General features: G+C 34.7%; 13 protein-coding genes and 1 long non-coding RNA gene across 22 annotated transcripts; 8 read left to right on the top strand and 6 right to left on the bottom strand.

Annotated features, from left to right (window-relative positions):
• The first annotated feature begins 6,161 nt into the window (after positions 1-6,161).
• LOC123317463 (ovomucoid-like) lies at positions 6,162-7,102 on the top strand. The gene is made up of 3 exons (XM_044904021.1): positions 6,162-6,324; positions 6,609-6,797; positions 6,869-7,102. The coding sequence occupies exons 1-3, from the start codon at positions 6,297-6,299 to the stop codon at positions 6,928-6,930; spliced, it is 279 nt and encodes a 92-aa protein (XP_044759956.1). The 5' UTR covers positions 6,162-6,296; the 3' UTR covers positions 6,931-7,102.
• A 267-nt stretch (positions 7,103-7,369) lies between these two features.
• On the top strand, positions 7,370-9,173 carry LOC123317473 (turripeptide Gsg9.2-like). Its single transcript, XM_044904032.1, has 3 exons — positions 7,370-7,527; positions 7,934-8,131; positions 8,953-9,173. Exons 1-3 carry the CDS (start codon positions 7,497-7,499, stop codon positions 8,997-8,999), a joined length of 276 nt encoding a protein of 91 aa, XP_044759967.1. The 5' UTR covers positions 7,370-7,496; the 3' UTR covers positions 9,000-9,173.
• A 65-nt stretch (positions 9,174-9,238) lies between these two features.
• LOC123317356 lies at positions 9,239-10,290 on the top strand. The gene is made up of 3 exons (XM_044903847.1): positions 9,239-9,397; positions 9,897-10,109; positions 10,171-10,290. The coding sequence occupies exons 1-3, from the start codon at positions 9,340-9,342 to the stop codon at positions 10,224-10,226; spliced, it is 327 nt and encodes a 108-aa protein (XP_044759782.1). The 5' UTR covers positions 9,239-9,339; the 3' UTR covers positions 10,227-10,290.
• Positions 10,291-11,282: 992 nt separating this feature from the next.
• LOC123317456 lies at positions 11,283-11,919 on the top strand. Its single transcript, XM_044904012.1, has 3 exons — positions 11,283-11,444; positions 11,497-11,709; positions 11,809-11,919. Exons 1-3 carry the CDS (start codon positions 11,414-11,416, stop codon positions 11,856-11,858), a joined length of 294 nt encoding a protein of 97 aa, XP_044759947.1. The 5' UTR covers positions 11,283-11,413; the 3' UTR covers positions 11,859-11,919.
• Positions 11,920-13,694: 1,775 nt separating this feature from the next.
• Positions 13,695-14,510, top strand: LOC123317436. The gene is made up of 3 exons (XM_044903974.1): positions 13,695-13,852; positions 14,106-14,318; positions 14,373-14,510. The coding sequence occupies exons 1-3, from the start codon at positions 13,819-13,821 to the stop codon at positions 14,435-14,437; spliced, it is 312 nt and encodes a 103-aa protein (XP_044759909.1). The 5' UTR covers positions 13,695-13,818; the 3' UTR covers positions 14,438-14,510.
• Positions 14,511-15,395: 885 nt separating this feature from the next.
• LOC123317405 lies at positions 15,396-16,601 on the top strand. Its single transcript, XM_044903924.1, has 3 exons — positions 15,396-15,551; positions 16,181-16,402; positions 16,468-16,601. The coding sequence occupies exons 1-3, from the start codon at positions 15,521-15,523 to the stop codon at positions 16,527-16,529; spliced, it is 315 nt and encodes a 104-aa protein (XP_044759859.1). The 5' UTR covers positions 15,396-15,520; the 3' UTR covers positions 16,530-16,601.
• A 2,614-nt stretch (positions 16,602-19,215) lies between these two features.
• LOC123317366 lies at positions 19,216-27,397 on the top strand. 5 transcript variants are annotated; one of them, XM_044903884.1, is made up of 4 exons: positions 23,821-23,834; positions 25,944-25,991; positions 26,940-27,155; positions 27,264-27,397. In XM_044903884.1, the coding sequence occupies exons 2-4, from the start codon at positions 25,961-25,963 to the stop codon at positions 27,323-27,325; spliced, it is 309 nt and encodes a 102-aa protein (XP_044759819.1). In that variant the 5' UTR covers positions 23,821-23,834; positions 25,944-25,960; the 3' UTR covers positions 27,326-27,397. The 5 variants fall into 5 exon arrangements, with proteins under 5 accessions (XP_044759793.1, XP_044759812.1, XP_044759803.1 ...); XM_044903858.1 differs by lacking the exons at positions 23,821-23,834; positions 25,944-25,991; positions 26,940-27,155; positions 27,264-27,397 and adding exons at positions 19,216-19,374; positions 20,341-20,562; positions 20,671-20,801; XM_044903877.1 differs by lacking the exons at positions 23,821-23,834; positions 25,944-25,991 and adding an exon at positions 19,230-19,374.
• LOC123317481 lies at positions 21,888-22,450 on the top strand. Its single transcript, XR_006538169.1, has 2 exons — positions 21,888-22,046; positions 22,101-22,450. It is a non-coding gene; the product is annotated as an uncharacterized LOC123317481 (long non-coding RNA).
• A 5,821-nt stretch (positions 27,398-33,218) lies between the features above and the next one.
• LOC123317443 (serine protease inhibitor dipetalogastin-like) lies at positions 33,219-34,278 on the bottom strand. The gene is made up of 3 exons (XM_044903987.1): positions 34,136-34,278; positions 33,838-34,023; positions 33,219-33,412 (listed from the first exon to the last, which is right to left on the bottom strand). The coding sequence occupies exons 1-3, from the start codon at positions 34,212-34,214 to the stop codon at positions 33,372-33,374; spliced, it is 306 nt and encodes a 101-aa protein (XP_044759922.1). The 5' UTR covers positions 34,215-34,278; the 3' UTR covers positions 33,219-33,371.
• Positions 34,279-35,140: 862 nt separating this feature from the next.
• Positions 35,141-38,460, bottom strand: LOC123317428 (turripeptide Lol9.1-like). The gene is made up of 3 exons (XM_044903962.1): positions 38,387-38,460; positions 35,763-35,957; positions 35,141-35,334 (listed from the first exon to the last, which is right to left on the bottom strand). The coding sequence occupies exons 1-3, from the start codon at positions 38,415-38,417 to the stop codon at positions 35,294-35,296; spliced, it is 267 nt and encodes an 88-aa protein (XP_044759897.1). The 5' UTR covers positions 38,418-38,460; the 3' UTR covers positions 35,141-35,293.
• Positions 38,461-43,433: 4,973 nt separating this feature from the next.
• On the bottom strand, positions 43,434-47,519 carry LOC123317413 (serine protease inhibitor dipetalogastin-like). 3 transcript variants are annotated; one of them, XM_044903951.1, is made up of 3 exons: positions 47,388-47,438; positions 44,187-44,375; positions 43,434-43,635 (listed from the first exon to the last, which is right to left on the bottom strand). In XM_044903951.1, the coding sequence occupies exons 1-3, from the start codon at positions 47,428-47,430 to the stop codon at positions 43,604-43,606; spliced, it is 264 nt and encodes an 87-aa protein (XP_044759886.1). In that variant the 5' UTR covers positions 47,431-47,438; the 3' UTR covers positions 43,434-43,603. The 3 variants fall into 3 exon arrangements, with proteins under 3 accessions (XP_044759886.1, XP_044759872.1, XP_044759877.1); XM_044903937.1 differs by lacking the exon at positions 47,388-47,438 and adding an exon at positions 44,493-44,654; XM_044903942.1 differs by lacking the exons at positions 43,434-43,635; positions 44,187-44,375 and adding exons at positions 46,312-46,511; positions 47,082-47,270 and having other exon boundaries at positions 47,388-47,519.
• A 1,008-nt stretch (positions 47,520-48,527) lies between these two features.
• On the bottom strand, positions 48,528-50,904 carry LOC123317390. 2 transcript variants are annotated; one of them, XM_044903912.1, is made up of 3 exons: positions 50,684-50,904; positions 50,475-50,552; positions 48,528-48,714 (listed from the first exon to the last, which is right to left on the bottom strand). In XM_044903912.1, the coding sequence occupies exons 1-3, from the start codon at positions 50,769-50,771 to the stop codon at positions 48,683-48,685; spliced, it is 198 nt and encodes a 65-aa protein (XP_044759847.1). In that variant the 5' UTR covers positions 50,772-50,904; the 3' UTR covers positions 48,528-48,682. The 2 variants fall into 2 exon arrangements, with proteins under 2 accessions (XP_044759847.1, XP_044759841.1); XM_044903906.1 differs by having other exon boundaries at positions 50,355-50,552; positions 50,684-50,779.
• A 1,567-nt stretch (positions 50,905-52,471) lies between these two features.
• Positions 52,472-55,386, bottom strand: LOC123317344. Of its 2 annotated transcripts, none has more exons than XM_044903833.1 (3): positions 55,225-55,386; positions 54,647-54,841; positions 52,472-52,654 (listed from the first exon to the last, which is right to left on the bottom strand). In XM_044903833.1, the coding sequence occupies exons 1-3, from the start codon at positions 55,253-55,255 to the stop codon at positions 52,551-52,553; spliced, it is 330 nt and encodes a 109-aa protein (XP_044759768.1). In that variant the 5' UTR covers positions 55,256-55,386; the 3' UTR covers positions 52,472-52,550. The 2 variants fall into 2 exon arrangements, with proteins under 2 accessions (XP_044759768.1, XP_044759760.1); XM_044903825.1 differs by lacking the exons at positions 54,647-54,841; positions 55,225-55,386 and adding exons at positions 52,811-53,014; positions 53,388-53,522.
• Positions 55,387-56,151: 765 nt separating this feature from the next.
• On the bottom strand, positions 56,152-57,246 carry LOC123317337. Its single transcript, XM_044903814.1, has 3 exons — positions 57,085-57,246; positions 56,509-56,712; positions 56,152-56,352 (listed from the first exon to the last, which is right to left on the bottom strand). The coding sequence occupies exons 1-3, from the start codon at positions 57,113-57,115 to the stop codon at positions 56,192-56,194; spliced, it is 396 nt and encodes a 131-aa protein (XP_044759749.1). The 5' UTR covers positions 57,116-57,246; the 3' UTR covers positions 56,152-56,191.
• Between the last annotated feature and the right edge of the window lie 9,621 nt (positions 57,247-66,867).

Raw genomic sequence — 66,867 nt, 5'->3', positions numbered from 1 at the left:
GGGATTTCTTTTGAATTTCATTGATTTCGACTTGCATTTTATTGCATATAATTCAGAGAACTCATATTTAATATAGATTTGAAGGAAGGTATTTGAAAAATCATCAGAAAAACCACGATGACACATAACCTAAAATAAAATGAAGGCTGTTCATCTCAAATTGACGCTTGAATCCCCACCCCTTATCAATACCCGCTGCAATCGCAGTGACACCTATCCTACGTTTCCCGTTTTCGGGGACACATTTTTAGTACGTCGATCGTTCTCCTTCTCTCTAATCTCCATAGTCCATTTCATGGAGAGTAGAGAGAAGAAGAACGATAGCTGCTTTGAGACCACAGATTATTTGTACCAATAGGTAGTTCATGTTTATACCAATAGCCGCGCTGGCGACCACAGGATGGCGACATTTTGATTTGAACTAGTTGAAAATGGCTGAGTGAACTGTCTTCCTGGTGACAGATGATTAATATATTATTATCTTCGATTTTTGATGAGAGAACAACATGTGACCATGGTGGAATGTTGAATTGTGCGCTAGTGTAAGAGTTTGGCATCGGAAAAAAAAGGGAAGACATAAGATTTCATAGTGCATCTTTGAGAGAAAATTGGAAAAAACCTTACTCTCGGGACTCGGGATCAATTTGTGTATCGAGAGCACTTTTGCGATGAAGATATCAAAAAAGATGATGGATTCATTATAAACGAAATCGAAATTGTCATCCCTCGTGAGATGTGGACTCTTCTGAATAAAAATATTTAACCAATAAAATTGCATGGTTCAGAAGAGGATATCCTTGAAGAATTTTGTTGGCATAGCATAATATTCACTCTTACACTAGCCCACGATTCAACGTTTCACCATGGTATATGTTGTTCTCTTATCAAAAATCGAAAATAATAATATTCTAATCATCTGCCACCAGGAAGACAGTTCACTCAGCCAACTTCAACTAGTTTAAATCAAGATTTCGTCATCAATCTGTGGTCTCAAAGCAGCGATCGTTCTCCTTCTCTCTACTCTCCACTGTCCATTTTACCATCATCATTATCATTGCTGTATCCCGTTGCCGGGAATGAATCTACAAAAAGACGAAAAAGGAAAAAAGGAAAAAAAAAAAAACAAAAAAAAAAGAAAAAGAAAGGAAAACAAAAGGTGTGAACAGACTTATGATTTTTCAGGGCTAATTGCGACTGTGTGCTGTAGAGACCCAACCGTGACCCACATATCCTATCACACTCCGGGCATGGATATTCACCAACCAGATCTGACCGCCGCTGTATCCTTCTCGAGTCTCCATTATAACTGTGTACCAAAGACCTCCACTGTGACCTGTCTAACGCTAGTTGTTCCCAGTTATGATTGACATTAACTGATTTTAGGGATTGATGTAGTGTATCCTTAAACCGCTTGTAATGGCCTCCTGGTTTCCGGGCTCCCTCTGCCAATTGGCCATATAGAGCTATTTTGGGGAGTCTTGTGTCTTGCATCCTCAGAATGTGGCCGCTCCATCTGAGTCGGGCCCTTGTTACTTGAGTCTCAATTGTTGTACAACTTGCGCGTTGCAAGACTTCTGCATTCGTAACTTTGTTGAACCTTCTGATGTGCATTATTTGTCTTAGATGATGTTGTTGCGTTTTTCCAAGCTGTTTAATATGTCGCCTGTAGGGCGTCCAGCTTTCGCTTCCGTAAAGGAGCGTTGGGAGGACCACTCTGCTTTGTAAACAGCTGTCTTGGTCTTCAGATTGAGGTCGTGATTTTGAAACACTCTATCCTTTAGCTTCCAGAATGCCCGTGATGCCGATTTGATACGGTTGTGTATTTCCGTGTCCATTTTATAGAGAGTAGAAAGAAGAAGAACAATCGCTGCTTTGAGACCACCGCCATCGTTGAAATGTAAATTACATTACATACTTTCTTGTATGTACAGACGATAACACAAAAACCACTCGTTTCTCATCCTTACTTGAGCAAATATATTTTTTTCTACAAGCGTGCGCGTTCAACCTTTTTCCCGCACGCATTTCAAGTTGCAAAGAGTCACTTTTCCAAAACGTGCCTGAAAAACGCCTGCTATTTTTTTCCCGCACGCAAATGCGTGCGGGAATGGATTAGCAGGGGTTTTTCCCGCACGCAAATCTTATAGAATAAATTAAATTCTATCATGTCTCTATGCACCGAACGTCAACGATGAGTAACCCATGGTAAAGACATGCAGAATTACGTCTGTCATTTTATATGAATTAATCGAATGAGATATGATCTGTATCGTGCAATTGATATATTTATATATTTCAAGCGCTTGTAGAAAAAATATTGTTCCTAACTCTTGCGGAAAGTGTCTTGCCCGCACTCAACTGCTTACCCGAACTCTGCTTCGCATCGTTCGGGCAACGGCAGTTTCGTGCGGGCAAGTATCACTTTCCGCACTTGATAGGAAAATAACTATTTTCTACAAGCGTGTGCGTTCAACCTTTTTCCCGCACGCATCTCAAGTTGCAAAGAGTCACTTTCCCGCACGCAAATATAGAGTAAATTAAATAATGCATACATGCAGAATAACGTGTGTCATTAGACATGAATTAATCAAATATGTTTCGTGAAATGGATATATTTATATATTTCAAGCGCTTGTAGAGAAAATATTGTTCCTAACTCTTGCGGAAAGTGTCTTGCCCGCACTCAGACTCAGCTACTTACCCGAACTCTGCTTCGCATCGTTCGGGCAACGGCAGTTTCGTGCTAAGTATCACTTTCCGCACTTGAAAGGAAAATAACTATTTCTAAAAAATTCATTAACACTGGGTGTTAGTTTTCTATGTCACTTGATATAGTGGCTGTCACGTCTTTCAAAATTGATCTCTGTGATCGCGAACGAACCGGAGGTAAACGACATAGGGATATAATGTCCACACCGCGAAATATGCTTCCAGGACACCACTCTCCATCCAACCGAACACCACGAACGCACGTAATTACCGGTTGTGTCTAATGCCCATAGCATCCTCATAACTCTTCATCGTAGTCCACCTGCCCCGTCCAGGTCAGCGGCCCGCATAGGACACAGCACGAGCCCTGCAATCCAAACTTAAATCAATCAACCCCAAGCCCGGATAACTTCGATACATAATCGGACAAATTAATATTATTCGACCGACGTAGACTGAACTGATTTAATTATTAATTATCGCTTATGTAACATTAATCAGAGGGCCATAATGCGGACCTTGGGGGTGGAAAGACGAGGGAGATCCGCCACATTGATGGAATAATGAGTGAAAGGGGGATGATTTGCAAGGGCGGTTGAATGGGTCCCCTTGGTGGCGCGGTGATGAGTTTGCAGGTAGGGTAAGAAAGGGTAGAATGCATGGCTGCGATGAAAGGAGGCTCTAAGTGTTCTTTCCATCAAGGGAGGTACAAGGGGAAAATGTGTTATTGTTCGTCGAAGAAGAGACAATATTTCCTTTGATATTTCCCAAGGGATCCCCATCAGGAGCAAGCGCTCATCGATATATGGCGTGGATGTTAGTTACAGGGTTGTCTCTTCGGATTTGTGAAGATTAGGAACGCGTAAGGTTGGCAGGAGATCTCTCTCTTTCTCTCTTAATATTTCATCCATATGTATGTAATTTTTGATCACGTGGTCGATATGTTATGTGGATTATATCATCTTATATTATATTACAACCAGCGATCCAGCTTCATGATTTTTTGCCTAATATTATTATCATATTATTATTATCCTGATTCTCTGTAGGTACCGAAGTGAACCTCAGAAGCTTTGTAACTTGAACGAGTTCGGAGAACCAGTTGTGTTCTCTGTAGAATTTGTTACTGTGTCACACTCCGAGGTACCTCAAATCTCCCTAATGTTTGTTATAAACTGCTCCTCATAATATTGACATAAATTACAAAAAAATATAGTTAAAATAAGATTTTTGTGATTAAAATTCATATTTATATGATTTCAAGTTGCAAAGAAAAATTTAGTAAAATAACGAAATTTTATTCCCAGAGAATTCAAGCATTTTAAGACTATCAATACAATGTTTGGCCTCCACGGGCATCAATAACAGCTTGACATCTTCTTTGCATACTACACACGAGGTTGTTGAACATTTCTTGAGGAATTTGGTTCCATAAACGAGGCAGAAGCTGTCTCAGATCATTTAAGGATTCTGGGGTAGGTTGATGATTATCTTATCTTCTTTGGAGCGTATCCCATGCATGTTCTATGCAATTCAAATCTGGTGAGTGCGGAGGTATTGGTAAATGTGGAATACCAAGCTCCTCGCGCGCATTCTCAACTATGGCTGCACGGTGCGGTCTAGCGTTATCGTCTAGAAATTGAATAGTTTCACCAATAGCAGCGTGAAAATTTGGCACAACATTATCAATGACATGCTCCCTATAGTGTAAGGCGGTCATATTCCCAGGACAAATGTATAGATCTGTGCGCCCGTTGAAACATATCCCGGCCCATACCATAACACTACCCCCTCGGAATGGATGGACTTCTTGGACATGGCGACGATTACGGGGTATGCGTAGGATTGTCCATACCCTTATTCTTCGAGAATCTGAAAATCGTCCACATCTGGGTTCATCAGTGAAAAGGACACTACGCCATTGATCGTTCCAATTGATATGTTGCCTTGCCTGTTCCAGTCTTTGACGCTTATGGTCACGTGTTAATAGAACTCCTCTTAATGGACGTCTAGAATCTAGATTCACCTCTCTCAAACGTCGTCTGATGGTTTCGATAGAAACTTGGACCCCATCTGCATTTTGAAGAGTATTCCGTAGCACTCTACTCGTAGATGTAGGCTTTTTCTCGCTGAAACGGTGATGAAACGATCCTGAGCAGGTGTTGTTTTTCGTCGCCTACCAAGCCTTGGTCTTTCCAACACGGAGCCTGCCTCCCTGAACCTATTCCAAAGTCGAGATATCACACTTTGGCTGACTTGGAGCCTTTCCGCTACAAGAACCTGATTTAGGCCACCCTGTAGCATTCCGATAGCCCTATTAGCCTCAGCGTTTGTTAATTTACGTCTTGGCATTTTCAGAAAACTCGTTTCAAATCGAAGCCGTTGATGAAATGACTTCGTTTCAAATTAAGAGCATTCATGAAGCATATGCAAAGAACCCAACTTCAGAAAAAAGGCGACCAGATTGACGAAATGTCAATTTTACAGCGATTTTATCGAAGATTACATAATTTTAAAAACGATTGAATACGATATGCCTTACTCTTGTGGAGCAGTGTATTTGTATCCATAAGCATATGGATACCCTGAAACTCATCCTTTTCGTGAATGATAGACTAACTAGGTTTGGTGTATCAGATGCAGTTAACGAAACAGAAACTGTTACGAGTTTGTTGAAGTATTTGTAGAAGTGAAAAACAAAATATTTGCCGAAGATTTTGGTCTACACAGGGTGTGAGTTGCGAAAAAAATTAAAGGGACAATTCCTGGGAACAAAATTGTGGGGGTTTTCAATATATATGGGGACTAAGTAAAATATTGAAAATTACATCCAGATGCCATTCAGGAAACCTGGACATTTCATGGAAGCAATTTTATATTGAAATCCGGAAATTACTTTTTCAAGATGTAGGTTTTTTCGATTCTATTGTCTAGTCTCCCCAATTCAAAACTGCTTTTTTTGGTGTATCTATCTGCAAAAACTAATTGATAACTTCATATAACAAACTCTCCAAATGAAATATCTTAGCACTCCAGAAATACTATGCAGAGTTTGCTCCTGTACCTTTTCCCTCCAGGCCAATGAACTCTAGTGACGTCATTCTTGAGCACCATCCTATTCCCTTCATATTCAGAGCGCTGCTATAAAAACAGATGTGACATAAACCTCTAGGTTTTCCATTAGTACGAAATTCCTGGATGAACATTTGTTGGTTAGTGAATAGTTTTATCACTTCGTATCATAAATTCGAGGATGAAACAATTTATTAATCTCATTTTTTAATCACATTCCATATGAATGTTATAGGGAAATACTAAATGACAAAAATTTCAAATTCATTTGAATTTTGTTTGTTTATTTAGAGTCGTTCAGCGAAACTGAATCGAATAACATAAACATTTAATAGGAATCGAGATATATGATCATATTTGGAATGATAATGTCTTTAGAGGTCAGTAGAGGTGCCAGACAATGCCAATACCCAGAATAGAATATTCATCGGTATATAACTCCTTGGCCTCATAAAAACAAATATTGTGCGTTCAGTTGTTACTATTCAGTAGGTCTTTGCTTAACGCTAGGTGAGATGAAGTTCTTTGTTTTGTTTTTCGTTGGTAAGTACATGGTAGTAAAATTTTTATCTTAATTATAATTCATAACAGTGAGATTTGTACAGCAAAATGCATTCTTCTTGAGATGGTAGTTTGCATTTCTAAACTTTTCAGCAAAATAGGAAGAGAGTTGAATCTTGATGTACTTTAAGATCGTTAATTCCCTTTTATGAACATCGAAAAACATAATTTGACTCGATAACATTTGTCAGTGATCACTATTTTGTCTGAGATAATTGGCATTGAATCATTGAGAAAAACATATTCTTATTTATCATTTCTCCTAGCTCTGATTTTGGCTCTGGCCACTGGTCTTCCTGCCCAAAGTAAATCGGCCACGAAAAAACCAAAAACAGCATTCCAGCAATGTACAGATTCGTGCGAGTTTAACAGGCATCTGAGACCAGTTTGTGGGACAGATGGGAAAAGCTATCCAAACCCTGGGATACTGGAATGTCACAATCGTTGTGGACACAGTGAGTTTATACTGAATGAGTTTTTGATTCCCTTTCCCAAAACAGCGTATTCACAATTTTTTTATTTCCAGGTGTTCAGGTAGCTTCTGATGGATTCTGTAGAAAGGATCTCCCAAAGAGCTTAAGGAATTGAAGGAGTTCATGCGTGACGTGAAAGAACATAAAATTGGATGATTCTATGGTTCAGCAAAATAGTTAGAAAATATTATTATAGTGTCAGATGAAGACCATTTGTACATAACTGCAAAATTTACATTCAGTGATATTTTCAAATTCAATTGAAATAAAGATTTTTTTTATTTTAATCTTTGTACTACAGAATATATATTGTGGAATAAATATAGCAGTGCTCCAGGTATTTTCTGCATTTAGGAGTAATAAAATCTTAGATTTCATTACTGGATCTAATAATTATCATGTTTGTTGTCAACAAGTAAAGTACCCGTGATAATTTCAATAACATCAGATATAATTATACCTGAGTGAAGTAAGTGATTATATTTCCTAGAATATATTAAAAATTGAAATGAGTAACTCGGAGACAATGGCAATAATGATGTAATTTCAATTAAAGAGATAAATATCAGTTAATATACTATACTTAATGAATGCAATGGAGAGAATATCTCACCAAGAGCATTTTTCTAGTATTGTATATATTCGAGTCAAACAGCAAAGTGTCTTCAAACCTTTGAGACCATGATGAAGTATAGTTTTTTGTGCATATGTGGTAAGTACAGATAAGACATTCTCAAGAATATATGTTATTCGATAAGGTCCCATATATGACTTCATATTTCAGTCGAAGAAAATTCGCAAATGGGTCTATTGTATTTTAGAAAGAATTGAATTTAGGTACAATGCTTTTCTGGCGGTATTTTAACATGTTCTTCTTTCATGAGCGAATTGATTTAATTTTTTTCATTTCGGAAATCGATTACACATCAACTAAGTGTTAAATTAACTCTCAGCGTTATTTCTGCATACACAAATAATGATTCATAGATACTTCACTGCTTCTAATGTCCACTACCTTTAGGATCGTATGACCTTTTTTCCTCCGTAGTAGAAGGCAATATTCTCAATAATTTTCGATCATCCTACTTCCATACCTAATTGAACAACCACTGCTCTAGCCCTCCTGGTAGTCATCCCAAATGAAGCTCAATTGATTGGCACCCATAGTGGTTCTGTTGGGACTGGTGATGTTAATTTTGAGCAATGCAGGACAGCCTGTCCAGTTAACACAGACGATTCTAAACCTGTCTGTGGTTCAGATGGGAGGACGTATCCCAACGTAGAAAGTTTGGCATGCGCAGCTAGATGCGGCAGAGGTAAGAAAATCAATCAGTTTTCGCAAATCTAATTATGGTTTTTTAGAGGTTCAAACAGTATCATTATTGGGTCCATCTAGAAAGCTTTTTAAGCATGTGTTGAAACCATCTTCGAAATTTTCGAAGCTGATTTATTCATATCCATACTATTCATTTGAGAACTTGATGGACGTTTGATAAAACCTGAATGCTGGAGTTGCCCTATACTCACCCCTTTCAGAAACAAAAAAATTATTTGATTGAACGTCGTAATTTTTTCCTCCTATTAATTTTTTCTGAGGATTTTCAATCTAGATTTTTATCAATTAAAAAAATAAATAAAAATGGGTATTTAAAATTTAAAGCGTTTCATGTGGATTGCAAAAGTTGGCAACATCGACTGAAATATGCCTTAATAATAAAGGACAACAAATACATTATCTTTATGAGAAAGACAAAGATGGCTGTCTATGAAGTCTGAGACGAACGAGGAAGGTCTTAAAATTTTATGGGATTTTTATGGCAGGTTGCAGTTGAAGCTCGCCAGTAAGTAGGCGCCTGTAGATCAAAAGCTGTTATTTTATAAACAAGCTGATCGGATATTGTTTTTTTCCTTGTCTTGTATACGCTGTTGCCAAATCGTAAACTCCGCACGAAGCGATTTAAATTTTAAAACTCCATATTTGAAGGATGATTTTGAATAGTTTCCGCGGTGAATTTGAAAAAATCATGAATAAAACTCATAATTATTCAGTTTAAACTTGCATATGCAGTAATGCGACCATAACAATCTGTCTCAAAAACGTCAGAAATTGCCTGAAATTGCATATCTATTGTTTCAGAAGTGAGAGTAGAGTACGAAGGTTACTGTCCAAATGACCGCTTTTGAGGTTTCTATCAAACTTGGAGGGCCAAACTATGAAGTTTTTGTCGATTGCATATCGTGGACCGCATAAATTTGTCAAAGTTAATAATATTACCGAAACTAAAAATCACATTTATCGTTATTCAACATTTCTGTACTTCCATACCATACCTGAATAAAATGGATATTTGAATTTTCCATGATGGAAGATTTTGGTTCCTTATTCCTACTTCGATTTACTTAATCTTGTATTTAGAGGTCGGAGGTAAGTGATAAGAATATAGATGAGAAAAATGAATTGTTCAGAAAATATATAAGCGAGGATTCTCTCTATGGCAACTGAGTTGGTTATTTCTGATTCTTCATGTCCAATAGAAGATCGTTTAAGATGACGAAGATACCCATGATTTTCATACTATGCGGTGAGTGACATCTCTAATATTTAACCGATTATTTAGTTCATATTTTGTTGTATTTCTATATGTGATACAATTCAATTTTCACCCTTGTTCACACCACTTGTGGGATGATACTCATAACCTCTTCAGTTGTCTGCATTTAATCATAATGGTGAACATTCACACAAGATACACCTCTTAAAAGGTCTTGACGTACTCGAATAGTCGTCGTAGGATTTTACGGTGGAGCTTGAGGAAAGATACATAAAAACTTTGAGAGAATTGCAAAAATACTCCGTTCTGACGAAATGAAAGACCAAATTCGGACAACTGCTAAACGCTGAATCTGCAGGCTTGAAATCATACATCAAATCAACACAACAAGCCTGTATAGACTAGGCACAAGAATTCCTCTAGTTAAAATGCAGCTCCCAAAGTACATCAGTGTATCGAATTTTTTTTATATTATATTGATATTTGTACTAACGAAAACAGAGATAAAGATAAATCTTTATGTGTTCAGCTTTGTTCGCTACTCTGGCATCATCATCTCCGATAGGAGAGGGAACAATCAATGGGGATGCTAGAATGAACGAGCCAGACATCAAGAAATGTCTAGAATCAAAACCATGCATAATTACTTTCGATTTCACCCCTACCTGTGCTTCCGATGGAAAAACATACTCCAACGAAAGAGTCATAGGCTGCTTGAATGAATGCTTGAAGCAGGAAGACAGTAAGTTTCTTAGTAGCTTCGACGAAGGAATTATTAGAGGTGTTTAATTTTTTTTTTTCAGAACTCACAGTTGCATCTCGAGGCTACTGTAAGAGTGTCGCTGTTCCAGTCCGTTGATCGAGAAGGAGTTACAGAAAAATATGAAAAAGTTTTCAATTTGCAAATATATCTTTTACCGATACTGTTTCGTTATTTTTTTTTTTGGGTCAAATACCCATAGATATACACCCTTCCTCCACAATAATTAACTCCACCAAAAAGCTTTGTTATAACATATTATGGGACTTCAAAATTAGTCACGAAAAAATTGCTATTTGAATTGTATAAATTCCAAGCTTAATCGAAGTTCATTTGAGCTTTTTTTTATTGATAGACATGACCTATCTACATCGATATGGAGCATGTTCATAGCGTTAAAGCTTTGGTGAGATCCTGTAAACAAGAAATTCTTGATGATGGTGACTGCGTAGGTATTTGCTGTAAACATACGTAACGAAACATTGAAAAAAACAAATCAAAGAAATGATGAAAACAGCCCAAATAGTTATCCACAAAGTATCATGATTTCCAACCAGAGGCTTGAAAAGAAATTTTCTAGTCCCAATCATTTACTGTTGGGGTATTAGCTGATGTGGCTGAGAAGGCTCTTCGAAAAGCTTCTGAGAGATACAACATTGACACCTAAGACAAACATGACAATAAAACAAATATATTGGGAGTGTTTTTGCACTTCATTCAGATAGCTGCATCAGAAATTTCGTGGTTGATAATCCTGAATGAAACAATATTGTAAAACCGTATTAAGTCGATTTAAAAATATGAATAAGGGCCTATGATTCAGATGAACCTTTGAGCAAACGAAATATCATCATAAGAAATATGTCATAATCTTCTCAAGAAAGGCAATTTAGATGAAGATTTAAACATTGTCTGCATTTTTTCACTAGATTATTTCGTTTCAGGACAAAGTAAAAACCTAGGGAACAATATATTTTGAAATTTATGGAAAAAATACCGATAGTCAGCAGTCCAAAATCCTTTGCTTGTTTTCAAAATAATTTCATAATCTGGTGGGCAAAAATGGGGGTCATATTGAAATATTGAAAAAATTCAACACGTTTACAAATAAAGAATCATCGACATAATTTTTGGTTGATTGATGCAATTTGATCTCGAGTTTAAAGATCATCAGCGAAAAGATAAGAGAAAATCAGTATCTGATAGGATATAAACTAATTCGTATCTACATACAGTTGAAGGTGGTGAACAACAGTTGTGAAACGCTGCATCAAGACAACCGCAAAATGTCCAAACTTCTTCCTTTACTAGTTTTGGGTGAGTGAAACTTGGTATTTAGTACATAATTCTTTATTTCGCTGTTCTCCAGCTTTGGTTGCCAGTTTTGCAGCATCTTCTATAATGAGAGAAGGTCGACTAAGTGGAGCTGAGAGAATGAATGAGCCAGAAATAAAACAATGTCTTCTATCTAAAGTTTGTATCATAACTATGGATTTAACTCCTACTTGTGCTTCCGATGGAAAGACATACCCTAACAGAGGATCAATAGACTGTTTGAACGAATGTTTGAAACCTGAGGAGAGTGAGTTAACCTAGTCATAGCTGGTCTAACCTTACTTAACTTAATGCATAGCATCTAGTTATATTATGTGAATATATATTCACTTTAACTCTCTTTCAGAAGTATCGATTGTGTCAGGAGGTTATTGTGAAGGAGATATTAGCAACTAATAAAGTTACCAATCTAAACCCAAGAACTTTGGAATTTGGCCAGTTTAACCCAGAGTGGTATGGAAGTGAATATTCAGTATGTGTATTTTTGTTTTAAGTTATAACAATCATAATAATAAATGCAAAAAAACTCAATCTGAATATATCTGAAAACAATTATCACCTATCAAAGAAGATGTTTTTCCAGGAAGGAAGAATATCTGTAGAGCATGAAAGAAAGCATTTTGTTTTAAGCAAATGGTCATCTGTGAACTACGTTTGAAAAAATAATCTCCTTTTAATTTTGCTGCGTTATCTATGTTTGATGCCAGCTTGAGAATTTATTATATTTGGGTTCAAAGGTTGACTAAGAAGGACATTGATTCCGAATGAAAGTGAATCGATAAATCTCATGCAAGATTCATATATGGGAGGCCAGTGAATAACGAAGGTGTTTGGCGGTTTCTACGTAATAAAATAGTTCAACATTGAATGAAAATGGTTAGGTTAGCACTTACGCTTTTATCTGTAGGTAAGTTCTAGTTAGAATCATGTTTCCAATAGGCTGAGAAAGTTTGAGAGTCTTTCATAAAAAATTCCACCAAGTCACGTCAATTGTCAGAATCCCAGAGCTTACCTTACGACGATTATTTTGATTGTTCTATTCATTATAAATTGTGATACAGTTTTATATATTTTGATTTTTTCATAGCATTGTTTGCCAGTTTGGTAGCCTCAGCAACAGTTAGAGAGGGTAGGTTAAGTGGGGCGGACAGACTGAGGGAGCCAGAAATAGACAAATGTCTGAAATCGAAAATGTGTGCAGTCACATACGATTTCAAACCAACATGTGCTTCTGATGGAAGAACCTACGTCAATACTAGAACAATATATTGTTTGAATGAATGCCTGAAGCCTGATGAACGTGAGTATTCGAAACCATGCAGGGAAATTTTATTTTAGACTATTTCTTTTTATTTTCAGAATTGACCGTGGTTTCAGGATGGTACTGCAAAGATGATGCTCCGCAAGCTGTTAGTGTAATTTGAGTTTTTCACTGTGAAAAGTGATATTAAATGTATGCGTTTCATGAAATATTTGAATCATATTGTTCATAGTTTCCTTCGATTTTTCTCTAATGTTTTCAATAAAAATATGTCACCTTGGTAGGTACCTATTCTGCACCCAGTTATCACGCAATACTAGAAAGTTCGTAAATTGTTTCATAATGGATAAAGATAGCTTAATATTGTAAGATAAGTTAACGAATACTTTAATATTCGTTTATCACGTTCTTAATTCCATGTGTTCAATACCCTTCCTCGAATTATTCCTTTTCAATTCATTCAGAAATCTTTTAGATCTAATGTTGAATAAAGTTTGATTTGCTCTAACTTTACATTAACATAGATTAATTCTTGTTTTGTTTTATATCTGATTCTTCGCTTTCATACTTTGTTTTCTTCATAAGGAATTTTCTATTCTTTATTTCATTATTGTGTGTTTCGTGCTCATTTTTCTTCATTATAGTCTCATAGGTTCACCTACCTCGACTCTTTTCTGTGAATAAATAAATAAACCTGGAAAATTAAAAATGCCATAAACTAATCGAGTTTTAAATCCACGACTTTAGAGCTACATCAGAGCTATCAAAGCTAAATTCATAAAAAAAAAGAAAGGAAGGTGTTTTTCGAAGAATCACTCGGGTATATCAGAACTCTTCTCTTTCATATATCTGAAATATGTATGAGTTCAGAAGGTTCGAATGATATGCTTCGAAATATTATCTATCTATTTCAGTTCTCAAGAATTCCTAAACCATGTACAACACTATTTGTTTACAATGAGTTGGAAGGTCAGCACCTAGATAATAAGATGATAATGAATGCAAGAAATTTTCATGAATATCCTCAGTCAGAGACATTAGAGTACGCCATAAGAAGCAGAAAGTAACCTTGCATAGACTCGTGTTGTATCGATAATGTCCAGAAAAAGCATTGTTTTCCTATGTTTTGGTGAGTTCTTATTATACTGATCACATTATACAAAAAATTATAATATAAGAGGAAGCAAGATGTAAAACGTTCTCTCTGATGTGTATCAGCTGAGTGATCTCACATCTAATTTTGAGGAAAAATGGGTAGAAAAACAAATCAGCTAAGAGCTCACGATTTAACAGCAGAAAATGAGTCAACAAAAATGCAGTTCAATTGATTGGAAAATTATTTTTATTTTTGTTATGAACCTTTAGATTTGATTCTCTTGCAGCATTGATCGTCAGTTTGGCGTCTTCTGCCCTAATAAGAGAAGGAAGAATCAGTGGATTCGATAGATTGAAAGAACCGGAGATTGACAGATGCCTAAGATCCAAAATGTGCCCAGTCACATTGGATTTAAGACCAACTTGTGCATCTGACGGAAGGACTTACGTTAATCTAGCAACAATACACTGTTTGAATGAATGTTTGAAGCCAGAAGAACGTAAGTGACCAAAAGTACTTAGCGAAATTCGATTTTTTAATCTTATTGTTGCAGAATTAACAATCGTCTCCGGTGGTTACTGCAAAGATGATGCCCCTCAAGCTTCCAGTAAACTTTGAATAGAGATAGAAGATAAATGTACCTATATATAAAAAGAAATGAATGGATATAAAATATAGTTCATCATTTATGCTTTTTTTTCATTTCCTGGTTAAATGTAGGGTTATGTCAAATACGTAGGAATCGAAGGAAAATTTTATATGAAGGTCTGACAATATAGTTATCTGTATTCGTAGTCTTAGGAGCCGATATACAGGTTGACTAGTTAACTTATCAACAGATAAATTATGACAAGTGAGGTATTTCGAAATAAAAATGTTTGTAGATTCAGAATATGAAATAAAAATCGGGTATTCTCATTTGAAAAAGCAGGGTGGTTAGTGTTTTACCACTTACGGACAACCCCAAAACAATTTCATCTCATGCGCTAATCAGAGTCGATTTTGCGAAAGTTTTAATCATTCTCCTAGTCCAAAATACTAGGAGTTATCGATCATTGTTGACTCATCACTCACCATTTCAGAACCACCATCGTTCAGAACTACCATGGGTAAAATAATTTCAGAAATATTAATTTTTTCCAAATTTTCAATATTCAAAATTTCCCTACAGCAATTTGCTATGCTCTAGTATTTCACAAATCTTAGAAATCACCTACCCCAGAAGTCTGCCAAAAGTTGGACCTTTTCTCGTTCGTTTTTTCAATTCAATTCCTTATTCATCAAAACAAATATAAACAATGTTATAAACAGAAGAACCGAGTCAAACAATCTTAGGTTTGTATTTGGTAGGTAAGGAAGAATTTGGAATTACTTATTGAAAATGTTAAACAAAGGCAAAGTGTAAAAGCTTCGAAATCTTCCAATGAACGAAACAAGGCCGGTTCGCATTGGTTATGCTATACATTGAAGTAGAAAAATCAAATTTTCCTGATAACCGACTATCACTGAAATCCTCATAGCCATCAAAAATTTCGTTCCAATTGAATTGATGTAGAAATTCCATTGCAAATAACGTTGATTAATGGCAGGAAAAAAGAAGATAAGAAAATTCGAAGTCAAAAGGTTGAGATTTAAAACATATTATTTGTTGTGAGGTTTTGAAATGTTTAATATTCTTGTTTAGTTCTCAGGCAAGCGAAGATGAACCGTACACCTCTTGTTATCTGCCTAGGTGAGTTTCAGTATCTATTGAAAAACTTAACTCATTTTAGATTGTGAACTCTTTATTGAGAATTTATCCTTCAAAACATGGAAAAGATGATGAAAGAAAATTAATACGTTCATATTTATGCTGTAATGAATTCTCTCACTTTTAATTGAGCTTCAAATGCCTCCAATGATTTCTAAATATATTTGTATATCATATTATAGAGGCTTTGTAATAAGTCTGGTACAGAATTAATATTGAAAACCCATATCAGCTTAATCAAAAACTTAAAATCAAGACATTTAATTGAATTCTGATTGTACTTATTTTTTGGCAATTAAATTGAATATTTTTTCTAACCCCTTAGCTCAGCTCTATCCAACAGTTTATGGAAAAACGAATCTCACAATAGTCTTTATTTCCATTTCATTTAGAGTATTATTTTGTTGTATTATAAACAAAAATTTCTGTTTTACTTTTCGAATATTCTCATCCTTCATACTCCAATCCTGGAAAAATAGATTATCTATTTAATACAATTAGGTATCAACCATCTGTTACACATTTGTATCCAGATCTTATTCTGGAGATTTGTGGTCATATCATCATTTTAGTATATTCTTTAAATGTCACAATTTGATGTGTTTTTTCAGTGAGTCTGATCGTTCTTGCATCTGCAAGAGATCCAATTTATTCTTCAAAGGGTACATTGAGCGGTGATATCCTACGAGGAAACGATTCAAGAATCAAGGGCTGTTTGGAGACATGTCCAACTGTTAGATCTCTCTTAGTAGTATGCGGTACAGATGGCAAGAGTTACGCTAATAAAGGAAGTGTTGAATGTGCTGATAAATGCTTGAAACCATTTGGAGAGAGTAAGTTCATACATTGATTCTCATGGTAGATCAGAGAATTCTACAAAGAAATGTTCAATTTTCAGGTGTCAAATTTGCATACGACGGATACTGCCCTGAAGATGTCCCACCAGAAGAAAGGAATTAACACTAAATACTCAAGAATTACGACTCTTTGTAATCATGCAGAATGAAATATAATATATGATATAAAAAACAAGTTTCTGAATGAAATGTTGAAATTTATTTAACTTTAGACAAAATTGTGGGGAAGTGACCTGGAAAATAACTATAAATAGTTGTAAACTATGATTATTGTGTCCTCCACGGTTAAATAAAAAAAAAATCTCTTAGTGGGAACAAGGACAAACACCGAAAAACTCTTAGACCAAGCAACAGTTTTCATGTTATTAAAAACTAATTCGTTATTTTCTCTTTTAAGTGTTCTTTTAATCTTTTGTGAAGCTCTGGGATGTAAGTAACCTTGAAATATGATTCGAAAGGTTTGGCTGCATTAACTTTATTTTTTTGAATTTTTTGTAAAAGTTCTGGAATGATCTTGCTGAAAAAGATCTAGGGTATCTATTATTTCGTAATATGTTTCTTACTTTATTTATGTTTTGGTAGTGATAAACGAGGTTGCTTAAGTTAATTGCTCCATAAAGTAAATTGTTGATGGCACCGATCTTATAACTACTGGCATGATTTGATAGATAATTCAGGTTAATCCCTGAGATAGAAGGTTTAGTATAACAATTAGTGGTGAGTCTCTGTTCTTCTGTACGATATACGCAAGATTTCAAAATATTATCTATCTATTTTAGTTCCCAAGAATTCCTAAACAAAATAAAAGAATATTCGTTAACTATGTATTGGAAGGTCAGCAGCCAGATAATAAGAAGTTTTCATGAATATCCTCAGTCAGAGACATTAGATTACGCCAAAGTAAGCGAAAAGTAACCTTGCATAGGCTTGTGTTGTGTCGAAAATGTCCAGAAAAAGCATTGTTTTCCTATGTCTCGATGCGTTCTTATTATACTAATCACATTATACGAAAAATTATAATATAAGAGGAAGCAAAATGTGAAACGTTCTCTCTGATGTGTATCAGCTGAGTGATTCCACATCGAATTTTGAGGTAAAATGGGTAAAAAATCTAATCAGCTGAGGGCTAACGATTTACCAACAGAAAATGAGTCAGCAACAATGCAAGTCAATTGACTAAAAGATTATTTTTCCTAGAGATAAATGATCTTAAGAAAATGAACCTTCAGATTTGATTTTCTTGCAGCATTGATGGTCAGTTTGGCGTGTTCGGCCATAATGAGAGATCCAGGGATTGACAGCTGCCCACGATCCAAAATGTGCCCATTCACATTGGATTTGAGATCAAATTGTGCATCTCGATCTGACGGAAGAACTTATGTTAATCTAGCAACAATAAACTGCTTGATGAAATGTTTGACAACAGAAGACAGTAAGTGACCAAAAGTACTTGACGAAATTAGATTTTTCGATATTATTGTTGCAGAATTAACAACCGGCTCCAGTGTTTACTGCCAAGATGATGCCCCCTAAACTGCCAGTAAGATTCAAGAGAGAAATCATGGCTCATCTCCTTCAGACTCTGTATGCATAATATCTCTGTTTGTTTTCGAGAGTCAGTTTTTTTTCCGTTGCTTCAGATACACCTTTTTTATGTTTATTTTTTTCTGTAAATTCTGCTCATTGGAATTGTATTGTTGTTTAACTTTTTTTTTCTCTCTCTCTTTAGTGCTTATTCCAAATTGTGTCACCTAACAAGGGTTAAGTGGTAGAGCACCTACTTGGTGAATTTTCCCTTGAGGTTTAAATTAGGAAAATAAAGACATTATTATTATTGTTATTATTAAAGTTCATCATTTATGCTTTTTTCCCTTTTCATTGTGGTGTTGTATCAAAATATTTAGGAATCGAACGAATATTTTATATGGAGGTCTGTCAATATAGTTATCTATATTCGTAGTCTTAAGAACCGATATAAGGGTGAGTCAACAAGGCTCAATCGGTCGGAAACTTAGAAATTTTGAAATAATTTTGGGAAGAATGATTCAAGCTTTGATCTGTGATCTGAAAAACTGAAGGGACTTCGGAAATTCAATAAATTAAATAATACATTTATCTCGAACGGTTTCCAAGATATGATCTCTAGTGAACGTTATCATAACTATGAAATTTGTCGGAAAATGGTCTGCGGACAAATTATTATGTGGGTTATTCAGAATATGAAATAAAAATCGGGTGTTCTCATTTGAAAAAGCAGGGTGGTTAGTGTTTCGCCACTTACGGACCAGCCCATAAAGTCCAAAACAATTTTAGCTTATGCGCTAATTCGATTCTGCGGAAGTTTCAATCATTCTCCTACTGCAAAATTTCTAAGAATTATCGACCGATAGATCATTTCACCACTCACCTCGTCTGAACAATTCCACAAATATTTATTTTTCCACAATTTTCAATATTCAAAATTTTCAAAGCAGCATTAGGTTTTGTATCAAATTATCGATTCAGCTCTGGTTATTCAAATCCTAAAAATCACCTGTACTAACCCAGATAGTGTGGCAAAAGTTGGACATTTTCTCATTCGTTTTCGATTGAAAATAAACAACGGCGAATAGTATGAGCTTCGACATCTTGCAATGAACGAAACAATGCCGGTTCGCATTGATTATGCTTTGCATTAAAGTAGAGAAAAGAAATTTCTTGATAATAAAAATTTGGCGGAATACCACTAAATTTTCATAGCCATATAAAATTTCTATGTGATTTAATTAATTAATTCCATTGCAGATAACGTTGATAAATGGCATGAGAAAAAGGCGATAAAAAAATGGGAAGTCAAATTTTTGAGGTATAAAACTTAATATTTGTTGTGAGGTTTTGAATTTTTTAATATTCCTGTTTAGTTCTCAGGCAAGTGAATATGAATCGTGGATCTCTTGTTATCTGCCTAGGTGAGTCTCAGTATCCCTATTGAAAAACTTTACTCATTTTCGATTGTGAACTCTTTATTGAGAATTTATCCTTCAAAAGATGGAAAAGATGCTGAGAGAAAATCAATACGTTCATATTTATGCTGTAATTAATTATCTCACTTTTAATTGAGCTTCAAATGCCTCCAATGATTTCTAAATATATTTGTATATCATATTATAGAGGGTTGGTAATAAGTCTGGTACAGATTGAATTTTGAAAAACTATAATAGCTTAATCAAAAACTCAAAATTAAGGCATTCAATTGAACTCTTATTCTTCTTATTTTTTGGCAATAAAATTCAATATTTTTTCCAACCCTTTAGCTCAGCTATATTCAACAGTTCATGGAAAAATGAATCTCAAAATAGTCTTTATTTTCATTTCATTCAGAGTATTATTTTGTTGTATTATAAAAGCTTTTTTTAAATTCCTGATAAAGATAGTAATATTCGTTTTTCCTTGAGCTATTAGGTAGTTAGTCACTAAAGGGTGAGTTAGTCACTAAAGTTTGAGAGAAAAATATTCAATTTTATTTCAAGAAAATAGGTACCTCCTATCGATATTCAATTGACGAAACCCCTGAAGCTCTCTTCCGAATTCAGATGGACAAAAAAAATATCAAAGCATTGTTTCGAAAGACCAGAGTTCTTTGAATTTATTGCATAACCTATTCATTTCATGATGTCCGTGTTAAATACATTTTTTTGTTTTTATTATTCGAATATACCCATCCTTTTCACTTTTCCAATCATGGAAAAATTGCAAAATGAAAGATCCATTTTAATCCAATTCTCAACTATCTTTTACACATAGTTATCCAGAAGTTTTTGCAGAATTGAATTGAAAATAGGTTTAATTTGACCCTGGAGATCTGTTGTCATATCATCATTTGAGCTTATACTTGGTATATTCTTCAAATGTCACAACATGATGTGTTTTTTTAGTGGCACTGATCTTTCTTGCATCTGCAAGAGCTTTATCTCGTTTTCCATTTGGTCTACCAAGCGGTGAAATCCTACGAATAGAGGATCCAAGAATCAAGGACTGTGTGGAGAGATGTCCCATCCCTAGAATTGTCTCTATAGTATGTGGTACAGATGGCTTGAGTTACATTAATGAAGGATCTGTTCGATGTATGGATAAATGCTTGAAACCTTTTGGAGAGAGTAAGTTCTAAACTATCATCAGATTGAGAGCTATTATGTCAGGAAATCATTATACATTGATTCTCATGGGAGATCAGGCAACTCTACAAAGAAATGTTCAATTTTCAGGTCTCCAAGTTGCACACCACGGATACTGCTCTGGGGATGTCCGAGTAATCAAGACGTTTTTATAATAAATATTGTAGGTTTGCGACTCTTGTTAATCATGCAGAATGAAATATAAAATATGATATGAAAAACAAGTTTCTGAATGAAATGTTGAAATTTATTTAACTTTTGACAAAATTGTGGGGAAGTGACCTGGAAAATAACTATAAATAGTTGTAAACTATGATTATTGTGTCCTCCACGGTTAAATAAAAAAAAATCTCTTAGTGGGAACAAGAACAAACACCAAAAATTTCTTAGACCAAGCAGCAGTTTTCATGTTATTAAAAAATAATTCGTTATTTTCTTTTTTAAGTGTTCTTTTTATCTTTTGTGAAGCTCTGGGATATAAGTAACCTTGAAATATGATTCGAAAGGTTTGGCTGTATTAACTGTAAAAGTTCTGGAATGATCTTGCTGACAAAGATCGAAGGTATCTATTATTTCGTAATATGTTCCTTACTTTATTTATGTTTTGATCGTGATAAACGGGGTTTGCTATATGAATTAAATTGTTGATGGCACCGATCTTATAACTAGTGGCATGATTTGATAGATAATTCAGGATAATCCTTGAGATAGAAGGTTTAGTATACCAATTAGTGGTGAGTCTCTGTTCTTCTGTACGATATACGCAAGATTTCAAAATATTATCTATCTATTTTAGTTCTCAAGAATTCCTAAACAAAATGAAAGAATATTTGTTAACTATGTATTGGAAGGTCAGCAGCCAGATAATAAAATGATAATGAATGCAAGAAGTTTTCATGAATATCCTCAGTCAGAGACATCAGATTACGCCAAAGTAAGCGAAAAGTAACCTTGCATAGACTTGTGTTGTATCGAAAATGTCCAGAAAAAGCATTGTTTTCCTATGTCTCGATGCGTTCTTATTATACCGATCACATTATACGGAAAATTATAATATAAGAGGAAGCAAAATGTAAAACGTTCTCTCTGATGTGTATCAGCTGAGTGATTCCACATAGAATTTTGAGGTAAAACGGGTAGAAAATCTAATCAGCTGAGGGCTAACAATTTACCAACAGAAAATGAGTCAGCAACAATGCAAGTCAATTGACTAAAAGATTATTTTTCCTAGAGATAAATGATCTTAAGAAAATGAACCTTTAGATTTGATTTTCTTGCAGCATTGATCGTCAGTTTGGCGTGTTCGGCCATAATGAGAGATCTAGAGACTGACAGCTGCCCACGATCCAAAATGTGCCCATTCACATTGGATTTGAGATCAAATTGTGCATCTCGATCTGACGGAAAAACTTATGTTAATGAAGCAACAATACACTGCTTGATGAAATGTTTGACAACAGAAGACAGTAAGTGACCGAAAGTACTTGAAGAAATTACATTTTTTAATATTATTGTTGCAGAATTAACAACCGGCTCCAGTGTTTACTGCCAAGATGATGCCCCCTAAACTGCCAGTAAGATTCAAGAGAGAAATCATGGCTCATCCCCTTCAGACTCTGTATGCATAATATCTCTGATTGTTTTCGACAGTCAGTTTTTTTCCGTTGCTTCAGATACACCTTTTTATGTTAATTTTTTTTCTTGTAAATTCTTCTCATTGGAATTGTATTTTTGTTTAACTTTTTTTTTTCTCTCTCTTTAGTGCTTATTCCAAATTGTGTCACATAACAAGGGTTAAGTGGTAGAGCACCTACTTGGTGAATTTTCCCTTGAGGTTTAAATTAGGAAAATAAAGACATTATTATTTTTATTAAAGTTCATCATTTATGATTTTTTCCATTTCCATTGTGGTGTTGTATCAAAATATTTAGGAATCGACGAATATTTTATATGGAGGTCTGTCAATATAGTTATCTATATTCGTAGTCTTAAGAACCGATATAAGGGTGAGTCAACAGGGCTCAATCGGTCGAAAACTTAGAAATTTTGAAATAATGGTGGGAAGAATGATTCAGGCTTTGATCTGTGATCTGAAAAACTGAAGGGACTTCAGAAATTCAATAAATAAAATAATACATTTATCTCGAACGGTTTCCAAGATATGATCTCTAGTGAACGTTATCATAACTATGAAATCGATACATTTCTGCCAAAATATCGTAAGTCATAAAGCAAGTAACGGAGTCTTACGATATTTTGGCGAAAATGTATCGAAATTTGTCGGAAAATGGTGTGCGTCAAAAGAGTACCTAAACAGACAAATTATTAAGTGGGTTATTCAGAATATGAAATAAAAATCGGGTGTTCTCATTTGAAAAAGCAGGGTGGTTAGTGTTTCACCACTTACGGACCAGCCCATAAAGTCCTAAACAATTTTAGCTTATGCGCTAATTCGATTCTGCGGAAGTTTCAATCATTCTCCTACTGCAAAATTTCTAAGAATTATCGACCGATAGATCATTTCACCACTCACCTTGACTGAACAATTCCACAAATATTTGAGCCGGTCAGAGGAAAAGTGGTATAGGTCACAAATTCCGATTTTTGAGTGATACCGATATTTGGGTACCAAAGGTTGCATATTATTCTTCTTATGAGTGGTATGAGTCAAATCGTCGTTTTGACCGAGTTATACCCATTTAATATTTTTCCTCTCAACAAAATTTTCCATACCTATCAATGCGGTTTTTCAATCAATTGAAACGTAAAACCTTCATTTCCAACATTTCACTTAATTGTAGTTAGATCACTTTTCCTCTGAGCCACTCATTTATTTCTCCACAATTTTCAATATTCAAAATTTTCAAAGCAGCATTAGGTTTTGTATCAAATTATCGATTCAGCTGTAGTTATTAACAAATCCTAAAAATTACCTGTACTAACCCAGATAGTGTGGCAAAAGTTGGACATTTTCTCATTCGTTTTCGGAATTGATTATTGATAATAAACAAAGGGGAATGGTATGAGCTTCGACATCTTGTAATGAACGAAACAATGCCGGTTCGCATTGATAATGCTTTGCATTAAAGTAGAGAAAAGAAATTTCTTGATAATAGAAATTTGGCGGAATACCACTAAATTTTCATAGCCATATAAAATTTCGATGCGATTTAATTAATTAATTCCATTGCAGATTACGTTGATTAATGGCATGAGATAAAGGTGATAAAAAAATGGGAAGTCAAATTTTTGAGGTATAAAACTTAATAAGTGTTGTGAGGTTTTGAATTCTTTAATATTCCTGTTTAGTTCTCAGGCAAGTGAATATGAATCGTGCTTCTCTTGTTATCTGCCTAGGTGAGTCCCAGTATACCTATTGAAAAACTTAACTCATTTTCGATTGTGAATTTATCCCTCAAAAGATGGAAAAGATGCTGAAAGAAAATCAATACGTTCACATTTATGCTGTAATTAATTATCTCACTTTTAATTGAGCTTCAAATGCCTCCAATGATTTCTAAATATATTTGTATATCATATTATGGAGGGTTAATAATAAGTCTGGTACAGATTGAATATTGAAAAACCTATAAAAACTTAATCAAAAACTTAAAATTAAGACATTCAATTGAATTCTGATTGTACTTATTTTTTGGCAAAAAATTCAATATATTTTTCCAACCCCTTAGCTCAGCTATATTCAACAGTTTATGGAAAAATGAACCTAAAAATAGTCTTTATTTTCATTTCATTCAGAGTATTATTTTGTTGTATTATAAAAGCTTTTTTTAAATTCCTGATAAAGATAGTAATATTCGTTTTTCCTTGAGCTATTAGGTAGTTAGTCACTAAAGGGTGAGAGAAAAATATTCTATTTTATTTCAAGAAAATAGGAACCTCCTATCGATAATCAATTGACAAACCCCATGAAGCTCTCTTCCGAATTCAGATGGACAAAAAACAGTATCAAAGCATTGCTTCGAAAGACCATAATTCTTTGAATTTATTGCATCACCTATTCATTTCATGATGTCCTTGTTAAATACATCAAACATTTTTTTGTTTTTATTATTCGAATATACCCATCCTTTTCACTTTTCCAATCATGGAAAAATTGCAAAATGAAAGATCCATTTTAATCCAATTCTCAACTATTTTTTACACATAGTTATCCAGAAGTATTTGCAGAATTGAATTGAAAATAGGTTCAATTTGACCCTGGAGATCTGTTGTCATATCATCATTTGAGCTTATACTTGGTATATTCTTCAAATGTCACAACATGATGTGTTTTTTTAGTGGCACTGATCTTTCTTGCATCTGCAAGAGCTTTATCTCGTTTTCCATTTGGTCCAACGAGCGGTGAAATCCAACGAGGAACCGATCCAAGAATCAAGGACTGTGTGTACAGATGTTCCATCCCTACAATTGTCTCTATAGTATGTGGTACAGATGGCCTGAGTTACGTTAATGAAAGATCTCTTGGATGTGTGGATAACTGCTTGAGACCTTTTGGAGAGAGTAAGTTCTAGACTATCATCAGATTGAGAGCTATTATCTCAGGAAATCATTATACATTGATTCTCATGGGAGATCAGGCAACTCTACAAAGAAATGTTCAATTTTCAGGTGTCCAATATGCACACTACGGATACTGCTCTGGGGAGGTCCAAGCAATCCATACGTTTTTATAATAAATATTGTAGATTTGAGACTTTTGTTAATCATGCAGAATGAAATATAAAATATGATATGAAAAACAAGTTTCTGAATGAACTTTCTTGAAATTCGATTATGCGGAAGTTTCAATCATTCTCATACTCCAAAATTTCTAAGATTTATCGACCGATAGATCATTTCACCACTCACCTTGTATGAACAATTCCACAAATATTTATTTTCCACAATTTTCAATATTCAAAATTTTCACTACAGCATTAGGTTTTGTATCAAATTATCGATTCAGCTGTAGTTATTAACAAATCCTAAAAATTACCTGTACTAACCCAGATAGTGTGGCAAAAGTTGGACATTTTCTCACTCGTTTTTGGAATTAATTATCGAAAATAAACAAAGGCGAAGAGTATGAGCTTCGACATCTTGCAATGAACGAAACAAGGCCGGTTCGCATTGATTATGCTTTCCATCAAAGAAGAAAAACGAAATTTGGCAGAGGCAGAACACTACTAAAATTTTCATGGCCATATAAAATTTTGTTCCGATTGAATTAATGGAGAAATTCCATTGCACATAACGTTGATAAATGGCATGAGAAAAAGAAGATAAGGAAATGGCAAGTCAAATTTTTGAGGTTTGAAACTTAATATTTGTTGTGAGGTTTTGAATTTTGTATTCTTGTTTAGTTCTCAGGCAAGCGAATATGAATCGTGCATCTCTTGTTATCTGCCTAGGTGAGTCTCAGTATACCTATTGAAAAACTTAACTCATTTTCTATTGTGAACTCTTTATTAAGAATGTGTCCTTCAAAATATGGAAAAGTTGCTGAAGGAAAATCAATACGTTCGTATTTATGCTGTAATTAATTATCTCACTTTTAATTGAGCTTCAAATGCCTCCAATGATTTCTAAATATATTTGTATATTATATTATGGAGGGTTAGTAATGAGTCTGATACAGAATAAATATTGAAAAACTATAAAATGAAGTCATTCAATTGAATTCTGATTGTACTTATTTTTTGGCAATAAAATTGAATATTTTTTCCAACCCCTTAGCTCAGCTCTATTCAACAGTTCATGGAAAAATGAATCTCACAATAGTCTTTATTTTCATTTCATTTAGAGTATTATTTTGTTGTATTATAAGAGCTTTTTTTAAGTTCTTGATAAAGATATAACTATGGTAATATTCATTTTTCCGTGAGCTATTAGGTAGTTTTGCGACTAAAGGGTCGGAGAAAAATATTTATTTTTATTTCAAGGAAATAGGTACCTCCTATCAATAATAAATTGACAAACCCCCTGAAGCTCTCTTCCGAATTCACATGGACAAAAAACAGTATCTATCAATGCATCGCTTCGAAATACAATAGTTCTTTGAATTTATTGCATCACCTTTTCATTTCATGATGTCCTTGTTAAATACATCAAAAATTTTTTTGTTTTTATTATTCGAATATTCCCATCCTTTTCAATTTTCCAATCATGGAAAAATTGAAAAATGGAAGATGCATTTTTATCCAATTCTCAACTATCTTCTACACATCTGTATCCAGATGTATTTGCAGAATTGAATTGAAAATAGGTTCAATTTTATCCTGGAGGTCTATTGTCATATCATCATTTGAGCTTATACTTGGTATATTCTTCAAATGTCACAACATGATGAGTTTTTTTAGTGTCACTTATCGTTCTTGCATCTGCAAGAGATTCAATTTATATTCCAAAGCCTACACTGAGCGGTGATATCCTACGAGATCCAAGAATCAAGGACTGTGTGGAGAGATGTCCCATCCCTAGAATTGTCTCTATAGTATGTGGTTCAGATGGCAAGAGCTACATTAATGAAGGATCTGTTCGATGTGCTGATAAATGCTTGAAACCTTTTGGAGAGAGTAAGTTCTAGACTATCATTAGATTGAGAGCTATTATGTCAGGAAATCATTATACATTGATTCTCATGGGAGATAAGGGAAATCTACAAAGAAATGTTCAATTTTCAGGTGTCCAAGTTGCATACCACGGATACTGCCTTGAAGATGTCCGAGCAGAAAAGATGGATTAACAATAAATATTGTAGATTTGAGACTCTTGTTATTCATGCAGAATGAAATATAAAATATGATATGAAAAACAAGTTTCTGGATGAACTTTCTTGAAATTCATTTGTTTTTGGACAAAAATGTTGAAAGATAATTATAAATAGTGTTGTGGTGCAGCTACTGCGATGTTACATCATTTATGGGGACCCTGTATCATGTTATTCAAAATGAGAACATGAACCTTCCAGTCCATATATCCAGCTTGAAAAATATTTCTGGGAAATTTTAATACTTCTCGAGGCAGAAAACACTTTGATATATTTCACTCGTGGCTTTCAACAGTCTTGAACAGTTACTGTATATGCTCTACGTGTCTCTGATAATGAATTCATGCTTATCTGACAGTTTGGTGGGACTGGCAGTACGGAAAAGTTGAAAATGGTAAAAAAAAAATTTTTTCCAGCGTGTCAGATTTTTGGAGGATATGTTAATTGGACCCAAAGGAAGCTACTTTTCAAGGGACTGACAATTTGGACGTCACGCAAGGTCACAGCGATCCTTTGAAACTGTTAAAAAAATCGTTACTTGTACATACTCGAGCGTGTCAGATTTTCATACACATGGTTAATCTCGGTGTTGTTAACGTGTTGACCCATTAATCTGACACAAATCACGAGGGCTTTCCTTGATCTGACACTTTAAAGATGATAAAAATTCTTTTTTTGCGAATATTTCCCTGCCTGTGCCACTAATCGTTTCTGTTTTCCTTATAAAAGTTGTAGATAATAAAATATCACACAACTTTTGTCTGAAGCAATTTTATATACTCTTAACCGTTCTCGAGTTATAGGGTGATAAGTGCGAGAAGCTTAGCCACACATGCGAAAGGGCAAGGTCAATGTAGAATCCCAGTCTAATCTACATTCATCCAATTGTCAAAATGACAAGGTATTTCTATGAAGATAATTTCGAAATTAGTCACGAAAATTTTAGTGTTGTCTCTGACTAAACCTTAGAATGTACTATTTTCCAACGAGTGAATTTTCGCTTCAGCATGTATCGCTAAACACCTCGCATTAATCGCCATATATCTCAAAAACGTATGAACGTAGAAAAAATTGCTTCGGACAAAATTTGTAGAAAATGTTATGATCTACAACTTTTATAATGAATGCGAAAAAGATTAGAAGCCCATGGAAGGAGATAATTCGAAAAAACTGATTTTTTTGACCTTAATTGCTAATTTTTATTGTTTCGGATTGCTAAAACTGTCAGATTACATTATTATTCTTGAATCAGCTTCAAAATAAGAAAAAACGCCAACGCGCTCGAGAATGTACACCTAGCGTTTTTTTTTGCAACTTAGGCGCCCGCCCACACATTTTCGACACGCTCAAATTGTCAGATTAAGAGAATATATACTTTTCATCATGTAATTAACCACATATATCTTAATCTGACACTGTCGAGTATGTAAAATGGTCGTTTTTTTTTACTATTCTGACAGGCTGTGCTAGACAGTTCCGCCTATATACAGGTCTAATTTTTGGTAGAGGTACTCTGCAGGGTCCAACGTATGTCTCCTTACATTAATCTGACACGCTCGAGTAAATCCAGAATTTCCCTCTTCGGCACCACAACTAAAACAAATTCATTCATTTCGCATTACTCTCGATGTTTTATGGCATTTTCCACATGACAAATCAGTCAGTTTCGAAAAATTTCGAACCAAAAAACTCGTATAACATTAAAAGGCTCATTTCATTCCAACGTAAAGTGCCAAATTCGCATTGTACATAAACAATACCTCGGAATCGAATGACAATCCGCTCGAAATGACGCGTATATTTTATTTTCAATATTTTCTGATAACAAAGGCACCATGTCATGCTGAAAATCCATAAATTACTGCCCCTGCGTTCGAACAACGTATCTCTCAAAATTCAGCCTAGAAAAACAGTTATTGCCGGGCCATGACGCGCTGTAACGTCGATACGTTCGACATTTTTTTCAGTCGATTGGTTTCTTGATTAATGATCTGTATGGCGATTTCAGTGTTTTTCAACCCTGATATAACGTAACTTTTCCATATTCGGTGGGAACATTTGTTGTGTCGATTGTCGAAGAAAACATCGAATTTCATTCGGCAGATCATTTCACCGGAGTGAATAGTTAATCTGAAGAGTATTAATCTCTTCAAATACACTGCTCAAAACAATTGATAGGAATCACGTATTAATTTCTCTGTATTGGTGGCTTTCAAAAGCCACTTAGCCATTGTTAAGCTCTTGCCTTCTGAAGTAGGCTGCAAATAGTGGCATAGAAATCAAGGTATGTTCGTAGAGTGGTTTGCAACGGTTATGAACTGTACAGAGCAAGCGCAATTTCATTTTAGGGTAGCGAAAATCCATTTGCGCTTGCTCTGTACAGTTCACAACCGTTGTGAACCACTTTACCAACTAGGCTATTAGTTGGGGAGCTGACGATGCTGAATTTACTCCAGCGTCTTGGAGACCTAGTGGATTTTGAGGATTAGATGGTAGAAAGAAATTAAGGTTATATGATGTATGCACTTTCAGCGGTGGGAAAAGCGTCTGCAGGGTCTCCAAGATGTAAAAAAAAATCGTGAGGTGTACATACTCGAGCGTGTAAGATTGAGATACTGTATATGCCCTACGTATTTCTGATAATGAATTCATGCTTATCTGAAAGTTTGCGCTGTGAAGCTGGCCGTACGGAAGAGTTGAAAATGGTAAAAAAAAATTTCGCTTCTTTACGGAAGCGAAAGCTGGACACCCTACAGGAGACATATTAAACAGCTTGAACAAACGACACAACGTCATCCAAGACAAATAATGCACATCAAATGGTTCCACAAAGTTTCAAATGCAGGAGTCTTGCAGCGCGCGAGTTGTACAACAATTGAGACTCAAGTAACGAGAGCCCGACTCAGATGGAGCGGCGACATTCTGAGGATGCAAGACACGAGATTCCCAAAATAGCTCTGTATGGCGAATTCACAGAGGGAGCTCGGAAACCAGGAGGCCAGTAAGAGCGGTTTAAATATATACTGCATTAATCTCTAAAATCAGTTAATGCCCATCATGACTGGGAACAACTAGCGTTAGACAGATCACAGAGGAGGTCTTTGGTCCACAGTAATAATGGAGACTCTAGAAGAATACAGCGGCGGCTAGATCTGGTTGGTTGGTGACTATTCATGCATGCCCGGAGTGTGGAAGGATCTTTAGGTCACGGATGGGTCTCTTCAGTCACATAAGGCCAAACAGTCGCAAGTAGCCCTATGTAATTAGGGTTTGATCGTCCGATTTTTCTTTCTTTTTTTTTCAATCTTTTCGTAGGTTTATTCTCGGTAACGGAATACAACAATGAATGAATAAACCCTGTATAATTATTACTGTACTGTACTGATGAGGGAGAATTTCTACAGTTGTGTTTAGATGTTTTCAACTTCTCTGGGATTTCTTCCTACGCTTGTGTATGATAGGCTCGCATTGTTGGAACAGCAATTTTATGGAATTATAGTTTCCCTAGTTTAGGGGATAGGTATAGGAGTACTGTGTACACCACGTTCCGTAGGAAAAAGTTATATGAATACCAAGAAATGTCCACAGTTTTCAAATTCGGAAAAAAAACCTCCGAGGCCACCTCGAGATTCTCGTACGAGATTGAGATGAGACTTCATGCCATATCTGCGAGATCGAGACGAGACTTCAGTAAATTCTCGACGGAATATCAAGTCTCGTCCTGAAAACGAGACAAGACTCTCGTGAGCTTTACTAAACTGTTGATTTTTCATAATATTTCTTTATTATATAACAATTTTCATATTTGATTGAATTAATCTGTTTTTGACAGTTTCCAATGTCCGAAGGATTCGAATAAATTCAGTTTCACTATAACTACCATCATTTGTGTGTTCAGTGTTCCTCGTGTCCTTATATTCTGCTAATCTTCTCAACATTCACCCCAATGAGCAAATGTTACATCTGAAATAAGAATTCGATTATTATGATTAGGTTCTTCTTCTCCATCGATTTCAATGACTCTCTTGCAGTAATTCTTTCATAAACAAAAGCTAGTTCGTAGAAAATTACATTCTCAATGCTGAAGGTTGTAATATTTCTTTAAAAATTGAATCTTTAAACTTTCCAACTAATACGTTTCTGGAGATAACCAATGTAGAGGTTACCATGCAAAAGATCTGCAGAAATATTATGAAGACGAACTGTTTCAATAATAGGGTGAGATTCGAATTTTACACCATTTTCAGAGTGATATTTACACATTGATTGTAACATAAGAGATCTACAGGTTACATACTATATAGCAGTATTGAGTGTTTCAAGATAGAAGGAGTTCTTCATCGAAATGATTAATTAGAAAGCAATGCATTCAAAACGTTTTAGTGCTGGACTGTGAAAATCTTCATTTTTGACAATTGACGACCTAAGCTTTGCCATTAATGAAAATGAAACGTTTCAACAATCCATGTTTTGAAACATGTACAAACCTGGATCGTAGCATTTTCGCCTGCAGTAGAGATTGTCTTCATTATCATACGTTCTCCCATCAGAACCACAGACTGGTCTGCGGATATAACGCACAGGACAATAACATGATTTTAAATTGGCCGAATCTGAATCATGATAGTCTATCGAACCGAAGGAACCAGATGCCGCTAAAATGATGTGAAATACTGAAAAATATATTGATAATGCCCATTAAATTCTCCTCATGTAAAATATATTTTACATTTTATATATTTGACTATTATTCATCAATAATTGATTGTATAATGAAATACTCACTGAAAAGAAACAAACGCAGTTTCATAACCATTTCTGTTCGCACGGCAAAGGTTACAATACAAATGTAAACTGATAGCATCAATTTATATTTCACTTAAATTGAATGGTTTTATCAGGATAATTAAATTTCATTGGGCGATAAGGTACACCCACACATATTGGTCGTTCTAAGTAAACTTGGATTAATCTGATGCTCAGAGTTTTTTCCATTATAAATGGATTGTTGCAGATAGTAATCAAGTTTGGAGAATAGGACTTATTGAGTAAATGACTAAATGACTCGATGGTCAACGTCTTTTGTGCCTCTTGTACCCATCAGCAAGCAATTTGAAGTATATTTCCATGGTGGAGCAAGGAAAGTCCTCCACCGGATTCAACTCCGTTGAATAAATTGACCACAGGAAGAAACGAGCAAAATTCATAAAACATCCTGTATCTCGGCTACGAAGACAGTAAGAGCCAATAAATGTTGTATCTCCAGAACTACCTCGGTGTCAACTATCCGCCTGTTAAGTATTTCCGTTTCCCAATGAAATATCCTGTATAATTTAACACAGCGACAGCTGCAAAGGAAGGCCCGTGAACAACAATCAAGGATCTATACAGCCTATATCGATTTAAGTAAGTCCTTCGACGTGGTGAATCGGAGAGCGCTATGGAAAATCATGGGACGCCTTGGAGTACCCGAAAAATTCTTAGCAGTGTGTAAAAGCCTTCAAACCAACAACACCGCTAGAATACAGCATAATGGCTCTACAACCGAACATTTCTCAACCAAGTCAAGAATGAAAAAAGGTTGCGTGTCAGCGCCTTTACTGTTCAATATTTTCACCACAGCTGTCTCGATAGTTGCTGACATGAGTATACCTGTAAGCCTAGTTGCACACACACCGATTTTGGACGGCCCGGAATAAAATCGGCCGATATTTTATCCGTAGCAGTTACTAGCACACTAACCGGATTTTTACCGTCCAAACGATCAGCCAACTAAAGTCGACATCAAACTTCAGTAAATTCTCGACGGAATATCAAGTCTCGTCCTGAAAACGAGACAAGACTCTCGTGAGCTTCACTAAACTGTTGATTTTCCAGAATATTCCTTTATTATATAACAATTTCCATATTTGATTGAATTAATCTGTTTTTCACAGTTCCCAATGCCTGAAGGATTCGAATGAATTTAGTTTCACTATAACTACCATCAGTTGTTCAGTGTTCCTCGTGTCCTTATATTCTGTTAATTTCCTCTACATTTACCTTCATAAGCAATTGTTAAACCTGAAATAAGAATTCGATGATTATGATAAGGTAATTCGTTTTCATCGATTACAAAGACATTCTCGCAGTAATTTTTACATCAAAAGCTAGTTCGTGGAAAATTACATGCAAAAGATCTGCAGACATATCATGAGGACGAACTGTTTCAATAATAGGGTGATATTCGAATTCAACACCATTTTCAGAGTGATATTTACACATTGATTGTAACATTAGAGATGTATAGGTTACATACTGAGTAGGAGTATTGAGTGTTTCAAGATAGAAGAAGTTCTTCATCGAAATGATTAATTAGAAAGCAATGCATTCAGAAAGTTTTACTGCTGGACTGTGAAAATCTTAATATTTGACATATGACGACCAAAGTTTTGCCATTAATGAAAATGAGACGTTTCAACAATCTATGTTGTGAAACATGTACAAACCTGGATCGTAGCATTCTTGCCTGCAGTAGAGTTTGTCTTCATTACCATACGTTTTCCCATCAGAACCACAGACTGGGCTGTAGTTCATACGCATAGTACATTGACATGATTTTTTATTGGCCAAATCTAAATCATGATAGTCTCCCGAACCGAAAGAACCAGTTGCCGCTAAAATGATGTGAAATACTGAAAAATATATTGATTATGCCCATTAAATTCTCCTCATGTGAAATATATTTTACATTTCATATATTTGACTATTATTCATCAATAATCGATAGATTAATGAAATACTCACTGAAAAGAAACAAACGAAGTTCCATAACTATTTCGTTTCGCACGGCAAAGGTAACAATACAAATAAGAACTGTTGGCATCAATTTATATTCCCTTCAAATTGAATGGTTTTACAAGGATTATTAAATTTTATTGGGCGATTGCGTACAATAAGGTACACCCACACATATTGGTCGTTCTAAGTAAACTTGGATTAATCCGAGGATTAATCTGATGCTCAGAGTTTTTTCCATTATAAATGGATTGTTGCAGATAGTAATCAAGTTTGGAAATTAGGACTTGTTGAGTAAATGACTAAATGACTCGATGGTCAACGTCTTTTGTGCCTCTTGTACCCCTCAGCAAGCAATTTGAAGTATATTTCCATGGTGGAGCAAGGACAGTCCTCCACCGGATTCAACTCCGTTGAACAAATTGACCACAGAAAGAAACGAGTAAAATTCATAAAACATCCTGTATCTCGGCTACGAAGACAGTATAATTTAACACTGCGACAGGTGCAAGAGAAGGCCCGTGAACAAAAATCAAGGATCTATACAGCCTATATCGATTTAAGTAAGGCCTTCGACGTGGTGAATCGGAGAGCGCTATGGAAAATCATGGGACGCCTTGGAGTACCCGAAAAATTCTTAGCAGTGTGTAAAAGCCTCCATACCAACAACACCGCTAGAATACAGCATAATGGCTCTTCAACCGAACATTTCTTAATCAAGTCAAGAATGAAAAAAGGTTGCGTGTCAGCGCCTTTACTGTTCAATATTTTCACCACAGCTGTCTCGATAGTTGCTGACATGAGTATACCTGTAAGCCTAGTTGCACACACACCGATTTTGGACGGCCCGGAATAAAATCGGTCGATATTTTATCCGTAGCAGTTGCTAGCACACTAACCGGATTTTTACCGTCCAACGAAAGTCGACTTCAGACTTCAGTAAATTCTCGACGGAATATCAAGTCTCGTCCTGAAAACGAGACAAGACTCTCGTGAGCTTCACTAAACTGTTGATTTTCCATAATATTCCTTTATTATATGACAATTTCCATATTTGATTGAATTAATCTGTTTTTCACAGTTCCCAATGCCTGAAGTATTCGAATGAATTTAGTTTCACTATAACTACCATCAGTTGTTCAGTGTTCCTCGTGTCCTTATATTCTGTTAATTTCCTCTACATATACCTTCATAAGCAATTGTTAAACCTGAAATAAGAGTTCGATGATTATGATAAGGTAATTCGTTTTCATCGATTACAAAGACATTCTCGCAGTAATTTTTATATCAAAAGCTAGTTCGTGGAAAATTACATGCAAAAGATCTGCAGACATATTATGAGGACGAACTGTTTCAATAATAGGGTGAGATTCGAATTTAACACCATTTTCAGAGTGATATTTACACATTGATTGTAACATGAGAGATCTATAGGTTACATACTATGTAGGAGGATTGAGTGTTCCAAGATAGAAGAAGTTCTTCATCGAAATGATTAATTAGAAAGCAATGCATTCAGAACGTTTTACTGCTGGACTGTGAAAATCTCAATTTTTGACATATGACGACCTAAGCTTTGCCATTAATGAAAATAAAAGGTTTCAACAATCCATGATTTCAAACAATATGTACAAACCTGGTGCTGTGCATTTTTTCATGCAGTCGAGTTTGTATTGATTATCATACGTTCTCCCATCAGAACCACAGACTGGGCTGTAGACCAAACTGCTCAAACGCACAGTACAATGACATGGTTTTCCATTGGCCAAATCTAAATCATGATAGTGTCCCGAACCGAAGGAACCAGATGCCGCTAAAATGATGTGAAATACTGAAAAATATATTGATTATGCCCATTAAATTCTCCTCATGTAAAATATATTTAACATTTTATATATTTGACTTTTATTCATCGATAATTGTTTGTATAATGAAATACTCACTGAAAAGAAACAAACGCAGTTGCATAACCATTTCTGTTCGCACGGCAAAGGTAACAATACAAATGTAAACTGATAGCATCAATTTATATTTCACATAAATTAAATGAATCAGGATTATTAAATTTTACTGGGTGATTGCGTATAATAAGGTACACCCACACATATTGGTCGTTCTAAGTAAACTTGGATTAATCTGATGCTTAGAGTTTTTTCCATTATAATTGGATTGTTGCAGATAGTAATCAAGTTTGGAGAACAGGACTTGTTGAGTATATGACTAAATGACTCGATGGTCAACGTCTTTTGTGTTAGATGACGTCTTGTCTTAACAAATAATGCACATCAGATGGTTCCACAAAGTTTCAAATGCAGTAGTCTTGCAGCGCGCGAGTTGTATAACAATTGAGACTCAAGTAACGAGAGCCGAACTCAGATGGTGCGGCGACATTCTGAGGATGCAAGACACAAGATTCCCCGAAAAAGCTCTTTATGGCGAATTCACAGAATGAGCTCCGAAACCAGGGGTCAGTATGAACGGTTTAAGGATAAACTGCATCAACCCTAAATCAGTTAATGCCAATCATAATTGGGAAAAACTAGAGTTAGATAGATCGCAGTGGAGGTTTTTGGTCCACAGTTATAATGGAGACTCGAGAAGAATACAGCGGTGGCCAGATCTGGTTGGTGACTATGCATATGCCCGGAGTGTGGAAGGATCTGTAGGTCACGCCTGGGCCTCTTCAGTCACAGGAGGGCACACAGTCGCAAGTAGCCCTAATTAATTAGGGTTTGATCGCACCGATGTTTTTTTCCAATCTTTTTGTAGGTTTATTCTCAGTATTGGGATACAACAATTAATGAAATTACCCTGTATAATTAATACTGTACTGTACTGATGAGGGACAATGATCCAGAAACAGGTCTACAGTTGTGTTTAGATGTTTTCAACTTCTCTGGGATTTCCTACGCTTGTGCATGATAGGCTCGCATTGTTGGAACAACAATTTTATGGAATTATAGTTTCCCTAGTTTGATATTTCCGAGATGCCCGGCATGGTATCTGGTATAGGAGTACTGTGTACTCCACGTACCGTAGGAAAAAGTTATATGAATACCAAGAAATGATTCCACAGTTTTCAAATTAGGAAGAAAAACTTCCGAGGCCACCTCGAGATTCTCGTACGAGATCCAGATGCATTATCTGCGAGATGAGACGAGACTTCAGTAAATTCTCGACGGAATATCAATTCTCGTCCTGAAAACGAGACAAGACTCTCGTGAGCTTCACTAAACTGTTGATTTTTCATAATATTCCTTTATTATATAACAATTTTCACATTTGATTGAATTAATCTGTTTTTGACAGATCCCAATGTCTGAAGGATTCGAATGAATTTAGTTTCACTATAACTACCATCAGTTGTTCATTGTTCCTCGTGTCCTTATATTCTGTTAATTTCCTCTACATTTACCTTCATAAGCAATTGTTAAACCTGAAATAAGAATTCGATGATTATGATTAGGTACTTCTTCTCCATCGATTTCAATGACTCTCTTGCAGTAATCCTTTCATAAACAAAAGCTAGTTCATGGAAAATTACATTCTCAATGCTGAAGGTTGTAATATTTCTTTAAAAATTGAATCTTTAAACTTTCCAACTAATACGTTTCTGGAGATAAACAATGTAGGGGTTACCATGCAAAAGATCTGCAGAAATATTATGAAGACGAACTATTTCAATAATAGGGTGAGATTCGAATTTTACACCATTTTCATATTGTGATATTTACACATTGATTGTAACATAAGAGATCTACAGGTTACATACTATATAAGAGTATTGAGTGTTCCAAGATAGAAGGAGTTCTTCATCGAAATGATTAATTAGAAAGCAATGCATTCAAAACGTTTTAGTGCTGGACTGTGAAAATCTTCATTTTTGACATATGACGACCTAAGCTTTGCCATTAATGAAAATGAAACGTTTCAACAATCCATGTTTTGAAACATGTACAAACCTGGATCGTAGCATTTTTTCCTGCAGGAGAGACTGTCTTCATTATCATACGTTCTCCCATCAGAACCACAGACTGGTCTGCGGATATAACGCACACGACAATAACATGATTTTCCATTGGCCGAATCTAAATCATGATAGTCTCTCGAACCGAAAGAACCAGTTGCCGCTAAAATGATGTGAAATACTGAAAAATATATTGATTATGCCCATTAAATTCTCCTCATGTAAAATATATTTTACATTTTATATATTTGACTATTATTCATAAATAATTGATAGAATAATGAAATACTCACTGAAAAGAAACAAACGCAGTTTCATAACCATTTCTGTTCGCACGGCGAAGGTAACAATACAAATGTAAACTGATAGCATCAATTTATATTTCACTTAAATTCAATGGTTTTATCGGGATAATTAAATTTTATTGGGTATAATAAGGTACACCCACACATATTGGTCGTTCTAAGTAAACTTGGATTAATCTGATGCTTAGAGTTTTTTCCATTTCTTCTTATAGAAAGTAACTTGGGTGAATTATTATAAATAAAAAATTGAATATTTGGAAAAAATATTGAACAATATATAGAAATCAGAATTTTTTATTGATATGCTTAAGGAGAGTACTGAAAGTTGGCTAATCGACATTAACACTTCACATAAAAATACTTCAACTGTTGTTGAAATATGTTTCAAGAGTGTTTCCCAATATAGCATTCAATCCAAGAAAAAATATACCACTTTGTTTCATTCTCATCTTTCAAACTTCACATTATTCAAAAACATGAACACATTCTGGAATACATCTTTTCTTCTCATGAATCTTTCCATTTGGAATATTTCATATAGGTAACTCCCGAGGTAACTCCTTTTTTGATCTAACTTCTTTGTCAAGATTCTGCCAAGAATTTTACGTGTACTGGAACTTTATTATGAAATGAATTCGAAACATTTTTCGAAGATATCCACTTCCACTTTCTGTTTTTAGATAGATCACATAATCCAGTGTTATGTGGGTGTGAATGTGTACAGCGGAGTACTATGCATTCTACGAAAGCTCACTGGTATTTTCTCTTTCCATGATAACTCGAATTTAAAAACCAGATACTTCCGTAATTTCTCTCAAAAACTTAATATTTTTGACGTCAAACTACAACGACAGGTCAATGTCACGAGCACAGATCCTTATATTTTCGAAAAAATGTTGAAATCTGATATGAAATACATTTCTTTTTAATTCATTACAGGGAAACAATGAATATAAGGCACAGGACATTGGAATATTTCAGGAGAATATAAACGGAAATTGTTTGCAAGACATAAAAAATCGTGCGATTCGGTGAACCATTTACGTCTGTACCCTCGTAGCCAAATTTCGTAGCTACGAGCTCCTATGCATTCCCTAGATAAGTATTCCTTAACAAAGTGTACCTTTGCACGGTGAAAACGAATTTATATTAAGGGTAGAGTTAGGTACTCCCTAGAGCTAAGGAATACTTAGATAGGGGCTTGTTTAGGGATCGTTGGTGAAAACGGGCATAAGTCTCGTCTTGAAAACGAGACAAGACTCTCGTGAGCTTCACTAAACTGTTGATTTTCCATAATATTCCTTTAATATATAACAATTTTCATATTTGATTGAATTAATTTGTTTTTGACAGTTCCCAATGTCCGAAGGATTCGAATAAATTCAGTTTCATTATAGCTACCATCAGTTGTGTGTTCAGTGTTCCTCGTGTCCTTATAGTAAGTATTGTATCATACATTCACCTTCATAAGCAAGTGTTAAATCTGAAATAAGAATTCGATGAATATGATTAGGTACTTCTTCTCCATCGATTTCAATGACTCTCTTGCAGTAATTCTTTCATAAACAAAAGCTAGTTCGTGGAAAATTACATTCCCAATGCTGAAGGTTGTAGTATTTCTTTAAAAATTGAATCTTTAAACTTTGCAACCAATACGTTTCTGGAGATAACCAATGTAGAGGTTACCATGCAAAAGATCTGCAGAAATATTATGAAGACGAACTGTTTCAATAATAGGGTGAGATTCGAATTTTACACCATTTTCAGAGTGATATTCACACATTGACTGTAACATAAGAGATCTACGGGTTACATACTATATAGGAGTATTGAGTGTTTCAAGATAGAAGGAGTTCTTCATCGAAATGATTAATTAGAAAGCAATGCATTCAAAACGTTTTACTGCTGGACTGTGAAAATCTTCATTTTTGACATATGACGACCAAAGCTTTGCCATGAATGAAAATGAAACGTTTCAACAATCCATGTTTTGAAACATGTACAAACCTGGATCGTGGCATTTTTGCCTGCAGTAGAGTTTGTCTTCATTACCATACGTTCTCCCATCAGAACCACAGACTGGATCGTAGATCAGACGAATAATACAGTCACATCTTTTTTCCTCCAAATCGAAATCATAATAGTTCCCCAAACCGAAGGAACCAGATGCCGCTAAAATGATGTGAAATACTGAAAAATGCAATGATTATGCTCATTAAATACTTCCCATGTAAAATATCAACCAGAATAAAAAAATATATGAATATTCGATTATTATTCATCAATAATTGTTAGAATAATGAAATACTCACTGAAAAGAAATGAACGAAGTTCCATAACTATTTCGTTTCGCACGGCAAAGGTAACAATACTAATGTGAACTGTTGGCATCAATTTATATTCCATTCAAATTGAATAATTTTATCGGGATTATTAAATTTTATTGGGTGATTGCGAACAATTAACGTCACCCTCACATATTGGTCGTTCTGAGTAAATTGGATTGATCTGATGCTCAAATTTTTTTCCATTATAACTGGATTTTCGCATATGATCAAGTTATACGACTAAATGACTGAATGGTCAACGTCTTTTGTGCCTCTTGTGGTAGAGGAAGTGTGCCTGAGACGGCATAGCAGATGAGATGGCATAAAACGTGTTTCTCGGTTTATGTTCAAAATTTGAGGAGAGTTTGATGCAAACACTCTGGAATAAGACGCGATGATTATGTAGTAGTATATATGGTCAGCCCATGCGAGGAAAGTTAACCCAAGTGGCTGAAAATTTACAGTAGCGAAAGTTTACTAGGAACAGTTTAAAGAAAATGCTATTATTACTGCAAATCCTATTTTTCAATTTGGCGTCCACCATTGTGACGAAGAGAGAAAAAAGTGCTGGCACATGCTTCTGGGTGAGTTGGCATACATGTTGATGAGATGGCGTAGGTTTGTCATATACCCAGAAGCTTTGCAAAATTTCAATTTTCAAGAGACAAGGTTATCACCGATATCAGAAAGTCAAGGGAAAATAATGGGTTGGTTGTGAGCTTCTAGGACGTTCAATATGCCACAATATTGAGACGACGTGCAAATAAAAGTGTAGGATGAAGGAAAAATTATATGAGAGGTCAAAAAGCAACCTTCTTTGATACCTTAGGGAGGGGAATTTTGAGTAATTGGAAAATTTAGAGATCTTGATCAAACAACTAACAACCAACGTCAGAAAGCTTGCTTATGAATTGGCGGAAACAAGGAAAACCTTGCACAGATTTTTTCATTTCGAAAAAATTGACCAAACTTCAACGTTAATCAACAGAAAAGTCAAGGAACGTATTGTTACCACCTTATAACGACGATGTTGTCCTTATACAAGTGTGAATTGTCAGTAAAATGACAACGTATCATGTATTAACCCTGCAATGACATTTTCTCGATCTGTTTTCAGAGAAATATGAGTAAGATGCAATGGATGTGGTTAGTGGTGTTTGCGAAATATGAAGCTCATGAGTTATTATGTATGCATCTCATCCATAATGTTGCAGGTGAGATGGCACAGAGACGGCCTGTATTATTTTCATGTTACCTCGCCATAGAATTATTATAACACGCAATAGGAATTTTTTTCTTCCACCCATATGCGATTGCTGATTTCACTCTTACCAGAACTAGTAAGATATATCTTACTTTATAAAGGACCTTGGTGTCATTCTCGACTCTAAGCTCCTGTTCGATGAACACATTAATGATGTAGTGAGATATTCTAATAAAATGGTAGGGTTCATCACAAGACAGTGTCTCTGACTACTTATTTCGTTGTACAATGCTTTCGTCTTGAGCAGACTCAATTTCGCTTCTCCAATATGGAACCCTCATTACACCACCTACGTTGAGAGGATGGAGAAGGTACAGAAAAGATTTCTCAGATTCCTCGGTTTCAAAACAGGATTTCACTTAACATCCGGAAATCCACGTAACTACATGCTCCGATTGTGTCACTTCAATCTACTAACTCTCGAAGATCAGAGGAAGATAGGCGACATTATGTTCATCTATAAACTTATGAAGGGTCTCTCAGAGGCTCCAGATATCATTGAGCGAATAAATTTCCATATACCTCCGCGACAGCTCAGACATGTTGAGACATTCTATCTGCCCTTGAGACGTACTAACAGTGCCAAATACTCCCCTTTGGCAAGAATGCTTCAATCGTGTACTGATATTGGTAATACGGTCGATATTTTTTCTGTTGACAGTTGCCTTGCACTCAGAAGAATGTTAAGGACGATTTTTGGACTGGTTGTTCCCTGATCTCAAAAAGGGGAAAAGAAAGAAAGAGAATTTGTTTCTTGTTTTCTGATTTTTTGTTTTTCTTTTTTTCAGAAAATATAGGTATCAATGATAATATTGATGAGATACTGTTAATATTGTTGAACGGTGGATATATCTTGTGAACTTTTTTTATTTTTCATCTGCTTTTTCTGGGTACAATGTTTGTTATTTGTTGTGAATACTGTAGTGGGCGTATGCCTGTATGTATTCTTAAGTATAAAGAAATAAATAAATGAAAAATCCATTTCGAATAAACCATTGCATAGACCATACATTGAACCATCATTTCGGCTAGTGCTTACCTTTTTAAGGTACTTATATCGATAGAAATAACCCTATTTCGAAAAGAATGCCATCTCAGACCACACCCCTCACCAAACAAATTGAATTCACTTCATGGTGGAGCAAGGACAGTCTGATTCGAATCCGCTGAACAGTTGGACCACGACAAAATATAAAGGCCTACTTTTCAAAGAAAGAAATATTTATTGCTGAACACTAATAATTTCATCAAACACATTGCGTAACAATTGATGAGGATCTATATTCGTTCTATATTTCAGAAGCCACTCAGCAATTGTGAATTCACACGAGAATCGAGACGAGACTTTATGCCTTAGCAGCGAGATGAGACGAGACTTCAGTAAATTCTCGACGGAATATCAAGTCTCGTCTTTAAAACGAGACAAGACCAGACGAGACTCTCATAAGCTTCATAATAATCCTTTATTACATAACAAATTTCATATTTGATTGAATTAATTTGTTTTTCACAGTTTCCCATGTCTGCAGGATTCCAATAAATTTAGTTTCACTATAACTACCATCATTTCTGTGTTCATAGTCTTCTTCGTGTCCTTATATTCTGCTAATCTTCTCAACATCTACCATAATGAGCAATTGTTAAATCTGAAATAAGAATTTGTGATTATGATTAGGTACTTCTTCTCCATCGATTTCAATGACTCTCTCCCAGTAATTCTAAAATGATCCAAAGCTAGTTCGTAAAAACCTACATTTACAATGAAGAAACCGTTGCACAGTTATTTTTTTCTCGATAGAAGCAATTTATGCTGAAGGTTGTAGTATTTCTTTGAAAATTAAATCTTCAAACTTTGCTACCAATACGTTTCTCGAGATAATCAATGTAGAGGTTACAATGCAAAAGATCTGCAGACATATTATGTCTGTGTGAGATTTGAATTTTACACCATTTTCAGAGTAATATTTGTACATTGATTGTAACATGAGAGATGCATAGGTTACATACTGAGTAGGAGTATTGAGTGTGTCAAGATAGAAGGAATTCTTCATCGAAATGATTAGTTAGAAAGCAATGCATTCGAAAAGTTTTACTGCTGGACTGTGGAAAGCTTTATTTTGACATGACGACCAAAGATTTGCCATTAATAAAAATGAGACGTTTCAACAATCCATGATTTCAAACGATATGTACAAACCTGGTGCCGCGCATTTTTTCATGCAGTCTAGCATGTATTGATTAGAATACGTTCTCCCATCAGAACCACAGACTGGGAAAAGGATGAGGGGTGTCAAACAACCTTCACATTTTCCTGCCTGGACCAAAAAGAAATGATGAATGTCTCCCGAATAGAATGAATCAGATGCCGCTAAAATGATGTGAAATACTGAAAAATGTATTGATTTACTCATTGAACTCTACCCATGCAAAATATCAACCAGAAAAAAAAATTGAATATTTGACTATTATTCATAAAAAATTTATAGAATAATGAAATACTCACTGAAAAGAAACAAACGAAGTCCCATAACCATTTCGTTTCGCACGGCAAAGGTAACAATACAAATAAGAACTGTTGGCATCAATTTATATTCCATTCAAATTGAATAATTTAATCAGGATAATTAAATTTTATTGGGCGATAAGGTACACCCACACATATTGGTCGTTCTAAGTAAACTTGGATTAATCTGATGCTCAGAGTTCTTTCCATTAAAATTGGATTGTTGCAGATAGTGATCAAGTTTGGACAACAAGACTTGTTGAGTGTATGACTAAATGACTCGATAGTCAACGTCTTTTCTGCCTATTGTGGTACCCCTCAGCAAGCAATTTGAATTCTGTTTTCATGTTGGCAAGGACAGTCTCCTCCAGCGGATTTAAATCCGGTCAACAGATTGACCACGGCCAAAATATGCGCCTACTTTTCAGAGAATGAAATGTTTGTCATTTAGACGAATTTCTTTCGGCAGGTCAATTTAACCGAGTGAATCTGAACATCATCAATTTCTTCAAACACGCTGCCTTATTTCTCTATATTCTTGGTTTTCAAAGGCCACCTAGCCATTGATGATTCATAAGACACATCTGTTACACATTTGTTTTTTTAAAACCGGGACATTTTAAGTTGTATTTATCATATTCTTTTTAACTTCATCATGCTCTTGTCCTCTGGAAATAGTGGCATAAATGGCATAAAATACCATGTGGTATCTATTATTTCAATAATATCGTTTGATTTGATAATATCGATTGGAATTCACAATAATTGAAGAAATGGAAGCATTTTCGTTATGTCAAGAAGACGTTTGGCACTTGGGTAACTTGACCAAATAATACAGAAAGAATCATTCGAAACAACTCAGTAGCTTCTGTTTATGAGGGAGTTTGACAAAACAGTAAAACAGCTGCTCAGATCGCCTATTGATCGTCAATGCTAGTAGGAATCCAACATTTCCGGTATCACGACTCTATTGGGAATACAATTGTTCATTGCAGCGACATGGTGATGACAGTTCGAAGTGAAAAGTTAATGCAGTCATTGTCATTTTTGAAGGGAATTTTGAGATTTTCTTCAAATAAAACTTGATGTTTGACTCATTAGCGAGCGAGTTTTCCATCTAAACTAGTTTCTGTGATCTGTGATAAAACCTTTTTTCTCAGTTTACAGTTACTCAATTTCAAAGATTGGTTGTCGATACTGGATAAAAGTGTGTTTATCATTATCAATTTTAGGTCAATAAATGTCATGAAGTATTAGAAATGAAGAAAAATATTCCGACTATGTTGTGAATCAGCTGATAGAAGAGAGCAATATTTTTTGAATCTGAACTTCTTGGCTATTTACTCGATCATAATAGTAGGGAATTCATTATATGGGAGCCATACTAATGATATTTTGCATTTTCCATTATATGCAATGGCTAAATTTCAACATTGATACTAAGATAACTTGTCCAAGTTGAACTGGAAAATCAGTAATGATTTTCTAAATGAACTTTGTGTAAATGTCATCGAAATTCATATGTACCTATATCAACTTACTAGGTGGAAGAAGTCCTTTCTGGGGGAAACAGATTTGTTTTTTGTGTAAGTCCTTTCATTTTGAGGTAATATATCCAGGTAAGTTAATTAACCCTCTATTCTTCGTAAGCAATTTGAAATGTACAAAAATTTTCCGTGCTATAAGGACGAGATACATATGCCCTTAACCTTAAACATTGACTAAACGTTCTCGTTGAGATGAGACGAGACTTCAGTAAATTCTCGACGGAATATCAAGTCTCGTCTTTGAAACGAGACTAGACAAGACGAGACTCTCATGAGCTTTATAATAATCCTTTATTACATAACAATTTTCATATTTAATTGAATTAATCAGTTTTTCACAGTTTCCCATGTCTGCAGGATTCCTATAAATCTAGTTTCACTATAACTACCATCAGTTGTGTGTTCAGTGTTCCTCGTGTCCATATATTCTGCTAATCTTCTCAACATCTACCATAATGAGCAATTGTTAAATCTGAAATAAGAATTTGATTATTATAATTAGGTAGTTCTCCATCGATTGCAATGACTCTCTCCCAGTAATTCTAACATGATCCAAAGCTAGTTCCTAAAAACCTACATTTACAATGAAGAAACCGTTGCACAGTTATTTTTTTCCTCGAGAGAAGCAATTTATGCTGAAGGTTGTAGTATTTCTTTGAAAATTAAATCTTCAAACTTTGCTACCAATACGTTTCTCGAGATAACCAATGTAGAGGTTACAATGCAAAAGATCTGCAGACATATTATAAGGACGAACTGTTTCAATAAAAGTGGGAGATTTGAATTTTACACCATTTTCAGAGTAATATTTGTACATTGATTGTAACATGAGAGATGTATAGGTTACATACTGAGTAGGAGTATTGAGTGTTTCAAGATAGAAGGAGTTCTTCATCGAAATGATTAATTAGAAAGCAATGCATTCGAAACATTTTACTGCTGGACTGTGGAAAGCTTTATTTTTGACATGACGACCAAAGATTTGCCATTAATAGAAATGAAACGTTTCAACAATCCATGATTTCAAACAATATGTACAAACCTGGTGCCGCGCATTTTTTCATGCAGTCGAATTTGTATGGATTAGAATACGTTCTCCCATCAGAACCACAGACTGGGGAAAGCATGAGGTATGGCACACACTCTTCACATTTTCCTGCCTTGACCAAAAAGAAATAATGAATGTCTCCCGAATCGAATGAATCAGATGCCGCTAAAATGATGTGAAATACTGAAAAATGTATTGATTTACTCATTGAACTCTACCCATGCAAAATATCAACCAGAAACAAAAATTGAATATTTGACTATTATTCATAAAAAATTGATAGAATAATGAAATACTCACTGAAAAGAAACAAACGAAGTCCCATAACCATTTCAGTTCGCATGGCAAAAGTAATAATACAAATGTGAACTGATGGCATCAATTTATATTTCATTTAAATTCAATGGTTTTATCAGGATAATTAAATTTCATTGGGCGATAAGGTACACCCACACATATTGGTCGTTCTAAGTAAACTTGGATTAATCTGATGCTTAGAGTTCTTTCCATTATAATTGGATTATTGCAGATAGTGATCAAGTTTGGAGAACAGGACTGTTGAGTGTATGACTAAATGACTCGATAGTCAACGTCTTTTCTGTCTTTTGTGGTACCCCTCAGCAGGCAATTTGAAGTCTGTTTTCATGTTGGCAAGGACAGTGTCCTACAGCGGATTTAAATCCGGTCAACAGATTGACCACGGCCAAAATATGCGCCTACTTTTCAAAGAATGAAATGTTCGTCATTTTCACGAATTTCTTTCGGCAGATCAATTTAACCGAGTGAATCTCAACATCATCAATTTCTTCAAACACGCTGCCTTATTTCTCTATATTCTTGGTTTTCAAAGGCCACCTAGCCATTGATGATAATAAGACACATCTCTTACACATTTGTTCTTTCAAAACTGGGACATCATGCATCATGCTCTCGTCCTCTGGAAATAGTGGCATAAATGGCATAAAATACCATGTGGTATCTATTATTTCAATAATATCGTTTGATTTGATAATATCGATTGGAATTCACAATAATTGAAGAAATGGAAGCATTTTCGTTATGTCAAGAAGACGTTTGGCACTTGGGTAACTTGACCAAATCATACAGAAAGATTTATTCGAAACAACTCAGTAGCTTCTGTTTACGAGGGAGTTTGACAAAACAGTAAAACAGCTGCTCAGATCGCCTATTGATCGTCAATACTAGTAGGAATCCAACATTTCCGGTATCACGACTCTATTGGGAATTCAATTGTTCATTGCAGCGACATGGTGATGACAGTTCGAAGTGAAAAGTTAATGCAGTCTTTGTCATTTTTGAAGGGAATATATTTTCATGAAAATATGGCACTGTATAAATATAAAAGTGCAAAACAGAAGGTAATTTAAAGAAGGTAGTTTCTTTTTGTACTCAAGATTTTAAATTTTCACTCTGTCAGTGTTGATTTTTATGATTATCCTTTATTATATAAAAATTTTCACATATGTTCAAATTAGCCTATTCTTCACATATCCCAATGTCCGAAGGATTCAAATATTCAAAAATTCAGTTGTCTACCATCAGTTCTGTGTTCACTGTATATTCTGTTAATCTTCTTAACAGTTACCTCTATGAGCAATTGTTAAATCTGAAATAAGAATTTGATGATTATGATAAGGTAGTTCTTCTTCATCGATTGCAATGACTCTCTCGCAGTAATTCTTACACGATTAAAAGCTTGTTCGTGAAAAGGTACATTTTCAATGAGGAAATGGTTACCACAGTTTTTTTTTTCGAGAGAAGAAATTCATTCCGAGGAACTTTTGAACCTTGTGTACTATTTATCGAATCGGCTTCATTCCAACCTTGACCTAGACTCATTCACTTATACTCCATTCACTTTTATTTTAGCAGTCGGTTGGCCATGGAAATTTGACACATTTCACTCTGTATAGAACGAAAATGTGGGGTTATGACGCTTGCCATAACATTTTTGGGTTTGAAATCAACGCTATGTTGCCCGTTTTACGTGAAAGTTTCTGTTATCACGTATTTTATCACAATGTCGAATCACTTCGGAAAATATGAAGTCGAAAATATGTGACGAACATAATTGACGTTTATACGACCTGATTGAAGGCATACCAAATCTAGTTGTTTGTATGGAAAATACAAGAGATAATATCATAATATGCACTAGCTTGAAGAGAGTTAATGTTCGCTATCTTCATTGGCCAAAGTTTGAATACGTTACATCAGTTGTAAATTTCAAAAATATTTACCCGAAGATGAAATGCATATGATGCAGTGGTTGGGAATGGGTATCTTACGAAGGAATTAACAGATAATTACAAGAATGTTAAATTGTTCAACAAAAATCATCTTGCATCAATATGATTAAAAGGAATTAAAGGAAGGTTCAATTCAAGATGAACTTCACCTTTGAACATGAAAATTTCACATGAAAAAACAATTAACAGGACAACTGGCGCGTATTTGTGGGTGTTCATCTTAATACTTTGATATAATAATAATAATTAGGTATTTATTGGTACCTTGAGTCATTTACACTGTGTAGGACAAGTCAAAAAAAAAAGAAAAATCCATTTTCTGGAACTTATTCTACGATGACATTAATCGAAAATCCTGTAGTAAACTTTTCTCATTAATTAACTCAAACATAAAATTCTCAAATGCCACTACTTTTTTGGTTCTCCCAATAGAAGGAAATTCTTTGTCATCCTCTTCATCCACAATCTTTCTGATTTTGTAAATATTCAGCTGAAATATAGGTAAGTCGTTTAGATTCAGATGAAACATTATATAAATTTTCCTACATTGAATATGTTCGCTACCGTCTGACGTATTGTGGATTTTAGAATATCAGGGTATAAACTATTCGAATGAGCGGACCTGAATTCTAAATAGCACTTCCTAAAACCCTGTCTCTTTTTTCAATCATTTTCAGCATTTTCGTAATAAAAATTGATATTAGTTGTGGCAACAGCGTTATGACATTAACGACATTTCGTGAGTGCCAACCTTCCTCCGTTCTATTCACAAAAACTTGAGAAAATTATTATCTCATGGCCAACCGACTACTAAAATAAATGTGAACGGAGTATAGTCTAGGCATACATTCAACGGAGTTATATTCCCTCATAGTAGGTTTGTTACGGATTTCTCAAATGAGAGTTTAATATCGAGTACACCGATGTTTTTATAGTTGTCATTAATGGAAATAACCATAAACGTTTCAACAATCTATGTTTTCTAGTATGTACAAACCTGCTTCAAATTCCAAGCATTTTTTCATGCAGTTGAAAACGACTTCATTGAAATAAGTTTTTCCATCAGAACCACAGACTAGCGATCTGATGTAATCGAATTTACAAGGTTCACACTTGCCTTTATTTACCAAATCAAAAAACTTGTCGTCTCCCGAATAGCCCATCAGAAGAGACGCAGCGAAATTGATGTAAAACACTGAAAAAAGCATTCATTATGCTCATTATCTCATTAAAATCTCCTGGGGTGAAATATCCACCAGAATAAAAATAAAATTGCAGATTTGGCTAGTTATTCATCAATAACTGATAGAGTAATGAAATACTCACTGGAAAGGATCAAACGAAGTCCCATAACCATTTTAGTTTGCATGGCAATGGTAACAAACGAAACTGATACTATAAATTCAAATTTCATTTGAATTTTCAATTGAATGGTTTATCAGGATTATTAAATTTTATTGGGAGATTTCGTGTAATTAGGTATACTCCATTCAAATTTATTTAAGCAGTCGGTTGGCCATGAAATAATTTTCTCAAGTTTTTGTAACTAGAACCGAGTAAGGTTGGCACTCATGAAATGCCGTTATTGTCATAACGCCGTTGCCACTACTTATATCAATTTTTATTACGAAAATGCCGAAAGTGATTGAAAAGAGAGACAGGGTTTCAGGAAGTGCTATTTAGAATTCAGGTCCGCTCATTCGAATAGTTATACCCTGATATTCTAAAATCCATCCATATGTCAGACGGTAGCGTAAATATTCGATGTAAGAAAATTCATTTTTTAATGTTTCAACTGAATCTAAACGACTAACATTTCAGCTGAATATTTCCACAATCAGAAAGATTGTGAAAGAAGAGGATGATAAAGAATTTCCTTCTATTGGGAGACCCAAAAAAGTGGTGGCATTTGAGAGTTTAGTGAAGGATTTTTGATGAATGTCATCGTAGTTCCCGATATTGATTTTTCTATTTTTCATTTGACTTGTCGTACATTGTAAATGTCTTAAGGTACCAATAAATACCTAATAATTATTATTATATCAATGTATTAACATTAACAGCCACAAATACGTGTCAGTTGTCCCGTTAATTGTTTATTCATGTGAAATTTCTGTTCAAAGGTGAAGTTCATCTTGACTTGAAAGTTTCTTTAATTCCTTTTACTTATATTGTTGCAAGAAGGTTTTGGCTGAAGAATTTAACATTTTTGTAATTATCTGTTAATTCCTTCGAGAGATGCCCATTCCCAACCACTGCATCATATGCATTTCATCTTCGGGTTAATATTTTTGAAATCTACAACTGATGTAGTGTATTCAAACGAACTTTAACTCTCCTCAAGCTAGTGCATATTATGATATTATACTGATCTCTTGTATTTCCCATGCAAATAACTGGATTTGGTATGCCTCCAATCAGTTGGTATAATCTTCAATTATGTCGTCACATATTTTCCGAAGAGATTCGACACTGTGATAAAATACGTAATAACAGAAACTTTTACGTGGAACGGGCAACATACTGACTTAAAACCCAAAAATGTTTTGACAAGCGTCATAACCCCACATTTTCGTACTATACAGAGTGAAATGTGTCAAATTTTCATGGCCAACCGAGTGCTGAAATAAAAGTGAATGGAGTTTATACCCACTCATATTGGTTGTTCTAAGTAAACTTGGATTAATCCGCTCAGAGTTTCCTCCATTTCAATTGGATTGTCGCATATAATCAAGTTTGAAGAACATGACTTGTATACCACTGAATGACATATGGTCAACGTCTTTCGTCTATTTTCATGACAGCACTAAAAATACTCTGTTGGTACTACTCACCTCTCATGGGTCGGTTTCTTCATGAAGGAGTAACAGAAAAATCTTATCATCTCATAATGAAAAACCTGTTTGAATCTGTATTCAGAAAGAAACAATGCATTGTGTTAAAATTGGTGGAAAATATTCTGTTGATCGTGGTACGATAAAATGATAATCACATCGATGATTCGATAAGAAAAAGTATGCGATATATTGGAATACTGTAACTTATTTCCGAGCAATGTGTATGAAATTTGTTCTTGACATTATTTCAACGGAATGAATAATAAATATGGAGCGATATGATATAAGTTGTCAATTTATTGAACTTAAATATAACATCATGCCATCAGGTATCCTTAATTGTCATATAAAATAACCTAATTTTTAATTTTTTTAAACTGTTCCGCAGCCATCTTGATTGGTTTCAGGTATTCTTCTTGATACTCAGGCTCACAGAAACCTAGACGTTGCAGTTTGACTTCTGCAAAAAAACGTTCATTTGTTACTTTCACGGGTATTTTCATATTTATGCTTCATCTACATATGATTTGAATTGATATTTCTATAGGTTGTGTTCTGACTCGCTTGTTAGAATATTTCAATTGAAAAAAAAACCTCACATATCGGTTTCACTTACGTTCTTCCTCGGGTAAACACTCGTTCAGGCAACGTATCATAGATGGGCCTGAATATGATTTTCCATCAGAGCCACATATTACTGGCCCTAAGGGATTTCTGTTACAAACAACCTGTGTCCCATTATTATTACAGGTCTTCCACACTTCTCGGAACTTTGCGTTCCCTGTGAATTTATACGATGCTGCTAAACTAAGGAGAAAGACTGAAACAAAATCACATTGATGTTTTCCGAATCTCACAACGTAATCCGACTATTTATTAAAGAATCGATTAGAAATATTTTGGAAAACAAACCCTGAACACTGCGTGATTCCGACACTTTTTATTGAAGACTTTCATTCGCAATTTTTCTGTATCCAGAAAGGCTCAAAATATATCGACCACTCAGACTCATCCTAGTTCACACCCGCCCTATACTGGTTTCCAGCAAAAACTATTTTCTAGATGTTTAGAACTTAGGCGAAGACTAGTTTCCGAAAATTTTGAAATAAAATAACTCGAATGAAAAGTCATTTACTTGAGCTCAGTCTAGTTTTCATTCTTTCAAGGTAAAGAACCAAAATGTTGGTACTTACGAATTAGGTATAAACCGAACAATTTATTCATATTGGTTCGCTGGAGCAATCTCTATTATGCCAAGAGTATCGAAAATATCGAGATTTTATATAAACATTGTGTTAATTCATTGGTCGATTTGATTTACGATTCGTACACAATCACTTGTAGACATTGTTCGCTCTTAAATCACCTTGAAGTAAGTGTTGATTGAGGGACCTGAGTGAATTTTCTGGTCGATTGATCTCTTGATGAAGTTTTTTACATCAGTGAGCTGCAAAAAGTACGCACTATGTGGAAAACTATCTTATTACCTATTTTCGTAGATTCATTCAAATGGAGAAAATTCCAGAACGTTGTACAGGTGAGACAAAAATTGAAATTTTGATAAGATAAAAACTAAAGAAAACGCAGCATATGTGGAATAGAATTTATAGTATGGTATTTATCGTTTTTTTATACTTTTTGATACTTGCTGCATCAATCTTTCCGCGTTTGAATCTCTACAGAACGCACAAAATATTTTTTCTGCTCTGATTGATCAGATAAGTATAAATATATAAATGTACTGAAAATTATTACTATGTATATATTTCATTCGCTTTTATTTTAGCACTAGGTTGGCCTATTTTCATGACAGCACTAAAAATACTCTGTTGGTTCTACTCACCTCTAATGGGTCGGATTATTCATAAAGGAGTATCAGAAAAATCTTATTATCTCATGATGAAGAACCTGTCTGAATCTGTATTCAGGAAGAAACAGTGCATTGTGTTAAAATTGGTGGAAAAATATTCTGTTGATCGTGGTAAGATAAAATGATAATCACATTGATGATTTGATAGAAAAGAGTATGCGATTGAATACTGTAACTTATTTCCGCGCATTGTGTATGAAATTTGTTCTTGACATTATTCCAACAGAATAAATAATAAATATGGAGCAATATGATATAAGTTGTCAATTTATTGAACTTAAATACAACATCATGCCATGAGGGTTCTTAAATTCTCATATGTCAAAATCTTCCTATTTGCTTTAATAATATCCAACATCAACTTGATTGATTCCAGGTATTCTTTTTGAATCTCAGGCTCACAGAAACCTAGACGTTCCAGTGTGACTTCTGCAAAAAGCGTTCATTTGTTACTTTCACTGGTATTTTCATATTTATCCTCCATCTACATATGATTTGAATTGATATTCCTATAGGTTGTGTTCTGACTTGCTTGTAAGGCTATTTCAATTGAAAAAAACCTCACATATCGGTTACACTTACTTTCTTCCTTGGGTAGACACTTGTTCAAGCAACGTATCATAGATGGGCCTGGATATGATTTTCCATCAGAGCCACATATTATTGGCCCTAACAAATTTCTGTTGCAAACATCCTCTGTGCTATTATTGTTACAGGTCTCTCGGAACTTTGCTTCCCCTGTGAATTTATACGATGATGCTAAACGAAGGAGAAAGACTGAAAAAAATCATATTGATGTTTTTCGAATCTCACAAGATAATCCGACTATTTATTAAAGAATCGATTAGAAATATTTTCGAAAACAAACCCTGACCACTGCGTGATTCCGAGACTTTTTATTGAAGACTTTCATTCGCAATTTTTCTGCATTCAGAAAGGCTAAAGGTATATCGACCACTAAGACTCATCCTAGTTCAAACCCGCCCAATAATGGTTTCCAGCAAAAAATATTTTCTAGATGTTTAGAAATTAAACGAAGCCTAGTTTCCGAAAATTTTGAAATAAAATATTTATAAAATAACTCGAATGAAAAGTCATTTACTTGAGCTCAGACTAGTTTTCGTTTTTTCAAGATAAAGGACCAAAATCTTGGTACTTACGAATTAGGTATAAACCGAACAATTTATTCATATTGGTTCGATGGAGGAATCTCTATTATGCCAAGTAGTATCGAAAATATCGAGATTTTATATAGACATTATGTTAATTCATTGGTCGATTTGATTTACGATTCGTACACAATCACTTGTAGACATTGTTCGCTCTTAAATCACCTTGAAGTAAGTGTTGATTGAGGGACCTGAGTGAATTCTCTGGTCCATTGATCTCTTGATGAAGTTTTTTACATCAGTGAGCTTCAAAAAGTACGCACCATAAGGAAAACTATCTTATTACCTATTTTCGTAGGTTCATTCAAATGGAGAAAATTCCAGAACGTTGTACAGGTCAGACAAAAATTGAAATTTTGATAAAATAAAAACTAAAGAAAACGCAGCATATGTGGAATAGAATTTATAGTATGGTATTTATCGTTTTTTTATACTTTTTGATACTTGCTGCATCAATCTTTCTGCGTTTGAATCTCTACAGAGCGCACAAAATATTTTTTCTGCTCTGATTGATCAGATAAGTATAAATATATAAATGTACTGAAAATTATTACTGTGTATATATTTCATTCGCTTTTATTTTAGCACTAGGTTGGCCTATTTTCATGACAGCACTAAAAATACTCTGTTGGTTCTACTCACCTCTAATGGGTCGGATTCTTCATAAAGGGGTATCAGAAAAATCTTATTATCTCATAATGAAGAACCTGTCTGAATCTGTATTCAGGAAGAAACAGGGCATTGTGTTAAAATTGGTAGAAAAATATTCTGTTGATCGTGGTACGATAAAATGATAATCACATTGATGATTTGATGGAAAAGAGTATGCGATTGAATACTGTAACTTATTTCCGAGCATAGTGTATGAAATTTGTTCTTGACATTATTCCAACAGAATAAATAATAAATATGGAGCAATATGATATAAGTTGTCAATTTATTGAACTTAAATATATAATCATGGCATGAGGGATCCAAAATTCTCAGATAAATAAATCTCTTTTCCAAATTTTTCCATTTGTTCCGGATCGATCCCGATCATTTTCATGTATTCTTTCTGTTTATCTTTTTCTTTATCATTCTCACGCTCACAGAAACCTAGACGAACCACTGTGACTTCTGCAAAAAACGTTCATTTGTTACTTTCACGGGTATTTTCATACTTATCCTTTATCTACATATGATTTGAATTGATATTCCTATAGGTTATGTTCTGACTCGCTAGTTAGGCTATTTTAATTGAAAAAAAAAACCTCACATATCGGTTACACTTACTTTCTTCCTTGGGTAGACAGTTGTTCAAGCAACGTATAATAGATGGGTCTGAATATGATTTTCCATCAGAGCCACATATTATTATCTTAAAGAAATGTCCGGTGCAAACAACCTGTGTGCTATTAGGATTACAGGTATTCCACAATTCTCGGAACCTTCTGTCCCCTGAGAAATCAAACGATGCTGCTAAACTAAGGAGAAAGACTGAAAAAAAAATCATATTGATGTTTTGCGAATCTCACAAGGTAATCCGACTATTTATTAAAGAATCGATTAGGAATATTTTCGAAAACAAACCCTGACCACTGGGTGATTCCTACTTTTTATCGAAGACTTTCATTCGCAATTTTTTTGCATTCAGAAAGGCTAAAGGTAAAGCGACCACTCAGACTCATCCTAGTTCAAACCCGCCCAATAATGGTTTCCAGCAAAAAATATTTTCTAGATCTTCAGAAATTAGACGAAGCCTAATTTCCGAAAATTTTGAAATAAAATAACTCGAATGAAAAGTCATTTACTTGAGCTCAGTCTAGTTTTCGTTCTTTCAAGGTAAAGGACCAAAATGTTGGTACTTACGAATTAGGTATAAACCGAACAATTTATTCATATTGGTTCGCTGGAGGAATCTTTATTATGCCAAGTAGTATCGAAAATATCGAGATTTTATATAAACATTATATTAATTCATTGGTCGATTTGATTTACGATTCGTACACAATCACTTGTAGACATTGTTCGCTCTTAAATCACCTTGAAGTAAGTGTTGATTGAGGGACCTGAGTGAATTTTCTGGTCAATTGATTTCTTGATGAAGTCTTGTACATCAATGAGCTTCAAAAAGTACGCATCATATAAAAACTCTCTTATCACCTATTCTCGTTCATTCAAACGGGGAAAATTCCAAAACGTAGTACAGGTGAAACAAAAATTGAAATTTTGATAAGATATAAACTAGAGAAAACGTAGCATATGTGGAATAGAAATTATAGTATGGTATATATCCTTATTTTTATACTTTTTGATACTTGCTGCATCGAATCTACTGCGTTTGAATCTCTACAGAACGCTCAAAATATTTTTTCTGCTCTGATTGATCAAATAAGTATAAATATATAAATGTACGGAAAATTATTACTATGTATATACAGGGTGTCCCAGTCGTTGACGTCAAGCCGGAAAAAGCTGATAGACCAAGTCATGAGAGTTATCAGAAAAATATTTAAAAAAATCTAAATTATGTATTTTAAAAATTATTGCTATATTAAAAAAAAAACGAGAAAATCTACACACTGTGATGGTTTTTTAACTCCCGTTACTACAAATCTTTATTTATTTACAATTTTATTTTCATTATGTAATCTTGACTAGTGCTTCTGTAAGCTGTCGCCAAAAATTCAAAGGTAACTACGCCAGCTTGGAAGAAAATGACACTTTTCGCCCAACTAAGTATGCAAAATTAATACTTCGCCACATTTAAACTGGCTGTACTGAAAAAAAAAAGTACTATACGCTAGTTGGGCAAGTTACCTTAAAAGTTGGCGCATTTAATAAGGATTCCAAAATATTATGACATTTGCTTGAAAATTTGACAATTAGACTTGGACAATTTTTTTTGTAAAAAAACCCTATTTCAAACAAAATTTTATTACTAGATTTGACTACTAGATTCTAGTTTGAGTGACACGGAGAAGTGTAAGCGAGACAGAAATCGTATTTCCAGGTAGTTCAAGGCACCGCAGGCCAATCAATGACTCATTCTTATTTGCTTTAAGTTAAGGATTGGTTTTGGTTGGTTGGAAGCAAATAAGAATGAGTCATTGATTGGCCTGCGGTGCCCTGAACTACCTGGAAATACGATTTCTGTCTCGCTTACACTTCTCCGTGTCACTCAAACTAGAATCTAGTAGTCAAATCTAGTAATAAAATTTTGTTTGAAATTGGGTTTTTTACAAAAAAAATTGTTCAAGTCTAATTGTCAAATTTTCTAGCAAATGTCATAATATTTTGGAATCCTTATTAAATGCGCCAACTTTTAAGGTAACTTGCCCAACTAGCGTAGTACATTTTTTTTTCAGTACAGCCAGTTCAAATGTGGCGAAGTATTAATTTTGCATACTTAGTTGGGCAAAAAGTGTCATTTTCTTCCAAGCTGGCGTAGTTACCTTTGAATTTTTGGCGACAGCTTACAGAAGCACTAGTCAAGATTACATAATAAAAATAAAATTGTAAATAAATAAAGATTTGTAGTAACGGGAGTTAAAAAACCATCACAGTGTGTAGATTTTCTCGTTTTTTCTTAATATGGCAATAATTTTTAAAATACATAATTTAGATTTTTTTTAATATTTTTCTGATAACTATCATGACTTGGTCTATCAGCTTTTTTCGGCTTGACGTCGGCGTCTGGGACACCCTGTATAATAATTCATTCATTTTTATTTCAGCACTAGGTTTGCCATGAAATGATTTTCTCAAGTTTTTGTAACAAGAAAGGAGTAAGATTGGCACTTATGAAATGTCGTTAATGTCATTCCGCCGTTGCCACAACTATTAAAACTAATATCAATTGATATTACAAAAATGCCGAAAGTGATTGAAAAAGAGAGAGGACAGGGTTTCAGGAAGTGCTATTTAAAGTTCAGATCCGCTTATTCAAATATTACGTACCTAACCCTGACATTCAAATATATCTTCTAAAATATATCATTTGAATCTTAAAGACTTATATTTAAGCTGAATGTTTCCACAAACAGAAAGATTTGTAATGAAGAGGATGACAAAGAATTTCCTTCTATGGGAGACCCAAAAGAGTGGTGGCATTTGAGAATTTCATTTGAGGATGAACGAATGCGAAAAGTTACTACAGGATTTTAGATGAATGTCATCGTAGATGATTAATTTTTCTATTTTTCATTTGACTTGTCCTATATATTGTTAATGTCTTGAGGGATCGATAAATATATAATTTTTATTCTTATATCTAAGTATTAAAAATAAACAGCCATAAATACAATCCAGTTGTCCTGTTTATTGTTAATTCATGTGAAATTTTTGTTTAAAGGAGAAGTTACTCTTGCCTTGAAACTTCCTTCAATTCATTCGACTTCTATTGATGCAAGATGATATTTGTGTAAGAATTCAACATTCGTGTAATTATCCTTCAATTTTTGGGGATACCCATTCCCAACCACTGCATGATACACATTTCATCATCGAGTTGATTGTTTCAATTCTACAACTGATATAACGTCTTCAACCAAGGAAGATAACCAACATTTCCTCTTCTCAAGCAACTGCATATTATATGTATCAATAACTCAATTTCCTTCCATAGCAAGAATGAATATATTTAAAAACAGATCTCTTGTATTTTCCATGCAAATAACTGGATTTGGTATGCCTTTACTCAGTTTGTATAAACGTCAATTATGTTCGTCACATATTCTCCGAAGTGATTCCGCATTGAGATAAAATACATTTTCGTACTATACAGAATGGAATGTGTCAAATTTCCATGGCCAACCGAGTGCTAAAATAAAAGTGAATGGAGTATGGAATATGGATGAATTATTATAAGTGGGAATTGACAGAGTGGATAAGTCCAATTCCGTCTGTTTTGTTTTCTTGCATACACAAAAATTCCTAAGCTCATATATATGTTTTTGGAAGAAGCATCCAAGAAAGGGTCAATAATTTAATGGAACAATGGCTCCAGATGCTGCCCTACTAGGAACATCTCCATTGTCTTTCTCAATAATATGTTTCGTGATCACCCCACTACACTAGACTATGACATGTAATGTTGAAGCATTGTTCTACAATTTATAGACGTCATTATCAATTCCAGCTGAAACCTGACGCTTCATTGTTCATTTACCTTCGGTTGGTTGATGCTATATTTTCGGTAATCAAATAATTCAATTACAATAGACTAATGTGGGATGTGGAAAATGGTTGAATTATGTTCTGGGTGCACTTGAAGATTTAGTAATGGTATGTGAGAAGAGAATGAATAGTGGCAGAATGTTCAAAATGCTCAGATTCTGTTTCAGACTACTTGAATATTGTTTCACCCTTGCAAGTCATGTAAATGAAAAAGCTCTTCGAATTGGGAATTCCAATGCACTTTTGTTTGTTTACATCGACGGACGGAGAATATTTTGGTGTTTGAATGACAGTTTTCATAAAAAATATATCTTAATCTATCTCTCGACAATGAGGAAAGCTTGGTGAAGTTTTCATAATTTGCATTCTTTGAGCAACTCTTCGATTACGACATCCTTGTGAAATGTCATTATTTATTATTTTCCACAATGAAATGAAAGATTAGTCGATGTTTTGGAATATATGTATCTCGCCCTTATAGCATGGTGAAGTTTTTGTAGATTTCAAATAAGTTAGGAAGAATAGAAGGTGAATCAAATAACCTGGATATAAACTTCAAAATGAAAAGATTTACACCAAAAACAAATATGTTTTCCCCAAAGAGGACATTTTCCACCTAGTAAGTTGATATACAGCGTGGGCAAAATTCGTTGTCTACTGAAGGGATCTGGAGAACTATAGCAGCTAGAAAAAAACGGACGACAAATTCTCTAGCTCTTTTTTCTTGACTAATCCAAAACTGAAAACAGATCCAGCCTAACGTTCATAGATTTTGAGTTATGCACGAAAATTGAGAAATTGTCATTTTAAATGACGCTGAATAACTCGCTTATTTGAACTCGTATTCGAAATCCGTTGTTACATTCTTCAGGTAATTTTTTATGAGGAATTCGAATATGATATTATTAAATTCCTTGATACAGCCATTTTCGAGATACGAGAGGGATTTTTGATTTTTCAAATGTAAACTATAGTTGAAAAGTTTTTCATCTCGCTGAATTTTTTTTGCTGATTTCAAAAATGTATCATATGTCGCTATTCACATGAATATAACATAAAAAAAATTAATACTTTTTAATGAAAGTTTACTCTACATTGACTTTATAACTTATTTTTTATGTTCTCTTGGGAAAGTTTTGAACGAAACAAAACACATTAAATGGAAGAAAAATGCAGGATTTCACCGAATCTTATGTAAAAGAAGAGAAATGAACAATCTTCAAAATACTGAAATGCTGATAAGTGATTCAATACTTGGTATTTCCAGGCCTTGCGTTAATTACAGCTCGGCAACGACGATTCATACTCAAAATGAGTGATCTTAAAATGTTCTGATCTAATTTTTCCCAGATTTCTCCGAGTTGGATTCCTAAGTCATTAAGAGTAGCTGGATGATTTTCTGAACTTCTCAGCCTTCTATTGAGGTCGACCCAAACCTGCTCAATCGGATTGAGATCTGGATATCTTGCTGGCCATTCCATTCGAGAGACTTCAACCTCTTCAAGGTACTCCTGAACGATGCGCGCACGACGGGGTCTGACATTATCGTCCATAAAAACGAAATTTTCACCAATGTATGGGGCAAATGAAACTACATGCTGTTCAAGAATTTTCCTTATATACTTATCAGCATTCATAGCTCCCTTATCAAAGACCACTAGGTCTGTGATAGCAGTCAAAGATATTCCACCCCATACCATAATCGATCCTCCCCCGAAACCAGTAGTATTCAGGAAATTGCACTGAGCATATCTTTCATGTGGACGTCTGTATACAAGGGAACGTCGATCACAATGGTAGAGGCAGAATCTAGACTCATCTGTGAAGAGAACTCTTTCCCAATCGGCCTCTTCCCAATGGATATGCTCTCCCGCAAAATCCAAACGCGCCCTTCGATGGGCTGGGGTAAGAGCTGGGCATCTTGCAGCGACACGAGGCCTTAAATCATATTCTCTGAAGCGATTTCTTATTGTCTGAGTGCTAATGTGCACCTTATGAGTTTGCTCAAGCTGAATTTGAAGGAGGCGAGCTGTTGCAAACCGTTGTCTCAACGAAGAAACTCATCTCAAGTAACGTTCTTGAATGGCAGTTACCCGTGGTCTACCCTGTCCTGGTCTTCGGACATTCATACCTGTCTCCCTGAATCGCTGCAACAATCTGGACACACTTGTATGGAAAACTCCAAGCCTTTCTGCAATTCTTGTGTATGTCCACCCTTCTTCTCGCAAAACTACCGCTTGGGCACATTCCTCTTGGTACAAATTGCGTGTTTCGCGTTGCATAGCGATCGAGTGTAGAAAATCAAACGAAAGAAAAACTATTGATCACTAGAATTGATCGAGAACAACTGATTTTAGAATGGAGCCAATACATTCAAAATCTGATAATATCATCTTTTTTATTCCTGCTGGGAAAAAACATCTGTATTGAAGAAAACCGTTGAAAGTGGATAACATATGCATGCATAATTCTGATAAAAATAATTATCATTGAGAACACCTTCAATTGTAGAATAAATTTGAGATTTCCATAATGTGCGTTAATTTTTTTGCGCAGTGTACTAATCAAAAGTGTTTCATTGAAGATAATGGACCACAATCTGTCGAAATATCCATTAATTTCTGACCGAAAAACTGAATAGGTCGTTAAATATAGTCATCAAATAGTGCTGATTGAGCACGTTTTATCGATTTCGAATTTGTCATTTTGATCTTATGTGGAGGGGCTCGTCATTGTGAAATTGATTAGCATTCCCCACAGCATGCTGAAAATTCTCGATAATGATTCGCATATATGCCAGCGTAGAATTATTTGCCATAATCGAGTGCCAGGCCAAATCACGAATCTGTATTGGATCGAACAACAGCGACCACTCTCTTGATTTTGAACAAGGACTGCCTAGACTCGGCTGGATTCGAAAACCCCCGCAATGTTATACCTATACCTTTTAACGGCCTATGAGTCAGCTCAACCATCAAAATAATTGATATGAACCGAATACGAGATTAGGTATGTACCGATCATAATTGCAGGCCCCGATTTTTAAGAATTGAAGTGCAATTTGCTGATTTGTTCAAATGCATAACTAGAACGGTCAACCATTCAACTGAAGAACTTATTGTTGTAGAAAAACAAGTCTAGAGTGTTAAAATAACTCATGTTATTCAGTTTCTTCAGTTCAAATTTAAGAATTATCCAGTGTCGCTTGTACAGGGTGGGCATATTCGATGTTTTAGCACTACAACTTTTAAACCAGAGGAGATAGACAAAATCTGATACCCCATTCTCGTTATCTTTTTCTGAGAAACAAACAAGAGTAGTAGTCATTTTTGGCCAACTTCTTTTGTTTTCGAGTTATAAGCGAAACTTGGAATAATGGCGATTTCGCAATGAATTTATATCTCCGCTAATACTGATGATAGAGCTCTGGAATTAAAACATTATACAGGCACTTTTTTGAGTAGAATCCAGTGGCGTGCTTGCCTTTTTAGCAGGATTTTAAATTACGAAGCTATGACCCAAATCTATGTTTTTTTAAATGGGAACACTAGATTTCTTTTCAATTTTTTGAAAGCTTAATTTTTACTGATTTCAAAAATATATAACATCATATGGTTTGTATCAATATAAATAAGAGAAAATGGTCAAAAACCTTTTTTCTCAATATTTCTATGGTTTCTACTTTTGATGAGAATAGAAAAATGTAGCATCTAATGATTACCATAGTCTCCTTCTATTAGTCCTTTCATTTCTATGCTTCTTACTCAATTTCTCCAAGATTCAAATTTTGTGAAAATTGGTAAAAAGCAGACCCGAATCTATGTTTTTTTAAATGGGAACACTAGATTTCTGTTCAATTTTTTGAAAGCTTAATTTTTACTGATTTCAAAAATATATAACATCATATGGTTTGTATCAATATAAATAAGAGAAAATGGTCAAAAACCTTTTTTCTCAATATTTCTATGGTTTCTACTTTTGATGAGAATAGAAAAATGTAGCATCTAATGATTTCCATAGTCTCCTTCTATTAGTCCTTTCATTTCTATGCTTCTTACTCAATTTCTCCAAGATTCAAATTTTGTGAAAATTGGTAAAAGGCATCGAAAGAATGACATTGCCGGAAGGAGACTGCTCTTGTTATAGGAAGCTCTATTTTTCTGTGCTCCTCAAAAGTTGAAACCATAGAAATATTGAGAAAATAGTTTTTTGACCATTTTCTATTATTTATATTGATACAAAACAAATGATGTTATATATTTTTGAAATCAGTAAAAATAAAGCTTTCAAAAAATTGCACAGAAATCTAGTGTTCCCATTTAAAAAAATATAACTCTGGCTCATAGCTTCGTAATTAGAAATCCTGCTAAAAAGGCAAGCACACCACTGGATTCCACTTGAAAAAGTGCCTGTATAATGTTTTAATTTCAGAGCTCTATCATCAGTATTAGCGGAATTATAAATTTATTTCGAAATCGCCATTTTGCCAATTTTCGCTTATAACTCGAAAACAAAAGAAGGTGGCCAAAAATGACTACTACTCTTGTTAGTTTCTCAGAAAAAGAGAACGAGAATGGGGTATTAGATTCTGTCTATCTCCACTGGTTTAAAAGTTGTAGTGCTAAAACATCGAAATTTGCCAACCTGTTAAATTTTTGTACTTCGAATATAAGTACCTACCAGAATTCCATTTTTGAGTGAAGCTGCATATGGTTCAATCAAAAATATTCGTCATCAAGTAATCCATGGAGTTTTGAGGGTTGATAAAAATAATAATAATAATAAGCTTTATTTCAAATTAAGTAGCAACATAATTAATACATTACTTCTTGAAATGAAATAGTGTCAAGGTATCGTAATTCTCAGCTTCTGCCACTTCAGAATCTCAATGTTGTTTTAGGTTATCAGTGTTTCCAAACTAGTGTATCGTGATCTTTTAGGGTTTTGCATGAAATAGGTAGTATCCAAAGAAAAAAGGAGGTCGACCAAGGGAGAGCACCTCAGAGGTTATCAATTACGTCGAAAATGTGATGACAGAAACTCCACGATCCTTTGATCGGGCTGCAGCTTGGCACATAAATACATGGCGTAAATTATATATACAGGGTGTTTTCAAAGGTGACGTATGGCTGGACAATGAATGGTTCAGTACCAAGTTCATTGGATTGGATGCATCAGGTTACTATTGAGAGGATCATAATTGTTGTATCGTGCAATTTAGGGTGAAATAAAATGTAGAAAATCAACGCAGTTTCTTGAAAGTGCTTATGTTGGTTATGTTGAAAAAGTGCTATGATGTTCCCCATTTCATCTCATTTTTACGACGATTGTTGGAATGTTCGAACAAGAAAATTCTGATGCCCTTTGTGAAGAAATTGGTGAATAATTTCGCGAATTTTATTGGTGAGATGTTGAAGTATTATTCTATTTTTTACACTTGTGTCCTAAGTCCCTTCTGTCAGTTGGTATCGGAATGAGTCATTTCATAAAATCGTGTAAGTTACTAAAAAATAATGAAAACAATTGGGCAATCCAAGTTTACATTTTCATTACCACATAAATATCGAGTCAATATCCTTAAAGAAACCACAATGTCGAATCAGCAGATAAGGTTCTTCCCACTGCTTTGCGATAATTCAGCTAACAAACGGTCTAGGGTGGTATCAGAATCTATTTCAGTAATCATTTTCAATTTTTTTTCAACTCTGTTATTCTGAAAGTTTTGTATTGGTGATTTTTGGCGAAACGCTTCATTTTCACCAGTTCTACCTTCTGTTGAAAAAAAGCCTCACCTTCAAATACAGCCTGTATTTATAAACGTCCTTCGTTTATGTATTGAAAATTGTTGTGATATCAGAGTAAATTACTCAATTGTGATTGGCGACACCAAGCAACTATCTCACTCCAGTCTTTGGACAACAACAAATGTTCCTTTTCCATTCCTTGTATCTATGTTCCAAGGGCTGTAGTCTCTGTTGGCAGAGTGTGCTATCATCTCATTATAAAACTTCGGAAAGGCTTTCATATTTTGCACTTAACCAGACATCTTTCAAATTGTGTGGAGATTTATTTATCGCCCCAAATCTACAAACAGATAATCCCGAAATAACATATTATTATCTCTGATCGCCAATAATTCCAGTAGAAACTCCCTCAGCGAAGTACAGATCATGTGCATCGTCGAATTTCAGCATAAATCAGTTGATGTAGTAGGAATTTGCATCTGAATGACTTCACAGCCCAGATCGATGGATGTATCTGCAATTATCGGGAATCCTAGGTGTTGGATTATGTCCCAATGCCGACATTATCTGATCATTAACATCAGTCATTCGCATGGTGCGATGCAGGGACGATAATTATTTCGTCTGATGAGCTGTACCATTGTAACGATCGTAGTGCTCATTGATTTCTACTCCCTTTCAATGAATCAGGGGCCTATCGCAGCAAACTACCTTTCACTTTGCGTTTTGC

Source organism: Coccinella septempunctata, chromosome 1, assembly GCF_907165205.1.
Source record: "Coccinella septempunctata chromosome 1, icCocSept1.1, whole genome shotgun sequence".
Taxonomy (NCBI): domain Eukaryota; kingdom Metazoa; phylum Arthropoda; class Insecta; order Coleoptera; family Coccinellidae; genus Coccinella; species Coccinella septempunctata.
The sequence above is the reverse complement of the archived record's forward strand: the minus strand, read 5'-3'. Positions and strand labels throughout refer to the sequence as shown.

What these genes read in the sequence shown, in the direction of transcription:
- LOC123317463 (XM_044904021.1), top strand. Translation starts at nt 6,297, where the DNA reads ATGAAGTTCTTTGTTTTGTTTTTCGTTG. An exon ending in CTTTGTTTTGTTTTTCGTTG is followed by an intron (nt 6,325 to 6,608) that starts GTAAGTACATGG and finishes CATTTCTCCTAG; the next exon opens with CTCTGATTTTGGCTCTGGCC. An exon ending in TCACAATCGTTGTGGACACA is followed by an intron (nt 6,798 to 6,868) that starts GTGAGTTTATAC and finishes TTTTATTTCCAG; the next exon opens with GTGTTCAGGTAGCTTCTGAT.
- LOC123317473 (XM_044904032.1), top strand. Translation starts at nt 7,497, where the DNA reads ATGATGAAGTATAGTTTTTTGTGCATATGTG. An exon ending in TAGTTTTTTGTGCATATGTG is followed by an intron (nt 7,528 to 7,933) that starts GTAAGTACAGAT and finishes CCACTGCTCTAG; the next exon opens with CCCTCCTGGTAGTCATCCCA. An exon ending in CGCAGCTAGATGCGGCAGAG is followed by an intron (nt 8,132 to 8,952) that starts GTAAGAAAATCA and finishes CTATTGTTTCAG; the next exon opens with AAGTGAGAGTAGAGTACGAA.
- LOC123317356 (XM_044903847.1), top strand. Translation starts at nt 9,340, where the DNA reads ATGTCCAATAGAAGATCGTTTAAGATGACGAAGATACCCATGATTTTC. An exon ending in CATGATTTTCATACTATGCG is followed by an intron (nt 9,398 to 9,896) that starts GTGAGTGACATC and finishes TTATGTGTTCAG; the next exon opens with CTTTGTTCGCTACTCTGGCA. An exon ending in ATGCTTGAAGCAGGAAGACA is followed by an intron (nt 10,110 to 10,170) that starts GTAAGTTTCTTA and finishes TTTTTTTTTCAG; the next exon opens with AACTCACAGTTGCATCTCGA.
- LOC123317456 (XM_044904012.1), top strand. Translation starts at nt 11,414, where the DNA reads ATGTCCAAACTTCTTCCTTTACTAGTTTTGG. An exon ending in TCTTCCTTTACTAGTTTTGG is followed by an intron (nt 11,445 to 11,496) that starts GTGAGTGAAACT and finishes GCTGTTCTCCAG; the next exon opens with CTTTGGTTGCCAGTTTTGCA. An exon ending in ATGTTTGAAACCTGAGGAGA is followed by an intron (nt 11,710 to 11,808) that starts GTGAGTTAACCT and finishes ACTCTCTTTCAG; the next exon opens with AAGTATCGATTGTGTCAGGA.
- LOC123317436 (XM_044903974.1), top strand. Translation starts at nt 13,819, where the DNA reads ATGTCCAGAAAAAGCATTGTTTTCCTATGTTTTG. An exon ending in CATTGTTTTCCTATGTTTTG is followed by an intron (nt 13,853 to 14,105) that starts GTGAGTTCTTAT and finishes ATTCTCTTGCAG; the next exon opens with CATTGATCGTCAGTTTGGCG. An exon ending in ATGTTTGAAGCCAGAAGAAC is followed by an intron (nt 14,319 to 14,372) that starts GTAAGTGACCAA and finishes TTATTGTTGCAG; the next exon opens with AATTAACAATCGTCTCCGGT.
- LOC123317405 (XM_044903924.1), top strand. Translation starts at nt 15,521, where the DNA reads ATGAACCGTACACCTCTTGTTATCTGCCTAG. An exon ending in ACCTCTTGTTATCTGCCTAG is followed by an intron (nt 15,552 to 16,180) that starts GTGAGTTTCAGT and finishes GTGTTTTTTCAG; the next exon opens with TGAGTCTGATCGTTCTTGCA. An exon ending in CTTGAAACCATTTGGAGAGA is followed by an intron (nt 16,403 to 16,467) that starts GTAAGTTCATAC and finishes TTCAATTTTCAG; the next exon opens with GTGTCAAATTTGCATACGAC.
- LOC123317366 (XM_044903868.1), top strand. Translation starts at nt 23,907, where the DNA reads ATGAATCGTGCTTCTCTTGTTATCTGCCTAG. An exon ending in TTCTCTTGTTATCTGCCTAG is followed by an intron (nt 23,938 to 24,879) that starts GTGAGTCCCAGT and finishes GTGTTTTTTTAG; the next exon opens with TGGCACTGATCTTTCTTGCA. An exon ending in CTTGAGACCTTTTGGAGAGA is followed by an intron (nt 25,102 to 25,209) that starts GTAAGTTCTAGA and finishes TTCAATTTTCAG; the next exon opens with GTGTCCAATATGCACACTAC.
- LOC123317443 (XM_044903987.1), bottom strand. Translation starts at nt 34,214, where the DNA reads ATGCCAACAGTTCTTATTTGTATTGTTACCTTTGCCGTGCGAAACGAA. An exon ending in ACTTCGTTTGTTTCTTTTCA is followed by an intron (nt 34,024 to 34,135) that starts GTGAGTATTTCA and finishes TATATTTTTCAG; the next exon opens with TATTTCACATCATTTTAGCG. An exon ending in GCAAGAATGCTACGATCCAG is followed by an intron (nt 33,413 to 33,837) that starts GTTTGTACATGT and finishes TTCTTATTTCAG; the next exon opens with GTTTAACAATTGCTTATGAA.
- LOC123317428 (XM_044903962.1), bottom strand. Translation starts at nt 38,417, where the DNA reads ATGGTTATGAAACTGCGTTTGTTTCTTTTCA. An exon ending in ACTGCGTTTGTTTCTTTTCA is followed by an intron (nt 35,958 to 38,386) that starts GTGAGTATTTCA and finishes TATATTTTTCAG; the next exon opens with TATTTCACATCATTTTAGCG. An exon ending in GAAAAAATGCACAGCACCAG is followed by an intron (nt 35,335 to 35,762) that starts GTTTGTACATAT and finishes CTCTTATTTCAG; the next exon opens with GTTTAACAATTGCTTATGAA.
- LOC123317413 (XM_044903942.1), bottom strand. Translation starts at nt 47,481, where the DNA reads ATGAAATATAAATTGATGCCATCAGTTCACATTTGTATTATTACTTTT. An exon ending in ACTTCGTTTGTTTCTTTTCA is followed by an intron (nt 47,271 to 47,387) that starts GTGAGTATTTCA and finishes TACATTTTTCAG; the next exon opens with TATTTCACATCATTTTAGCG. An exon ending in GAAAAAATGCGCGGCACCAG is followed by an intron (nt 46,512 to 47,081) that starts GTTTGTACATAT and finishes TTCTTATTTCAG; the next exon opens with ATTTAACAATTGCTCATTAT.
- LOC123317390 (XM_044903906.1), bottom strand. Translation starts at nt 50,771, where the DNA reads ATGAAATTTGAATTTATAGTATCAGTTTCGTTTGTTACCATTGCCATG. An exon ending in ACTTCGTTTGATCCTTTCCA is followed by an intron (nt 50,553 to 50,683) that starts GTGAGTATTTCA and finishes TGCTTTTTTCAG; the next exon opens with TGTTTTACATCAATTTCGCT. An exon ending in ATGCTTGGAATTTGAAGCAG is followed by an intron (nt 48,715 to 50,354) that starts GTTTGTACATAC and finishes TTCTTATTTCAG; the next exon opens with ATTTAACAATTGCTCATAGA.
- LOC123317344 (XM_044903825.1), bottom strand. Translation starts at nt 53,418, where the DNA reads ATGAATAAATTGTTCGGTTTATACCTAATTC. An exon ending in GTTCGGTTTATACCTAATTC is followed by an intron (nt 53,015 to 53,387) that starts GTAAGTACCAAC and finishes ATTTTGTTTCAG; the next exon opens with TCTTTCTCCTTAGTTTAGCA. An exon ending in GTGTTTACCCGAGGAAGAAC is followed by an intron (nt 52,655 to 52,810) that starts GTAAGTGAAACC and finishes GTTTTTTTGCAG; the next exon opens with AAGTCAAACTGCAACGTCTA.
- LOC123317337 (XM_044903814.1), bottom strand. Translation starts at nt 57,115, where the DNA reads ATGAATAAATTGTTCGGTTTATACCTAATTC. An exon ending in GTTCGGTTTATACCTAATTC is followed by an intron (nt 56,713 to 57,084) that starts GTAAGTACCAAC and finishes TTTTTTTTTCAG; the next exon opens with TCTTTCTCCTTAGTTTAGCA. An exon ending in CTGTCTACCCAAGGAAGAAA is followed by an intron (nt 56,353 to 56,508) that starts GTAAGTGTAACC and finishes CGTTTTTTGCAG; the next exon opens with AAGTCACAGTGGTTCGTCTA.